The sequence below is a fragment of the Enhydra lutris genome, unplaced genomic scaffold (assembly GCF_002288905.1).
Source record: "Enhydra lutris kenyoni isolate GAN:26980312 unplaced genomic scaffold, ASM228890v2 scaffoldscaffold44, whole genome shotgun sequence".
Classification (NCBI taxonomy): domain Eukaryota; kingdom Metazoa; phylum Chordata; class Mammalia; order Carnivora; family Mustelidae; genus Enhydra; species Enhydra lutris.
In genome coordinates this window covers 8,675,904-8,738,601 of record NW_019154128.1, presented here as the reverse complement: position 1 = coordinate 8,738,601, position 62,698 = coordinate 8,675,904, and the positions used below count along the sequence as shown (strand labels likewise).

The following is a 62,698-nucleotide window of genomic DNA, read 5'->3' as shown; positions in this document are numbered from 1 at the left end:
TGCTCAGCAGGGAGCCTGCTTCCTCCTCTCTCTCTGCCTGCCTCTCTGCCTGCTTGTGATCTCTCTCTGTCAAATAAATAAATAACCTTTAAAAAAAAAAAAAAAAAAAGAGAGAACCAACAGAATGAAGGTATTAATGAAATCAAGGAACGACTACAGTTGTGTACATAAACAACTGTATTTGGAAAATAGGAGGGTGTAGCTAATGAATGGGATGTGGGCTCTCTGCTCAGCAGGGAGCCTGCTTCCTCCTCTCTCTCTGCCTGCCTCTCTGCCTACTTGGGATCTCTGTCAAATAAATAAATAAAATCCTTAAAAAAAAATGAAAGAAATCTGCCTTTGGAACCAGGACGCCTCAAACTACAGAGCTTGAAACAAGGCTATGGGAAGTAGGGATGCTCCAGGTGGCTCACTGGGAATTCTGGGAAACAGCTCTTGGTTCCCAGACATGTACATTCTTCCACTGGGAACATGCCCCACACAAAGGTCCTAGATCCCATGTGTATCCTGCCTCCCGGGGGATGGCGTCCCATTCGTGTAAAGCATTGCCTCTGAGGGGCACTCTTCCTGTAACAGGCCATAACAAGTTGCCATCAGGGGCTCAGTGGGTTAGGAATCCATGGGCACAGGCCCACCCCTGCCTCTTTGTCGTGAAGAGGTCTCTAGAGCGTTCTGTGATATGTGACAACCCCCCCCCCCATGCTGTGCATCACATACTCCTTAAGCACGTAATGGTGGTTCTGTTGTTGGGAAAGGGAAATCAATACCCAGAGTGTTTATTTCTGTCAGAGTGCATTACTGGCCCTTTCTGTCTTGAAGCCAGACAAGCCACTTGTCATTGCCCATGAGTCCATATATATTCCAATTTTGGCCTACATTTCTTTTCCACCAAAATGGACGACCAGGCATTCTGCCTCAAATTCTGCCCATCGAGAGGTTTTCCCCTCCTTACTCTTTGAAGGCCACCCTTGGTCGAGGCTGGAGACAGCTGCACCTGTTTTTGACTTACACATCCCTATGAAGCCTACCTGACCATGAACTTTTCCTTCCACCTCCCCCTGGTCATATAGAATTCCCACAACAGACCTAGGTAGGAACTGCAAAGCTGTGCTGGTGCAGGTGGGGGGTGCTGAAGAAGAGATTAAGGCCACTGGCTGTTTCCCTTGCTGTGTCCTCTGTTCTTGCTTGTGTGTGACAGTAGATGTCCACGTCCACTTCAAATGGATTCTTGCCAGTCCACCTAACCTTACAACTTGGGTCTGTCAGAACCCAGCTCACCATGGGCACATGTGGCAGCGTGGTCACTTTATGCCTCCTGGTCAAGTGTTCTGTCTCCATTCGGGCCCACTCACATGTCAGGAGGGTTTTTTTGTTTGTTTGTTTTAAGATGTATAGTTTTCTGCTAGAAAAGATACAGGTTTGCTCTCCAGGGGCCAAAAGAGCATGTGTGCTGTGATTCTCCTATTGTGGTCTGCCATAAATTCTGCCCAGCTCCTTGCCCACCAGTGACACTGCCTGGTTCTTGGCCTCAAGGTCAGGGATCCTTGCAGGGGCCTTCCCTGTCCTCTCTGGGCACCACCCAGAGCCAGCAGTTCATGTCTCCCCTTGCATGTGAGTTAGATATGTAACATGGTATCTCCAAAATCTAAGGCTTTCAAGAGGTGTGCTGTTTTCTTCACAGTGGGAGGCGCAATAATTTGTCCTGTACTTCGGACAGGATGTCCTGGATGCCTCTCATTATTAAACACCTATTGAACATCACTGCTGTACTAAGCCCTGGGTCTTTGTGGGGTTTCTCTCTCATCTTCTGGAATGCATATTTTACCTGGACCTTCCATTCTTGCTCATCCAGTTTGACTGGGATCAGATTAGTCATGCCGGGGATATTGTGATGTTCAGCAGAGCTCCTAGATGGCCCAGGGCGCTTCAGACTATCTTACGACAGAGGACGGAAGGTCAACACTAGTCCAGAGGCAAGACTGCAAATGTATGCATTACCTGTTTCATGTGAATGCAAAGGGCCTCTTTTCTGATAGGAAATGCATTGGCTAACTCAGTGTCAATATACCATGTACCTGAGCACAGTGACCATGTCCTAGCAAAGACAGAACACTGGGCATGGCAGACAGCAGTCAGGACTAATACTCGGTTGAGTTTAGCGGAATCTGCTCTCATTTGCCAGGATCCACCAGGATTTTTCCAGGGCTAGACTAGTACATTAAATAGAGAAATGATGGAACCACTGTCTCTGCACCCTTTTGATATTGAACAGTGGCATAAATTTCTGCTATCCTGCTGGGACAGGATATTGTTTTAAGTTATGATCTTGGCTGAGGGAGAGGGGGAAATGTGTCAAAGGCTTCCACTTGGCCCTCCCCAATAAGATAGTTCTGACCTTGCAGGCCAAGGACACTAAAGTAGGTCTATTCTGTTTATACACTCAGCCACCAGAGAAATGGCCACTAGGAGGGTCTGTGAAGCAAATGACCTATGGTGATCTGGATCCTGACCGGGACTGCATTTACTACTTGGTCCTCATCTGCTTCACTCCAAGGGCCACAATGGTGCTTCTTGTGCCTGGGTAACAATATGGACTGGGATCCTGTGTCCAAGAGTCCTTGAAATGTCAAGTATTCCTCTTCCCCTGGTGTCCTGTTAGCTGAGTGAATGTCTGAAAGTGTCCTTGGAGAAGGACCTGGGAAACTTACCATAGTGTTACAGTCCCCTCCCCTCGTGGAGAGCTGGTTATCTTCATCATTCAACAGGTTCTGGGCCTGAAACTAGATATGAAAGTTGGGCAAAGGAATGCGAATCTGTATTGGGGCAACTCTCCTTCACCTCTGCTTTCTTTTGGTATTATAGACGGAGTAGCTCTCTTGTTAGCTGTCCATCTATTTTGCCCTAGAAATACCTTGTTTTGATATCCATCTTCATGTCTATGGGTCAGCAGTATCCCTCCCTCCACATAGTGGGCACCGCCACCACAAATGGTAACTGTTCACCTGGCTGCTGGCTGTTCCATGCTGTCACGTGGCCGTTATTGCTGTGGAAGTCCATAATCCTAACTGCCATCAGTGGGCTGGGTTCTCTAATGCCCTTTCCTATCATTAGGTCTGGGCTGGATTTTAGGGCTGCTGGGACTCCTTTCACTGGGGCACTGTCCCATCTCCTAGGTTCCTTGTTAACGTGTTAAATAAATCCTGAATCCTAGGAGACTGCTCCCAAATTGACCAGGTTTCTTTTAAGCAGGATATATTCCAATCCCTTTGATGGAGCAGAATCCCATTCCATTAAGCCTCCTGCCTTCTGCTCGTACACATGGGCTAGGTCTTTCTATTGCTTTGGGATAGCATACACTCCTCAACCCCTTTATCAGACTCAAGAATATCCCCAGGTGAGTTTTACTGTGATTTAACCTTATTATAGGCTTAGTGACCAGGAGGGTAAGAGGGGAACAAGGGGTATCAGAAGATCCTGAGGGGTACAAAGTATTAGCCCCTATAGGAAGGAGCATTTGTATGATCTCTAATCTACCTCTGTGGATACATCACGTAAATAAAAAAATAATTTTTTTTCATTTGAAGACAATGAGATTGGGGAGCTGGTTGTCCCTGTAGCATCATGTAGTCTATCCTGACTGATGTATCTGACTTTATGCTGAAAGAAGGGAAAAGATCTTTCAAGTCTCAAGAGCATAAAAAGGAACTTTTTCCCCAGAATGGTATGCATTTTCTTTTTTAAACATGTTGATTAAATAGCCATTCTGAGCACACATCAGGTAGGTGAGGTGGACAATTATCTTCATACCTCCTTGGTTAATTTTACCAAATTCACTGGCTCAGGCCCCGGTTTGCTAACACAGTCACCAGGCATGGAGGGAGGCCCAAAAGAGGGAACTGAAAGGCCTGGGAGTAGGCAGATGTCTGGACGAAAAGCCAAGGTTAAAACTGAATTAAATAAAAAATTCCATTTCTTAGCCACGCTAACCACAGCCTATGTGCTCCACAGCCACGTAAAGCTAGTGGTGACTATACTGGACTGTACAAGTAAACATTTCCATCATTCCAAAAAATTCTGTGGGAGAGTGCTAAAGAATTTAAGATTAGGCACTTCATAAAATACCTTGGCAAATGCCTGAATCTTCTAGTTCATATATAAAAGATTATCAGTTTAGGTTTCCCCAAATTTAGCAGCAATCCTAATAATTTAAATGGCGTAACAACTTGTGGAAACTAAAAGAAACTTCTAAATCATAAAGTTCTTTCAACAACCACAAGAGAGAAAGAATTTAAATATTATTCTCTTGAGAAACTAATATAGAATTATCATAGGAAGAGGTGATCAGAGTAAATGTAGAGTAAATGTAACCAAAGAGGGAAAAAAAAGGGAAGAAAATGTATCTTAAAGGTTCCAGACCATTAATAAAAATAGTTTTCAGTATTTAGCAATGAGTGTGGTATGCCAGCTTTTAAAATTTTTAACTTACTCCTTTTAAATTTCACATTAATATATATTTTCATAGCCTACCTGTGTATTTGGACTTTTATATTCTTTTTCTTATGAAGTCCTATCCCCCCCAACTCATTCCCCAAAACACTGTATAAGCCTCAGTTCCTATAAAATCTTATATGCCTTGATAGGACCATTCTTAAAAAGTAATTTTTGTTTTTAAGGCAAAGCCACTGACAGCCTCTTCCCTGATTTTTCTAATACTGAATGAACCTGGAATAGCTCCATATCTGTACTGGGTTGAGTAGTGATCCTCCAAAATTCATATCCATCTTGAACTGTGCATGTGACCTTCTTTGGGAACAGTCTTTGCAGAGGTAATCAAGTTAAGATCCTGTTGGATTAGGGTGGGCCCTAAACCCAATAGGAAGAGGGAGACATGGTCACACACAGGGAAGAAGGCCATGTGATGACAGGGACAGAGACATGTAGTCAGGCTGCCATGAGCCAAGGACTGCTGGCAACCACCACAAGGTAGAAGAAGCAGGGAAGGATTCTAGGGCTTTCGGAGGAAATGTGGCCATGCTGACCTCTTGATTTGGGACTTCAAGTCTCCAGAACTGTGAGAGATTACATTTCTGTTGTTTTAAGCCACCAAGTTTGTGGTAATTGGTTGAAGCAGCTATAGGAAATGAATACAGTATTCTATGTATTGAATTGATCTGATTTCCAGTCACTGTACCCTATTACTTGGGTGTAATTATTTATTAAAGAGCATTTACAACACTGTAAGTTTTATTTAGTCCAAATATCACATCTTAGATCTAGAATTCCAACAAATGAAAATCAACAGTACAAGAATACATGAAGTAAATACCGTAACGTTTAAGACTGGCCTCACTTAAGCAACAGGAAATGCCAAATATTGTTACTACATCTTTAACCCTGACTTGAGTTTAAAAATTAAAGTCCAGAAGAATAATCTACATTACATGAATGTGATAACACATTATCTATCTCTAAACAGATAAAAGCATAATTTTTAAGTTTATCTACAGCGACTTATTGATTCAAACCTGCTCTTCTAATTAAGAAGAAAAAATACACATCAAATTTTTAACTGGTAAAATAATTTCACAGCTATAAAAGATGTTAGTGACACCACCTTCTATTAGCAAAGAACAATATACAAATAGAGCTTTCTGACCTATTAACAATTTTTTTTCTAGCGTTCGGTGGAAAACTGTGTGTATGGGTTGGGGGGTAGGAGATGAGTAGTATGAGAGGTAAGATGAGCCAGTCACTGATCAAACTGCTAGCATACAAAACTTGACCAAACCATTCAAATTAAAAGACTATGGTAAATGACAAAGGCCCCAGTGCAATATTTCAAATGATCCCTCAAAGTAAAAGGTTAGAGACAATCCATGTTGCAAATGCCATTTTGTCCTAAAGGGCCACATCTGCCAACTCAGCCTCGTGACTTAGACTCCCTCAGTGGATTCCATTGAGACTTAGGTTTGCACTCTACCTGGGGGCTGTCTGATGCCAAGGAGCCTCCCTGCTCTGGGGAGCTGTTCCCCTGCTGCAGGACGACAACAGCGGTTCTGCTCCTGAGCGCTGCACACACCCAGAGGCCTGTGCCCGTGGGTCTAAGGTCCAACTTCTGCAGAGAGATACTTACTCATTGGAGAGTATGACTCTATTACAGAGGCTGTAGCCAGAATGCTAGAATGAGCTTCTTTAATCATATTTTTTGAAATATTTGTGACATTTTGGCAACACTGGGGCCTCCCTGACTATGGAGAGACTGTTCCTCCTGGTCTGGCCAAGTCTTAGAAACCGTGCATATCTTCTGTATGAAAACCAACCAAACCAGAGCCCCCACTCTCAGCTGTTTCCTCTATTTGGTTCTTGCACTCCAGGAGGCAAAAGTCCTCGTGTCCTGATCACCCAGCATCAGCATCACACCACTGGAGGTCAATCAGCCCTATAGCCAAGAGCCTCTGACATTACCCAAATTAGCCAGTCCTAAGATGTTCCTTTGCCCTGCTTGGCCTTTCCTGCAAAAACACTAAAGGCTCTCCCCCATACTCCTCCTGCTGCCTCCTGAGTGGCTCTGGTGCATCTCCCTGTGGCCTTTTGTGGCATGGCATTAGCTTTTCCATGTTGTCACTCAGTCACCTCCATAAATTAAAATCCTGTAGGTAGAGTTTATCACAACTGGTATAGCAAGAAGGGTGACTTGGTTTTGACAGAGGGACCTCCTCTTTACTGCTCCTGACCTACTAAACAGACTCACTAAGTAGCCTATACTGCCAGGTGCTGGCACATGTGTCCCCTGGCAGCTACCATCTGCTGACATGGCGTTCCAGCCTAACTTGGAGGAGGACCTTGATGGCGTGCATGTCCACGGTCCTCATTCACTCTCAGGTGCTGTGGCCTAGGCTGATGGTAACCCACATTCTCTACTTGGCACCTTGTGGGATAAATAACTGGACTCATGGCTCCCACATGATTCCCTGCCCTGATATGCCTTGTTTCTGGACGGAGGACCCCTCAGGGACTAGGATAACTGGCCAACACTCAGGGCAGAGGCTTTTCCCAACCAGGAGCATTGAGCGACTTCCTCCAACAGACTGTGCTGGGATGTGAGCCGATTGTCTATGCCAGCAATGGCAAAGTCAGTTGGGGCTGCTCAACTGTTACCTCCCTTCTCAACTGATCCCATCACACTGATGCCAACTTCCTCCAGATTATCTCCCTTTTAGAAAGTGTCGCTGGCAAAAGTCCAAGTGTTAGTCCCCAGTACACTATAGGGATCTATTGGTGACATGAGGCTGAGTGCCCTCCTCATGGAAACCACAGCCCCCATAAGGCTTAACAAGTTGCTTCAAGGGGCACCTGGGTGGTTCAGTTGGTTAAGCATCGGACTCTTGGTTTCGGCTCAAGTCATGATCTTGGGGTTGTGAGATCAAGCCCCACATTGGGCCACTAGGTGTGGAGACTGCTTAAGATTCTCTCTCTCCCTCCGCCCCCACTCATGCTCTTTCTCTGTCTCTCTAAAAAAGAAAATTACTTCGAGGGTAGATCTCTTTGTTGTTGTCACTTACATTTCTGCCATTGTGATTTGCAATTTAAAGAACCCTTTCCATGGAGACTGGTAGCTCAATGTTCAAAGGAAATGCCATCTCCAAAAAAAAAAAAAAAAAAAAAAAAAAAGAAGAAGAAGAAGAAGAAGAAGAAAAAGGACAAGGGCAGAGAAGTAGTCTGTTCCTGCTTCCCCTAGGACCTGAGGAAGGTTCTCAACTCATCCAAGATGGCAAATGTCCTGGCCAGTGCATCTGGGCACTCATGAGTGCTGCTGCCTATCAACAGGATATGTGCCTCCTCCTTAAATCTACATGGTCACAAACTCAGGATACTGCCAGCACCGCTCTCTTGGATGCAACAGCAGATGATACAACAAAATTTTACGTAGCAAATTATGCAGCATAGTTATATATGGAGCAAATATAAGATTTATATACCAGAAGATTTCTATAACCAGAAAATTTAAAAAGTGCTCATTGGTTTTTGTGCCTCTACAACCTTAGATGTAGGTTCTAAATTAACTTGAACATTTTGCTAAAGTGCCTCGATGACAAAACTTCTTGGACTTAATCAATACGGCAGGGGGAATTACACCTGAGGATTCTACTAAGTTTAGACACTATAGCTCTTATAATCTGAAAAAAAGTAACTGAATAGAAAACAGAAAAAAATATAGGTCTGCCTCACCATAACTGTAGTGACAGTACCAACTCCCCTAAAATACCACCTGTATAGACACTCTAACACAATGAATAATAAATTAAAACTAATGTAAGTCTTTGTCACTTACAAATTAGATTGATAAAAATGGGACTCCATGATCTTCCCCCACACCCTTTAAATAGTTTACCTGGCCCAATGTAATAAGGCTCTTCAAGAATTAAAATTTATTCTATAAAACCTAATTCACAAAAGGGTGATTATCACAGTTGCTTCTCCACTTTTATAGCCCAAATTTGCCTGTTCTTAAACCCAGGGAACATAAAGGTCCTTCCTGGTGGATTACTGCCATCCTACTGCTGTGGTCCCATACATTAGGTCCCTGATACCCAATATTCAATATTCTTAAAATTACTAATTCTATTGAGTCAGTAACTGGTAAATATTTCGCTCTTAGAGGTTTAGCTAGTACTCTCTGCTCAGTGCCTATTGCAATGGTCTCTCAAGCACACTTCACCTTCACCTTGGAGGGACATAGCCACCTTCTCCAGGCTCCCTGTGGGGTACCACAGCAACTTTGTAGACAAGATCTTTTCTCTACCCATCCTCTCCAGGAGCACAGGCATGGCATCACAATGACCCTATCCTTGCTCCAAAGAGAGTCATCTGACATACTCACCAAGGACATACAGGCCTAACATCTTTCAGTACTTTTTGGGTTCTGATGACCACGGAGTCCTCATTTACAAATTGTACTTAATCTCATTGATGCTGCTACTTACAAATCAGCCCCCTTAAATGGGGCTCCCTCGGAAAAAACTTCTGAAATCTGACCAAATTAACATCAATAGGCACTGCCCTAAGAGACTTCCTCACTGAACAGATCTTGGCAACCTCTTCTTCGGTCACCTGGCATCTCTGGACCCTGATATGACTGTAAGTGGCCTAAAGGCTTTAGATGCAAGAAACTGACCCTCTCAGCCTCAGGCTATGTTTCATTAAAACAAAAAATGACTGGCCACATATCAGATTCTCCTGCAAACAGAGGTTCTCACAGATGCTGGGCTGTATCTCTGGATCCAGATGCCCCCAGGTCATGAAAGTAGCACCCCACAAGGCCCGCATGGGTAGTGAGGCCTCCTTGATGTAGAATAGAGCCAAACTCAGACTCTCTGATACAGGCCACCTACAGGTGGGGGCTGTCCCCCATCCTCAGTCCCTTGCCAGATGCTACTGGGCTGGAGGAGGTCACCCTCCCCAGACCCTTGACTACCTGAGGAACCCTTAGGATTAACTTAGTGAACAGCCGTGAAAGTTCATAAAAGTTCATAAACCATATGAATGGCACTGCCCACTTTTATAAAAATGATGGAGAACTCAGAGGAACCCGGCAACTTTCTATTTCCTAGCCAGGATGTCCCTCTAAGTAAAAGATGGGACCCCAAGTGTAGGCACAATTGGCTAAACTTTAGGTAGTCATCTTAGCACTAGATGCTCCACTCAGTGAACATATCACACTTGTTGCTACTGCCTAAGGGTTGTCCTCGTCAGGATAAAAATCTCTGGGAATCTTGTCTCTCACAGATATCTACAACACAAATAAAACTCACACATATACTAGGCCCACAACAGAAGTTCTTGCCAGGACACTCCTTACTCCCCTGGAGGTTACAGGCATTATGAATAGGAACCAAGACACACACGCCACTTCTCAGAATATGCAATGTTGGGCTTTTGGAAAAGGTGTTCAATAGAACTTTCGTGTCCTTGCTAGGTTCCAGGTAACCAGTTTAATTGAAAAATAATGATCTCCTCAATTCCTTTTCAAATTCGAGTCTAGCAAACAGAACCTCAAGAGGCCCAATCACGCCCCAGACCTTAATGTCTCTTAATTCAGGGCCTCGTGGCTGATTCACTCCTCATACAACCTTTAAAAAACTTCCCCAAAGTACCTGGCAAGTTGATGGGATAGGTGGTCCCAATGCTCATCTCTCCCACAAAAACAACAAAGGCAACAAAGAAATAACTACACACCAATGAAAACAGCTCTGGGAAAGCTCTGGACTATAAAAAAGCAGCAGCAAAAAACCTTGCAGAGCTCAAAACCAAAGGATGGCCACATGGAAAAGTGTGAGAAGCATTTTTACCTGCACTATCCCCACCCCCAGTCCAGAGCTGCTCAGCACCAGGAGGGATCCCCTCAGAAGTACTGTACCCCATAGGCAAAGGAGAGCAGGGGCCCCCAAGCAGTGGACATTTATAGCCTTTGCTACTGAGGACCCCAACAATCTTCACCAATGCTGAGCCTAGTGGACGGAGCTGCTCAGAGTCACACAGGGTCTCCTTCCTGGGGCTGGAGCAGCCCCAGTGGTGAGAGCTGCCCCCAGGCTCCTAAGTCATGGCTTTGACCCACCAGCACACAGTTGTGTTCTTGCAGCGTTCCAAGTCAGGGTTCCGACCCACAGTTACTGGGGCAGAGGTGCCACTGCTCTACATCTCCTCCCCACGTCACAGGTTGGCCTGCCATCACAGGCCGAGCTGCTGCTGCTGGACCCCAAGTCACAGCTTCGGCCTGCCATGACCCTGGAATGCTGTTGCACTGCCCTTTGACTCGCCTCCCATGTCCTAAGTTAGGGCGTTGGTTCTCCAATGCAGGAGCTGTGCTGTTGCTACTGCTGCTCTGTGCCCTGCCCCCAAGTCCCAAGTCCAGGTGCTAACCCAAGTCCAAGTCCCAGGCCACGCCACTACAGTTCTGTGTTCTCTCTCTGGTTCCTGAGCTGGAGATTCGATCCAGCATAACTGGGGCCAGGCTGCTGTTACTGTGCCCCCTGCCCCCTGGGGTCAGAGTTGGAACTTTCACATTCTCCCCAGGGTGTGCTGATGCTATCCCCTGCCCCTGGGCCCAGGCCACTGCTGTACTCTCTCATCCTAGGGTCTGTGCCACTACTGCATACCATGCACCTGGGGCTCAAGTCATGCACAAGCCCAGACCCAGACCCTGGATCCATGGGAGAGCTGCCAATGCCAGAACCTCAGACGTGGTAGTCCCAGCTGTAGCATGAGCTCCTTCGCCTCAGGACCTAGGCACGACGGTGGCTGTGCACACAACCCAGCCGTGGACACAGCTTCATGGACCATCATTGTGCTGACTTGGTGCCAGAAGGGATGCTCTCAGCTAGAACTTCCTTCCATGGGCAACAAAGGAGAACAGGACAACCTCAACAGCCTTTACCACCAAGGACTGCAGTAGCCCTAGCCACCACTGACACCAGCAAGCCCTCCACAGTTTGGGCCACCAAAGATCCCCACAGCTTTTACTGACACTGATCTCATCTAACAGGCCTGCATGAAGACTACGCCACAGTCCTCTTCCCAGAACAAGAAATGCACCCTACTCAGCTAGTGCCCCTCACAGCCCACATTCAGGTAAGAGTCTTTCCCCACCAAAGCTAGTCTAAAAAGGCTGGAGCAAGTAAATTCTCCCTCAAATGCTCAGGTATCAATATATCAATATAAACCCACTAGAAACACACTCAAAAAGCAAGTACACATGACATGTCAAAAAGAACACAAAAACTTTCTGGCAACTGACCCCAAAGAATTGGAATTCTGTGAGTAACTTGAAAAAGAATTCAAAATAATTATTTTAAGGAATCTCAGTGAAAATCAGGAAAACAAATCAATGAACTCAGGAAAATAATGCATGAATGAAACAAAAACTTCAACAAAAAATTAGAAATCATAAAAAAGAACCACACAAAAATTCTAGATGTGAAGGGTACAATAAATTAAATGAAAAATGCAACAGAGAGCTCCAATAGCAAGCTGAACAAGCTGAAGAAAGAATCTCTGAACTTAAAGACAGAGCATTGATATTATCCAATCAGAGGCAAAAAAAAAAAAAAAAAAAATTAGAGGAAACCTATGTGAGTTATGAGACACCAGCAAGCAAAAAATGTTCATACTGGGGAACCTAGGTGGCTCAGTCAGTTAAGCATCTGCCTTTCACTCAGGTCATGATCTCTGCGTTCTGGGGTCAAGCCCTGCATCAGGCTCTCTGCTCAGCAGAAAGTCTGCTTCTCCCTCACCCACTGCTTTTCCCCCACCCAGTTCATGCCCTCTCTCTTTCTCACTCTCTCAAATAAGTAAATTTTTAAAAAATGTTCATATTATGAATGCCACAAAAGGAGAAGAGATAAAGAGACAGAAAATCATTTAAAGAAATAATGGAAGAAAACTTCCAAAACTGGGAGAGAGGGAGCATCCAGGTATATGAAGCTCAAAGGTCCTCAAAGAGATTCAACTTAGAGAGATCTTCACTGAGACACATTATAAGGAAAGTCTCAAAACTGAAAGACAAAGGTGAAGCATCTGGGTGGTTTGGTCAGGTAAGCATCTGACTGTTGATTTTGGCTCAGGTCATGATCTCAATGTTGTGACACTGAGCCCCACATCAGGCTCCACGCTCAGCAGGGAGTCTGCTTGAGATTCTCTCTCCCAGGGTGCCTGGGTGGTTCAGCTGGTTAAGCATACGATTTGTGATTTCAGCTCAGGTCATGATCTCATGGGTGCTGAGATTAAGCCTCATGGGGGGCTCCACATTTAGTGGGGAGTCTGCTTGAGATTCTCTTCCTCTGCCCCTCTCCTGACTCATGTATGTGAGCACTCTCTTTAAGATAAATAAATCTTAAAAAAAATTTTCTCTCTTCCTCTCCCCCTCCCTCATACCTCTTGCTCTCTTTCCCTCCCTACATAAATCAATAAACAAATCAAAGACAAAGAGAATTTTGAAAACAGCCAAAGAGGAAAAAGACTCATCACATACAGGGAAACCCCAGAAGGCGATCAGCAGATTTCTCTGTAGAAACCTTGTAGACCAAGAGAAAATGAGAAGATAAATTCAGAGTGCAGTAAGAAAAAAACTGCCAGCCAAGAATGCTTTGCTGAGCCAAACTGTCCTTCAGAAAGGAAGGAGAAATAAACACTTTCCCAGATACATAACAGCTGACAGAATCCATTGTTACTAGACCTGCCTTACAAGAAATGCAAAACGAAGCTCTTCAAACTAAAACTAAAGGATGCTAATTAGTAATTGAAAACATATAAAATATAAAATTCATTGGTAAAGATAAATATATAGTCAAATTCAAAATACCCTAATACTGCAATAATAGTGTGCAAATCACTAGAAAGACAATGGAAAAGATCAATGAAGAGTTGGTTTTTTTAAAGATAAAACTGACAACCCATTAGCCAGACTAAGAAAAAAGTGAGATGATTCAAATACACAATAAACAAAAGAAAAGACATCACAAATGATACCACAGAAATACAAAGGTTCCTAAGAGACTGCTGTGAGCATTTACGACAACAAATGAGTAGACTTAGAAGAAATGGATAAATTCACAGAAATACACAACTTAACAACACTGAGTCATGAAGTAATAGAAAAGCTGAGCATGTCAATAACAAGCAAGGATACTGAATGACTAATCAAAATTTCTTAAAAGAAAAAGACTAGAACCAGATAGCTTCACTTGCAAATTCTATCAATCATTTAAATAATACCAATTCTTCTCAAACTATCTGAAAAAATGGAAGAAAAGGGAACATTTCCAAACTTACTTTACAAGGGCATTATTACTCTGACACAAAACCAGGTAAGGACACTTTAAAAGAAAATTATAGACCAATATATCTGATGAAGATAGATTCACAAAATCCTCAATACTATTAAACCAAATTCAGGAGCACATGGAAAAGATTTACCCATGATTTAAGTTATTTTCATCAGGATCAAGAGGGGTTTGTCCCTGGGATGCAGGGAAGGTTCAACATATGCAAATCAACCAATGTGATACCCACATTAACAGAATGAAGGATCAAATGTATGTGATGTTTTCAATAATGCAGGAAAAGTATTCAACATCTTTTCATAATAAAAACTCTCAACAAATTAGGTGTAGAATGAATGTTTCTCAACATCATAAAGGCTATGTATGACAAGCCCACAGCTAACAACACACTTAGAAGTGAAAAGTTAAAAGCCTTTCCTCTAAGATCATGAGCAAGATAAGGATGCCCACTTTTGCCACTTTTATTAAAGACAGTACTGGAAATCCTAGCCACATCAATTGAGCAAAAAACAGAAATAAAAGGCATTCAAACTGGACAGGAAAAAGTAAAATTATCTCTTATAAATAGAAAACCCCAAAGGTCCTACCAAAAAACTCTTAGAACTAATCAATGAATTCAGTAAAGTCCCAGGATACAAAATCAGTTGCATTTCTATACACTAAGAGCAAACTATCAGAAAGAGAAATTAAAAAACAATCCCATTTATAATTGTATCAAAAATAAAATACATAGAAATAAATTTATCCCAAGAAAGGAAAGACTTGTACATTGAAAACTATGAGACACTGAGGAAAGAAACGGAAGACACAAATAAATGGAAAGGTATCTTATGTTCTTAGATTTGAAGAATAGATATTGTAACAATGTGCATACTACCCAAAATGATCTACAGATTCAATGTGGTCCCTATCAAAATTCCAATGGTATTTCTAGAGATAGAAAAAAGAATCCCAAAATTCATATGGAAGCACGAAATACCCCAATAGCCAAAGGAATCTTGAGAAAGATGTATAAAGTTGGCAGCATTATACTTATGATTTCAAACATTATAAAGTTACAATAATTAAAATAGTGTCACACTGGCATAAACAGTCATGTAGACTAGTACAACAGAACAGACAGCACCAAAATAAATCCATGCAGAGATGGTCAAGTAACCTTGACAAGGGTGCCAAGAAAACAAACAAAATGGGAAAAAGATAGCCACTTCAATAAATGAGGTTGGGAAAACTGGATATCTACATACAAAAGAACGAAACTGGATAGCTATCTTATACCCATGAAAATTGATTTGAAATGGATTAAAGACTTAAACGCAAGATCTGGAAGCATAAATCTCCTAGAAGAAAATGAAGAGAAGGAATGATTTCTTTTTGGATAAGATGCCCAAAGCACATGCAAGGAAAGCTAAAATAAACAAGTAGGACCACATCAAACTAAAGTGCTTCCGTACAGCAAAGAAAATAATTAATAAATTGAAAAGACAACCTATAGAATGGGGAAAAATATTTGTAAACCATACAGGAAATTAAATGAACTCACATAAGGAATAAAATTCATATTTCAAAGAAATACCTATACTCCCATGTTCACTGTAGCATATTTGCAATAGCCAAAATATGGAAACGACCTAAATGGATGAATGGATAAAGAAAATCTGATACACACACACACGCACACACACACACACACACAATGGAGTATTATTCTGTCTTAAAGAAGGAAATCTTATCATTTGTGACAACAGGGATGAATTATGCTAAGTAAAATAAGTCAGACAAAGAAAGACAAATACTGTATGGTATCATTATATATGGAATCTTTAAAAAAACTGATTTGATAGATATAAGGAATGGAATGGTGTTTGCTAGGCACTGGGGAGAGAGGGAAATGGGAGGATGTAGGTCAAAGGGTACAAACTTTCAGTTATAAAAGTTCCTAGGATTTAATATATAGCACAGAGACTAGTTAATTATATAGTATTGTGTTCTTGAAAGTGACTGAAAGTAAGTAGATCTTAAGCATTCTCATCACACCCACACTATGTGAAGTGACAGATGTGTTAATTATCTCAATGTACATGTATATCAAATCATCATGTTGTACACTTTGAATGTATGTAATTATATTTATCCATTTTTAATAAAGCTGGAAAAAATGTTCTAATTGTACTTTCCTCTATTTAAAGGGGAGTATGTGCTCAGACAGCTAACAGAAACATGAAAAGATGCTCAACATCACTCATCGTCAGGGAAATACAAACCAAAACCACAAAGAGATAGCATCTCAACCTGTCAGGATGGCTAAAATTAACAACACAAGAAACAATAGGTGTTGATGAGGATGCAGAGAAAGAGAGCCCTCATGCTCTGTTGGTGGGAATGCAAACTGGTACAGCCACTCTGGAGAAGAGTATGGAGGTTTCTCAAAATGTTAAAAATAGAGTTTCCCTACAATCCAGCAATTGCACTACTGGGTATTTACCCAAAGGATACAAAAATACAGATTCAAAGGTGGGTACATGCACCCCAATGCTTATAGCAGCATTATCTATAGTAGCCAAACTATGGAGAGAGCCCAAATGTCCACTGACTGATGAATGGATAAAAAATATTTTGTGTGTGGGGCGCCTGGGTGGCTCAGTGGGTTAAAGCCTCTGCCTTCCGCTCAGGTCATGATCCCAGGGGCCTGGGATCGAGTCCCGAGTCGGGCTCTCTGCTCAGCAGGGAGCCTGCTTCCCTTTCTCTCTCTCTGCCTGCCTGTGTACTTGTGATCTGTCAAATGAATAAATAAAATCTTTAAAAAATTTTTTTGTGTGTGTATATATGTATATGTATATGTGTGTATGTATATGTATTTGTACACACACCACACACACAATGGAATATTACTCAGCCATCAGAAAGAATGAAATCTTGCCATTTGCAATGACATGGATGAAACTACGTGTATTATGCTACGTGAAATAAGTCACTCAGAGAAAGACAAATCATATGATTTCACTCATACATGGAATGTAAGAATGAAAACAGATGAATATATGGGAAGGAGTAAAAGAAAAGAGAGAGGGGAAACAAGCCATAAGAAACTCTTAATGACAGGGGCGCCTGGGTGGCTCACTGGGTGAAAGCCTCTGCCTTCGGCTCAGGTCATGATCCCAGGGTCCTGGGATCGAGCCCTGCATCGGGCTCTCTGCATCAGGAAGCCTGCTTCCCCCTCTCTCTCTGCCTGCCTCTCTGCCTCCTTGTGATCTCTGTCTGTCAAATAAATAAATAACCTTTAAAAAAAAAAAAAGAAACTCTTAATGATAAAGAACAAACTGAGGGGTGATAGAGGGAGGTGGGTGGGGGATGGGTTAAATGGGTGATGGGTATTGAGGAGGGCAATTGTGATGAACACTGGGTATTGTACGTAAGTGGTGAATCACTGGATTCTACTCCAAAAACCAATATTGTACTGTATGTTAACTACCTCAAATTTAAATTAAAAAAATTAAAGGGGGATATGTGTTGCCTTTGTGTATATTAGAAACTCCTTACATGTTAGTCTGTTTAACAAGGTTTCTCATTCTCTACAAATTTTTCTATCTTGCCCCCATCCCACAGGGGCTAAAGGCCAGATTGAGGGCACATACTTTCTTGGGACCCATTAATCACAGATATTCCCATAGGCCAGGCAGCTGCTCAACTGATAAGGGACCCAAGCGAACCTGAACCAAAAATCAAAAACAAAAACTCTGCCAGGTGTAGCTATTCACTGTTCTACCGACTGTTGGTCTTACTACTGCTGGTCTGGTTGCTTTCATTGGTTCGCAAACACCTCAAGTAAACCACTGTTTCAAGCAAACATAGCACAAACATTGAGACCCACATCAACCTGAGTGGGTACCCACTTAAAATGAATATCCCAAGTCCCACACCCCAGACAACATCACTCTGGCCCAGAAGCTCACTGTTCAGATGATATTTCCCAGATCATGAGCTTGCCAACTGGAGACAACTCTGCTTTGGACACTAGAACTTATGCCCATAGCCTGCCTTTGCTAAGCCACAAATTGGACACAGGGCATTTTTGCTTCTCTTCCTCCAATATTAGGGATTCTATTTCATTTCTGAGCTTGCTGCCTGTTTAGCACATTACCCTGGTATATTCCTTGCTCTCTGCCAAAACACATACCCCTACACTCCCATGCTTAAAGTGAAAACTGGAGATTACTATCTATACTATTCAAAAACTGAATGTTGATTATTATTTCCTCCAGGAAGCACTCTGCTTTCTCTCAGTCAACCCCTCAAGTCTCTGGGACAGGACCACTCACTCACTCTCCATTGCCTTCTCCTGCTGCCTTCTCCGGCTTTCCACCAGAACCTCCTATCCTGTGTCTCAAATCGTAACACTCCTTTCCCTTGGTTACACGCACTTACCACTTAATTGTTAATGTATTTACTAAGAGCATAAGAGCATAACTGTTGGACCTGCTGTCTTGACTTGAGAAATAGATCAAGATATTATTATCACACTCATACTTTTCATACACTTTACAACTCTGCTAAGACAGCATTGAAGACTGCCACCCCCTCCCCACCCCTGCCGCACAAGAATCCAGATCTATGATCTTGGCTAATGCATATAAATGGAAACCTTAGTTATGGACCGACCTTAAGGACTCCTTACACCCTCCCTGTGCTGCTCCTTTGAACTCTCATAATAAAACACTTTGGAGGACATTAAGGGAAGGAAGGGAAAACTGAAGTGGGGAAAATCAGAGCAGAAGACAAACTATGAAAGACTATGGACTCCAGGAAACAATCTGAGGGTTTCAGAGGGGAGAAGGGTAGGGGGGTGGGTTAGCCCAGTGATGGGTATTAAGGAGGGCACCTGTTGCAATGAGCACTGGGTGTTATAACACAAATAGTGAATCATGGAACACTACATCAGAAACAAATGAAGTACTATATGGTGACTAACGCCACATTAAAAAACAAACAAACAAACGCTTTCTGTGCTATTCAAGGTAATGTATGACTTACTCTTTAATGTCTCCATTATCATCACTCCAAAGTTTCCTTAGAGGAAAATAAAAAAAAAAAAAGACTTAAGATATTTTGACATCTTTGAAGGCCTCACCAGTTGGTAGGACTGCCCCATACAGGCTGACCAGTCAGAGGCAGCAAAAGGTCCAGAAGGAAGCATACCTTTCATATGAGAACCAATCAATCCAGAGCCCCTCCTTTGTTTGGCTCTTACAGTCCAGGAGAAAAGAGTCGTTGGCCTTAATCACCCAGAGCTCAATACCAAAGGAACAGATCCTGCCCTTCTAGCTCAGAACCTACCACCACCATCCAAACTAGACAATCCCAAGCTGTTTGCCTTGCCCTGCCTGGTATTTCCCACTGAAACACAATAAAGGCTCTCACCCTCACTCCTGCTTCTGCTTTCTGGCTCTGGTGCTTCCCCATGTGGCCCTGAGTGCATGCCTCTCATTTCTAGTAGAAATACGAGTAACAATAAATTTTTCTTCCAACGGCATGGACTTCTCCGCATTGTCACCCAGCCAACTTTAGAAATTAAGTCTTGGGCACAAATCAGAGCTATGTCCTCAACTGGTCTATCTACAGTGGTGGCTCATGAATTTCTTCAATAGCTTATGCTACGGCAATATTCTAATACTCAATATGCTAATATTCACCTAAAAGCAGATCCACTACTAAAAGCTACTTGATGGGATTCAGCAGACTTGGTAATTTTTTTTTAGCAGTTGAGCGGCCAAAGTTAAGGTGAAGTTAAGGTGAGGAGTTGCAAAGGTGGAAACACCTCCTATGAGTCAGAAGACAATGGCTCAGAACAAAGCATTAGCCCCAGTAGGGACGAGGTGATACTGGGCAACAGTCAGGATTCAATTTTTCCCATATGGCTGGCACAGCTGTCTACTCATTCAGATTTAGCTTCCTTGGTTTTTTAGTTTTGATGAACCACAGAATCAGTACAGGGTCTTCTCATTGGGGCAGAGCTACAGAAAAAGAGCTTTCTGCAAGCTGTGCCTGCTATTCATGCTGAGAACTGGAGATGGGGACCTCCCTACCCTATTCTGTGGGGGGTATTTAGGAAAAATAAAACCTCATGCCTTAAGCAAACAAAACTCACCCACATTTATTTTCCCTCCTAATGCTCTTTCTTCTTCATATCTATCACATTATCTTATAGATAACATCTAAATTTTAGAGTGGTATCTATCAAAGTAATTTAACATTAAAGGAGAAAGGAAGAAGAAACAGATGAGTACTTGCTAAAAGCAACTTAAAAATCATAATGACTTCTATGTAATACAGTTAGTCCAGGCAACAGACTATTTTGATTATAACAACTACTAATTTTCAAATAATTTTAGGACAAAGTGATACTCATAGTTCATGGTAATGCTACCATCTATAATTTTGTTCCCTTGATGATTCAAAAGTCCTATAGTAAGACTTGATATATGTTAATAATTGAGATACAACTTATGAAACAGTTTTGGTGCTTTTTGGTTCAGGAGGTAAGAGGGGTGATGTTTAAGAGAAGAAAGGACACCTTTGTGGTTATAAAAAGAGGACAGCACTCCAGAAGTTGGCACATGAATTGGTTATGAACCACTTACATGGTTGCATGGATAAATCTTAAAAATTTTTTAAAAAAGTTTTCTAACTTTCAATTTTGAAGATGAAGACACATAGGGAATGTGATACCCTAAAAATCTCATGAGCTTTCAAAATACTGCCGGTCAGGATATCAGTTGTATTCCAGAGACACAGGCAGGGATGGAATTATGAGTCAAGCCACTGAGGAGAGTGAAATGGAAAAACACCTAACAGAGTGTACAGAATGTACTTCAAGTAATATACTTAAAGACGAAAAATTACTCCCCCACACTGTTATTATCACTCTCTAAGTAGATTTTGTTTTTATTCTGATGTAACTAGACCATTAGGGTTGGAACATTTTCAGTAAAATTAAACTTGAATGTTCTGACACTGAATGAGACCTTATTTTCTGAGAAATGTTGGAAATGACATCTTCACGATAGAAAAGAGCTGTGGGGGCGGTAGGGGGATCTGTTCTACTGCTTTAGCTAAATTTGTAGCAAATCTGTAGCAAACTGGAGTTTAGGTTTCCTTAAGTTTGTAAAAGGAAGCTTCCCTCATAATATAACTTGAGATATTATTTCCCTGGTCCACCTTCCTGATAAAGAATGTCATCTAAGGGGCACCCGGGTGCCTCAGTCGTTAAGTGTCTGCCTTCGGTTCAGGTGACGATCTGGGGTCCTGGATTGAGTCCCATGTCAAGCTCCCTGCTCAGCGGGGAGTCTGCTTCTCCCTCTCCCTCCCTGAACCTTCCCCGTCCCCCGACTAGGGCCCTTTTGAGCGTGTGCTCTCTAATAAATAAATAAAATCTTCAAAAAAAAAAAGATGGGGCGCCTGGGTGGCTCAGTGGGTTAAAGCCTCTGCCTTCGGCTCAGGTCATGATCCCAGGGTCCTGGGATCGAGCCCCGCATCAGGCTCTCTGTTCAGCAGGGAGCCTGCTTCCTCCTCTCTGCCTGCCTCTCTGCCTGCTTGTGATCTCTGTCAAATAAAAAAAAAAAAAAATTTAAAAAAAAAAAAAGAAAAAGAAAACCATTTAAGTGCTCAGGAAGTGCCCATCAGCTGCTCTGTTCTAAGCAGAGGTGAGATGCTGGACAGAGCATGAAGCAGTCACAGTCCATTCCCTTGGGTGTCAAAAGACAAAGACAACAGAAACTTTTGTTCTATCTACATCATTACTGCCAAACAGGCTTTTACACAGGAACACTCAGAACAAGCTGACAACTCAGAAAGAGGCAGAGAGAATCAGGAAGATATAAGTTAGTGGTTCTGGTCAGAGACCTGGGCCAGTGATGACATCTCCAGAGTAAGGTTGAGAAAGCAACAGCATCTGATGCATACAGGACAAGCACTGGTACTCCGAGCGCAGAGACTTAAATTCAGGAAGGCTCCTGGGGAAACTGATCACACGGTGGTTATTTTACACACTCTCAGTTGGAAACAGCAATGATACGTTTTAAGGTAGGAAAGATTCTTCAGAAGAAAAAGAAAGAGAATGATCATGAACCATTTATTTCATGAACCATTCCCAAGAAAGGTCCTCTGGAATACTAGACACAGTTTTGCTTTCTTTTAGATGATCAGGCTAAGATACAATGCCTAAGAAGGTTGGATACTATCATGAACACATAAATCAATAAAATATTTTAGAAATCACTTGACCAAATTGCCTTTAAAACATATTCAAGATGAGATTTGAGATTCACAGCAAGTGAGGCACTAGAAACATCTGATTGGAAGTATTTTCACATTTTCTCTTTATGATTAAGTTACATAAGAGTAATATTTTCTCACTCCCATAATGAAACTGACCTTTAGCTACTGAAAACTCCTACAATTACAGTGAAACACGATCATAAGGTCTTTCTAATAAAATGCTTGATGGACTGATAAACAACCAACTTTTCACACTGTGAAATATATTTGTTAAAACTCAAATATCATACACCTTGAATGAATAAAGCAAAACTTACAGCTGTGATTTATTCCCTGGTCTGGTTCTCATCATCTTTCCGTTAAGAATATCCATATCATACACCAAGAAGCCAACTCAATGCACAAGCTGGTTAGGCCAGTGAGAACTATTCAGTATTTCAGGTTCAAATGTTTATCCCAATTAATACTACCAACTTGCATCAGAGGTTAAAGTTGTCATATATTGTTCTTTAATAGATAACACCAGGTCTGATCACTTCTAAAACTTCTTTTTAAAAGACACAAAGACAAGTTTTAGGTTGAGGATGGAGGAAAAATTTGCTGAATCTTTACATCCTATTCCTACCTCCCACTTGTTGCATATTGTCCTGGTGTTTTCCTGGAATAGATGCCCATTCCATAGCAGGTTTTCACATCTTCATATATGAGTGGATGGATGGTGAACTCAAATGACTGATGGGCCTAATTTCCAATGCAAATCCTAGTAGCAAGAGGACAATTTCCTAAATGCTTAGCACCCACCAAATTAATGAGACAGGGTTATGCTTTCAAGGAAATTTTTGCGCTAGTTTGGTTGTATGTTTGACACCCCAATGCACGTACAGTTTTAGCTAATTTTTGCTCACTCTTTCTTGAGTGTGTAGGGATATATATCTTCAGGTCAACTACACTGGTTCTCAGATTTTTCTCTATCCAAGGTATACCTTTGTGTATTCTGACGTTCATTTGATTACAACATGCAACGCACAGCATCTGAACTACCGCAGGACACAAAACGCAGTTCTATCTGGCAGCCACTACTTCTTGGGTGACGACTAATCTGGGCTCCTGCACAGGACCACAGTTTGATTCCTCAACTTCACAGACAACTTCACAACGACACACAAAGCCTAAGCGGATTTTCAGTTAGCCTGTGCTCTGAGAAATATGCTTCCAGATAAAAATGTGGTTTCCCCCTTCCTGTCTAGCCACCAAAGCATGCTGTTTCCATTTGGTGCAGCAAGACACCGTACCAGGGAGGGGGTCCTTTTTTCTTGCAAAACCTAAACCACTCGCCAACCACCTGTGGTGTTCCCTGCTGTTGGCGAACTATACCCTGAGCGAATGCTTCAGAGAGATTCTCTTAGGTTCTTTTCCAACCATGGGCTCCATTCAAACTTCAGGCTAACCTTGCACAGAGTCAGGTTCCACGAGGCACAGACTTTTAAGATTTGAGAAGGAGTCAATGTTTGTTAAGTGTTCCATTTTGTAACCCTATCAAAAAGCATTTTACAGAGCATGATGAATGCGACGCTACTCTCCATGCCTAGCGGCTCCTCACAAAAGTACAAGTGCTTCCAGAAACCTTGACAGAGAGAGATAATCAATTATTTCTCTCCCTGCTATTAACCAGCTCCTGCCGACTGTTCATCTTACGCGTGATGATGACTAATATGCGCCGAATGGCAAGCAGACGCTCTTTCAGGGAGATCATGCCAAGAATAGCCAGCTGAGCCTTGCGTTCCAGTGGTAACACTGCCAGGATCCACCAGGACCACGCAGGACCGCTAGGGTTACTCTGCAGAAGAAACGAAAGCAAAACGAAATTATCACCTAAAATACAAGTCTCCTCCCTCCCCAATACTGTCCTTTTGTTCCACCAACAAGGCAGGAGCCGGAATTAAATGCCACCTTACTTTAGGTCAATTTCCCATCCATTGAGCCCTTGACATAGAAAGTACTTTCCTGTTACACATTTTTAATGTGGAAGAACTCTCAAAATAAAGCACTTGCAAAGAGAAGCAACTTCCATGGGGAAATTCCACGAATTAATTGCTTCTGTTCTCTCAAAGCTCTAGTTGGGAGTATACACCACTCAGACAAGGGGACCATAATTTTTACTCTATTTCCAGTATTCTGTGTTATTGTTTCTTAATTTTTAAATACATCAGAGAAAATTCTATATTAGGAAGGCTAAAAATATGTGTACAAGTTTGATTATTATAATAAAATTTATAATAAAGCTTTTAGTAGCTATGTGATGAATGTGCAGACATAGATGAAAATCTACATATGAGTTATTGTTAATTATATATAGGGGAATCACCATGAATTAACTGTATAAGAATTATTATGCTAACTGATAGCATTTACTTCACATACCCAAGCACACATTTCTCGATCGAGCTCTAAGTAAAGCTGGTCAAACAGTTTTTCTCAGTAATTCTAGCATTAAGAGCCAAGATGTCCAGGCCTCCCCACTTCCTGTCCTGGCTTCTCCCCCAATCCTACCCCAAATGTATACAGACATATACAGAATCCCTACTGGGAACTGAGAGGGTGGATGCCAGTGTCAATTTATCTTAGGGGGAGGAAGATTCTACTGAAAGATCAGGATTATTACATTTGAGACAATTTTTGGCTTACAGGAGGATGCTCCTGAGTTTTGGAAAAGACATAGGTTGGGCCGGGGGAGAGAAATCCTCAAGAGATAGAAAAAGAACATAAAAATGGATGGGAGGGGCGCCTGGGTGGCTCAGTGGGTTAAAGCCTCTGGGACCAGGTCGTGGTCCCAGGGTCCTGGACCCACATCGGGCTCTCTGCTCAGCAGGGAGCCTGCTTCCTCCCCTCTCTCTCTCTGCCTGCCTCTCTGCCTACTTATGATCTCTATCCGTCAGGTAAATAAATAAAATCTTTAAAAAAAAAAATGGATGGGAAAGATACAAAGGACAGATACAAAGAACAGTTCGTCTTCCCCCAAACCTGCTGAGAGCTGGTCCTCCAGCCCTGTTCTCTCTGCAAGATAGGTGAGCACATACAGTGGAAGGAACTCCATACTCTCAGCCACAAGCCCAAGCCATCCCTGCCTGGCTCTGTCACTCAGAGGAGGGGGAGAGGATTCGTTTGCACTTAGAACTGCTTCACAGCCTGAAGCCAGGCATTGCTTGAAGAGCCAGGTTCCCAGAAAGCTCCACGCTTGTGGAGCACCAGAGAAAGAAGGCAGGAACACTTCTAATTTAACAAGAGTTAGATTTTCTCTTCATTTATTCAACACCTGTTTACCAGACACAAGGCAATCTTATGGGCAAAACACAGAGGGTTCAGCCAGGATACAAGGCTTACTACTCTCTAAATCGTAATGATCTAAACAGCTGACTTAAATGATTTAGCAGCTGATTTAAATGGGGGAGAAGAAATAAAACAGCTGGATTAAATAGTTGGAGAGAAAGAGAAGTACTAAAGCTGACAGCCAATCAGAATAAATTCTTTTTTGATAGAAAACAAATTACCTTTATGCAGTATTACTCAGAAAGCATTGACTGTTTTGCTTCAAAGGCACATGCTACTATACTAGGTGCTTCTTCATTCTATTGATAAATGAATTGGTTCGTAAGTGATCATGATGGAGTATATTGCATAGTACTGCCTAACTTTCCTTCAGAATAATATGTCTTAGCACATTACAGCAGCAAATAATAGCATTATAAAAGAAATAAGGAGACCATACCTGAGGCTCAGCTTCCCTGTCTGGCATTAACCCAAAATGGCTTAAAATTTGTTCTTTCATGTGATCCTGAAGTGAAGTAAACCAGGAAACCGACTGTTGATAAACTGAATCATGAAGGCTGGTAAGTTCTTCGTAGGCTGGACCTTCCACCTGATCAAGGGAAAAGGGCCACAAAATTTCAACAGTTCATTATTACACAGTGACATCTGCAGCAATTTGCTAAGTGGATTTGTGGTATTTATTTCTTAGATAACTGATTAGTGTTTATAAACCTATTATAGGCTCAACATACAAATCTGTACTTTTCTTATACAATGAAGATCTATCTGCCTTGTCTATCTATAACATCCTGATTTTTCCCTTAACAATATAAACATATCCCATGTTATGATGAGCAATTTTCAATGGCTACATGCAATCCTACATTGGAAAATTTACTCCACCATCCAGATAAGATATATTTAAAAATAACACAGCAATATAAATATTTAAGCAAAGGTGGGAAGGGGGGTTGTTTTATTTTTGTTGGTGGTGGTGAGAAAAGGGGCCACCATTCCCTCAGGACAGTCTCCTAGAAATAGAATTGCTAAGTCAAAGAATGAGACATTTAAAATATTGTATTCCATATCACCAAACTACATTCCAAAAGACATGTTACAGCAATCACACATTCCCTTCATATTAGCCTTACGCAGCAGTAGGCCCTGATGCTCTAGATTTACCATGCTTTGCTTCTGGGTGCCTACCTCACTGCCAAGTCATTCATTTTAAGTATGCCCCAGTCCTACTCAGAAACACCTAAGTGGGAAAAGCACTGGGCTGGGGACCAGGGAACCCAGGTGTGTTCTGGCTTCATTGCTCATTCTCTTAAGCCAGTCACACAGCCTCCTGAGGGTAGGGTTTTTTTTCATCTACAAAATGGGAATTCACCATTCAGGTCCTCTCTGGTTATAAAATACCACTATCTCTGAAAACTAGGATAAACTGAGGAATTAGATTATAATGCATACAACCATTCTCATTCTGATTTACACAAATAAAATATTCATATGTAGAAGGGGATTTTTTTTTTTTAAACCACAAAAATTATTTCATGTTGTCGCTATGTAAGTAACCATTTTTTTTTAAAGATTTTATTTATTTATTTGACAGAGAGAGATCACAAGCAGGCAGAGAGGCAGGCAGAGAGAGAGGAGGAAGCAGGCTCCCTGCTGAGCAGAGAGCCCGATGCGGGGCTCGATCCCAGGACCCTGAGATCATGACCTGAGCCGAAGGCAGCGGCTTAACCCACTGCACCACCCAGGCGCCCCGTAAGTAACCATTTTAAAAACATATACCACCAAAAATTGCCATTCACAACAACAATCAGCAAACCCTCTCAGATTTTATTACTGGGGCAGCAGAGGGACCCCGAGAACAATCACACTCAGTCACATCCTTTAAACCCCACTCCCCGGTCCTGTAATGTTAGGGTTGACTCATTGTGCTTGGCCCCTGCACTGAGAGGTCCTGTCCTCAGGATGACCAGAACCAGCACCAGGAAAAAGGACGGTGCTGGTGCTGAGGGTGTGGCTCTCCTCATGGGCCTTATGAATGTACATCACTGTCCCCAAAGTGACAGACTCTCACCTTCCATGTTTCTAAATGTGAACCAAAGAATTCAAAATAGGCATAGAATAATTCCAAGGATTTCCTCTTTCTAGATGGTTGTAATGCTTTTTCTTGCAGGATAATTTACATACAGAAAAATGCGTTGTTCTTAATGGTTGGCTCAGAGTACTGTCAGCTGTACGCACCAGTGGGATCACAATCCTCAAAGGACAGGGGACATTTCCATCACCCTCAATGGTCCTCCACCCCCAGCCAGTCTCTGCCCTCTAACACCAGAGACAAGTGATGCCTCATCTTGGAAGTATATAAATGACCCACACAGCATGTGTGGTTGTGTGTCTGGCTTCCCTGGCTTAGCGTCACACTGAGAGTCGTGTTCGTTGAGAGACCTAGGAGATTCTTTCACATTGTTCTGTGTGTGGTCAGTTCCTTGGTTTTTATCGCCAAGTAGTTTTCCATTATAGAAATGGACTACAGTTTGTTTATCCATTCTTCTCCTGATGAGTCTCTGCACTATTTCTTAGTTTTGGCCATAAATGATAAGATGGCTAGGGACATCTTTTTACCCATCTTTCTGAGAATCCCTTCAAAACATTTTGTTAATCTGTCAAAATTTGGGTTCTGATATTTCTATTAGACATACTAATATTTCTCAAGGGGTAAGAGATCTAAACCTTTTACACTGAACTTTAGAAGGCATTTTTAAGCATTGTTTTTTATATCATATCTCATTCTGAACTAACACCAGGATCCAGAACAAGGATGGACTACTACTCACAAGTCAAATCCCGTTCACTGCGTATGTCTATGTAAACAGCGTTGTCTTGGAAACCAGTGACACCAACTCATTTCCAGACTGTCTACAGCTGCTTCTGTGCTGCAACGGCAGAGCTGAGTCGTTGCCACAGAGACTGCTTGACCTGGAAGGTCTCTGGTATTGACTGTATGGGCCTCTGTGGGAAAGGTCTGCCAACTCCTGAGCCAGAACACCGAGACAACAAACCACAAAGGCATTTCACAATGTGCAGCAGTAAGGTAATTTTTCTGAGGAGGACACGTGTCCACCAGCTCCAAATCAGGTGAAAAATCCACTGAGGTAATAAATAACTGAAGTGCTGCTGAATTAGGGAAGGTATAAGTAATATTATCTGTAAAAATCTGACCAAGTTTTTCCACATGCACAGGAAAACAAGGTGACTGACATCTGAACACACAGCTGTTAAAGCAACCTCACCTTTTCATCTTCAAGATACTCGATGTCGGCTGTGTTATAGCCATCTCTGTGACGGTGGCTTAGAACTCTGAACCGACTAATCCCAATGGCATCCACAACCGAACTCCCATCAGGAAATGTTCTGACATCCTTAATCTCTAGCATGCAGCCGTACTCCGAAATTCTGACAGGACAGTTGAGAGAAATAACCATGATTTTATAAACGCAGAAGATCCAAACAAAACAAATGGTGTCTCCACATGGGACCAGCAAGCTTATTTTCTCTAAGAGACACCTGCAGACGATTCCTTCTGTTAAATGCAAAACATACGGGTGTACAAGGGCTGCATGGGGATGGCTGGAGGGAAAAGGGCCCTTGTGCCACCGTCTTTCAAACAGGCTAGTGCTTTGGAAGGACCCGAGAGGTAGAGAGAGAATCCTCATGCCCTTGGTCAGGGCACTGTCAAGGGGTACAGAGAGCACAAGTTATGTCTGGGGGCCCCCATGTCCCTCACAGATTCTGCTCCCTCTCCCCCCCCCCTTTTCCAATGATGCTGGCCAGCCCTGTCCTCCCCAACAAACCACTATGCAAAGTCATCTTCAGTCACTGCCTTCATCTCCTGCTCCCTCCATACCCCTCCATTCCACTGAAATGACCCCACTGGAAGTCACACATGACTCTGGCATGAGCCTGCTGATCTGTCACTGACCCAACACCCTCTGCTGCTCTCTGGTGCCCTCCCTGACCAGTGCAGCCCTTCACAGCTTTCCTCCGTCCTCCACATGTCTCTCACTCACAGGGCCCGCTCAGGGTGGCATCCTCACTCCAAAGCTGTCCCGTGTAATCTTAACCACTCTCACTCTTTTAACTCTCACTCTAACTTCCTGAGGACACTAATTGAACCCGCTTCCTGTCAAGCACTATATGGAGCAGTTTATAATATGTTCTCATTTGAGCCTCACAAAAGCAGGAAGGTTAAAACCAAACAACGTACATAAGGCCACAGTAAGATTTAGACCTGAGATCTGAACCCAACGCTATGTGATTCGAAATTACATGAACAACTTCATCACATACCTTCAAGCTAACGATGAGTGATGAGTCCAGCTATACGGCTGGACACCTCTTCTTGGATCTCTCCTAAAACTATCTCCTCCTGCTTATCTAACGGGCTGTGGCATGGATGGAGGTGCCCTGAAGATCCCCTTCAAGGGAGTACTTCCCAGCCATCAGCAGACAAATGCCTTCAAATGTCAGCTCCTTCAAAGCCTAGCTCAGCTGCAGAACCTGTCTTTCTTTCTTTTTTTTTTTTTTTTTTAAGATTTTATTTATTTATTTGACAGAGAGAGATCACAAGTAGACAGAGAGACAAGCAGAGAGAGGGAGGGAAGCAGGTTCCCCGCCAAGCAGAGAGCCCGATGCGGAACTCGATCCCAGGACCCTGAGATCATGACCTGAGCCGAAGGCAGCGGCTTAACCCACTGAGCCACCCAGGTGCCCCAGCACCTGTCTTTCTAATGAGCATCCTGTCCTGTCTGTAGATAAGAACTTGTGAATGAATGCAAATTCCCCTTGCATCTGTACTCTAAAGCTTGTCCACATGAGGTCATTAGAACATGGCCCCCCCAAAACTAGCTGAATTCTTCCCACACACTTACAGGTTTCCTTCTCCTGGGCTCTGCAACAGGTAAGCCACACTTTTGTCTGCTGCTTTCCCTGGAGGGACTTGGCTTTTCGCACTTGTGGTGAGCAACATCTGCTCACTGACGAGTTCAGGAAACTTACGTCCTGTAGTTTATCTGGGGTAATGCTCTTCTTAGTGTGCTGTATCGTTCATAGAAGCACAACTGCTGGAACTTGTTTTTTCACTCTGCTTTTGCTGATTTTGATGAATCAAATTTTAATATATTCAAATTTATTAATCTCCTCTTCCATGGTTTGTGCTTTCAGCATTTTGTATTAAAAAATTCTTTCCCTTTTCCTAATTATAGTCTCCAATGTTTTCTCTTAACATTTTTATATGTTGTTTTTCATACTGAAAATGTAAATAACATGTAATTTGTGTATATGGTGCAAGGCAGAGAAAAGATTATTTTTTCCCATTTGGATTGCCCACTAATTTTCTAAGCACCTTCTAAGTGAGCAGCTTGCCTTTTCTCACAAAATTATATGTAAATATAGGGTCCATTTATGAGTGGATCCATTTCTTATCTTCATATTCTATATTAGTAGTCTACTTACTAGGACTTCTAAATTTATTATGGGAGTGTTCTCCCATCTTACTCAACTGATGTCTTCAAAACTGTCATGGTCTTAGTCTTTTGCTTTTCCATAATAATTCTAAACAATTATTTTGAACAATTCCATGAAAAAACCCTCTTGGAATGCTGACTGAAACTACCTCCAATTTATAGACTAATTTGGGTAAACCTAATATTTCCATGATATTCAAGTCTATGCATCCATTCATGGAAATGTTACTTCTCTCCATTTATTTAGATCTTCCCAAATATTTTTCAATAAAGCTGTAGATTTTTTTTCTATAAAGGTCCTACACCAATCTTTCAAAAGATCTGTTCCTAGGTACATATAGTAGAAACTAGTGGGTGGTTCTACATATCCATTCTCCCTTTCTTCCTGGGCACATGGCTGGGCTACATTTCCCAGCCTCCATTCCAATAGGCATGAGCAACAGGGATGAGTACTCCTTTTCTCCAGAATCCTGGAGCATATGTGCCTCTTCTACTAGCTAGAACTTGCATGTAGTGACCTCATGATAACCATGCAGTAACAACAAAGCCCTAGGGGTAAAGGAATCTAACAGTTTGGGAAAAATGCAGAGACCCCAGAGCAGCCATGGAGGGAGCTGCCTGCCAATTTGATGTAAAACAAGGAGAGGTAAAAACTTAAGAGCTGCGGTTATTGTAGGACTGAAATTTGCCTGGCTGTGTAGATGAAGGTTTCAATTTTTTTCCATTTTATTTTGTTTTATTTCTTTTCAGTGTTCCAGCATTCATTGTTTATGCACCACACCCTGTGCTCCATGTAATACATGCCCTCCTTAATTCCCAGCCCCAGGCTCACCCAACCTCCCCAACCCCCTCCCCTCCAAAACCGTCAGTTTGTTTCTCAGAGTCCACAGTCTCTCATGGTGTGTCTCCCCCTCCAATTTCCCCCAACTAATTTTTTAGCAAGTTTTTTAGACCTTAAAAGTTAGATTAGATTTGTTTGCATGATGATGAACTAGAACAGAATTATAGCCAGAGAGAAGCATGGAGGAATGGATATGAACTGTATTTAGAGGAAGGCAAATAATATGATAGTGGACTAGCAAGTATGATGTCTGAGAGAAAGGAGTAGGAGATGAGGCTAGAAAGAAGGCTGGGCTCACATCATAATGCGACCTCGGACTTACACATTTTTACGTAATGGGAGCCGCTGGAAGTTTTCAACATCATCTTAAATTGTTCTTCGAGAAAAAATAACAAATTACATATTTATTTAGGACCCTCTGGATGCTGAAAAGTCTTACCCTGCGTGCTCAGCAGACAGACACATGCCAAACCGTTTGGTGCCAGTTTCCATGCATCTTCTTATCATAAGCCGATAGCGGGGCTCAAAGACATGAAGTGGACACGGGACTGTGGGGAAGGCCATGGCACACACAAAGATGGGGACATCTCTCGTCAGACTGTTGGGTAAGGGAAAACGTAAACTTAGAAATAGAAGCCATTAGAAATGAAAGGGAATATTAGTCACTGTAACATAGCAAAAGCTAGCCAACCTCAATTTCCTCATATACAACAGAAAACCCTCAGGCCTGTCTTGGTCTTTAGTGGGGAAAGGAAGCCAAGGACCACCTCATGAGAAAGTTCTCAGCTTACGAGATTTTCCTGACAAGCCTGTCGTATTTAATTTGATGAGACAGAACATGCTGAATTGTATTAATTTACTTAGAAAAAGTTACAACTTACAACTATGATAACAAAAAAATTTTAATGACCTTGAGGACATTAAGCTGACTGAAATAAGTCAGAAAAATGAATATTGAATGACCTCAATTACATGTAGAATCTTTAAAAAGAACAAAAGCAAGCTCATAGATAAAGACAAAAGATTGGTGGTTGCCAGAGGCTGAGGTGGGGTGGGGAGGTGGGTGAAACAGATGAAGAGGGTCGAAGGTGCAAGCTTCCAGCTGTAAGTAAATAATGCACAGCATGTTGACTACGGTTAATAATACCGCGCTGCATATTTGAAAGTTGATAAGAGAAGAGATCTTACAAGCTCTCACCACAAGAAAAAAAATTTGCTAACTATGTTTAGTGATGGATGTTAAGACTTAATGTGATGGTCATTTTGCAATATATATAAATATCAAAGCATTATGTTACATACCTGAAATTCATATAATGCTATGCATCAATTTTACCTTAATAAAAATAAATAATAAGAGAAAAAAGTTCTGACGAAAGCAAAAACTACACAGTAGTCAAAGGTAGTGAGTTCTAAATAAAAAGGAGTGGAAGAATTGTAAGACCTCAATAGTTAAAGTTTGCTACAACACACAACTCTGATCACTTTAAAAGACAAAAACAACCCTCAAGCCTATTTCAAGGGATAATCCTATTTTCCCTCCTGTTTCTATATACTGTGCCTTTTCAATTCTGAAAAATTCAGTACCACTTACTTAGATTCAAAAAGCAACTACATAATTTTGGGAAGACACACTTTTTTTTAAGTGGGATCCATACCCAGCATGGGATCCAACATGGGGTTTGAACTCATGACCCCAAGATCAAGACCTGAGCTGAGATCAAAAGTCAGACACTTAACCAATTGAGCCACCCAGGGGTCCCATGAAGACATACTTTTGAAATATTTTTTATGACCCTTTTCAATTAAATTTCCATAATTTTTTTGCAATTGATATTTTTTCTATTTCTAGGTCTAATTTCTCTGCTGAGGGTGGGTACCTGAAATAAAGTTAAGAACGCAAGGATTTCCTTCTTTAATCTGAACTCGAGACCAAGTAACATACAACTTGAGAACTTACTTTGATAGTTCTGTCATTTCTTCATCATAAATTCTCTTCCTATCAGAGAGTTCATCAGATAAGTACTGAAATATTAATTCTTCAGCCAGAATAGTTATATTAAAGTTTCTGCTTGCCAACAACTGTAACAAAAGGAAACGTTAAATAATACCACATGGTAATTAATTCTAGAGGACAAAGCACTCTCTCCCCAGTAGAAACGGTTAAAAAAGAGGGAGAGGGGTAGAGTCTCTCAGAAGACAAAGGGATGGGGGATGGAGAGCCTGGAGGTCAGCCAGCCTGGGGTAGGGACAGGGGCAAGGCAGTTCCTCCCCTCTGAGAAAAGGGCAGGAGAAGGTGTTCATCACCTAGAGGAAGGATGAGTGAATCCCAGCCTGAGCAGCTTCTGCATTCTCAATCAAGTATCACAATGTCAGAGAAGGGAGAGGAAGCATGTAGGATATGTTGCAAAAGAAGAGAAATGGGAAATAATCATCTAAGAAAGTGGAAAATTGAAGCTACTAGAGACACATAGTAAGAATGACTACTAATGTTTTGAGTCTAAGATTTAAGACTGTGAATTTAAACTGAAACCAATCTTCCCAGTTTTGTGGCTTTTGCTCTAGCTTTGCTTTGTTACTTAATCTGGACATGTGCAAGAGGCAGAGTTGACTCTATTTGGATTGGGAAAGGGACAGAGGGACCAAGGAATTCAAGCTGGATGTGAAGGGAAATAGGTGGAACCTGAATTAAAATGTGCCAGGATCAGTGGCTGGAGGGGTCCTATGTAGCTGAGGATCTATTATTATTCTGTGTGTGCATGTGTGTGCACTACTTTTATCTTAGGCCTACAAATTTGCAAATAAGAGCTTTTTTCACTAACATCCTAATATATATCAGGTACCAAATGCAGATGCTTCATATAAATTAAGTTAGGCCTTAAAAGAGCCCTATCTCAGAAGTAATGTTTACAGTGCACCAGTAGAGAAGGGGGTCTCAGAAAGGTTAGGGACTAGCTTCAAGCCACAGTGGCACCAGGACCTCAAGGCTGGTAGTTTTCAATGTGCTGCTATTGCTTTGTTAACTTGCTGCATTCCTCTGCTTGGGCTGCTCTACATACTTCTATCAGTTACATCTGGGCAAGTCCTAGACATCCTGCCTGGTCTCCCTTAAGCTTGTGTGAAACAAGCTATGGGTATTGCTGTCACTAAGAACTAGGAGTTCAACCTCGGGGACACAACTGTGTTTGAGACACTCAGTAACAGAATAACCAGCAGAAACAAGTTTAACTTAATTCGCAGTAAATATTATTAATGACATCTGTATTTTATATGGTTAGTTTATGGCACCATTTTCTTGAAGAGTAATACAATTTGCTTTACTTGGCATTATGTTACCCAAGGCTTCTATGCATACCTAGATAGCTGATGGTTCATGTTTATGATAATATATGTAAGAAAGTCTAAGCTCATGAAGCAGTTTCTGCATCGAAGAAAGAGTGAGTTGTGATTTTTCATTTTACTTAGTTTTGTTATATTCTAATTTCTACACAATGGCAATCTATGCAGAGCTTGCCCTCAATCATTCACTCATTCATTCGTTCATTTAATCTTTCATTCAGCACGGATTTCCTGAACTGCTATGTGTTCTGGTCCCTGGAATTAGAGTGAAAACAAGACAGGAGGTTGTCTTTGTCCCTAAGGAATTTACATGACAGTGTCAACCTCAACACACTGCTTCATCACATAGTCCTATATCAGAAAGTACTGAACACGGAAGTGAACCAAAGGTCTGTGTTACAGTGGTCATAAAGACATGCATTTTACTGTCTGAGAATAAACCACCTCCAGGCCCACTGGCCCAGACAAGCATGGGTGCAACAAGGCAAGAGGCCGAATGCTATTCTACTGTTAACAAGAAGAGAGAGCAAACACAGTGCAGCGGATCTGCAGAGGAACCACCAAAGGAAACTGTCACACAGACTCAAAATCACCCACCATCCTGACATATGGTGCATAGTACAATGATTCATTCCCATGATGAGAGCTGTGAATAACCTAGAGTTTCAGGAGGTATGCAATTTAAAAAAGCAAGTATGTACATAGAATGATTTACAAAGATCTCAATTATAAAAACTTATTTTAACAAATTTTGGCAGTAAACTAAGTTATAATTATTTAAAAATTCACATACGTATAACATCTCCTTTACCATATCAGATTTTTTAATTTAAAGATTTTATTTATTTATTTGACAGACAGAGATTACAAGTAGGCAGAGAAGCAGGCAGAGAGAGAGGAGGAAACAGGCTCCCTGCTGAGCAGAGAGCCCGATGGGGGCTCAATCCCAGGACCCTGGAATCACGACCTGAGCCGAAGGCAGAGGCTTTAACCCACTGAACCACCCAGACGCCCTACCATATCAAATTTAAAATTAATTTTACTGGACATTTGTTTTAAAAAAACACTTAATCCCTGGGCGCCTGGGTGGCTCAGTTGGTGAGGCATCTGACTCTGATTTCAGCTCAGGTCATGATCTTAGGGTCTTGAGATTAAGCCCCACATCAGATTCCATGCTCAGCGGGGAGTCTGCTTGAGACTCTCTCTCCCTCCACTCTCCTCCCCCAGCTTACACCCGCACAAGCACACACACTCTTTTTCCGTCTCTAAAAATAGACAAATAAATCTTTAAAACACCACTTTGTCCTACTTAAAATATATTGAGTATAATCTCTAGAAGTAATTAAGGAAAATATTATTAGTATTATTTTATAGATTAAACTGCCCCCCCAAGAAGTTAAATAACTTGCTTCATGGAAGGTTAGTGGCACCAGAGCCCAAGAGAGTTGATACATATCACAATTTGAAAAGTTGATCAGAAAGCCTTTAAAAGCTTTTAAGTGTTATTTTTTTCTATTTACCATACCTAAGGAATGGATTTGGCAGTTTATTTTTGAGTTAGACATAACTAAATAGCTTCCCTCCATGGAATCTCGAGTGTTACTGGCTTTGATTACAGACAAAAGACACAACTGATAACACACCAAAACAATCTCCTAGTAGTCAAAACTGATCAAGTCTTTGATCCTATGCAAAACTGAGTACTACAATATGACTTCCCCTTGAGATGAGATAAAGGACAGAATCCTTAGCACATATTAAGTGTGCCATAATGTTATCTCATCCCTTTATGATTAACACCTGGTGAGAACTCAATAATGTTATCTCAACTATTTATAACATTGTAGGAGCTCCAATTACATTACCCGTTTTCAATGTATCTCAACTATAATTCATGCCTAAAAATTTCCCTCAAGTTTAACTGCTTCTTTGTCTAAACTTCCTTTTTCTACTTTTTGAAAAATCAGAGAGGAAAAGACCTCTCTTTGGAGAAATCCAACTTTCTTTAGTAAATGGGTCGTATAAGCAAAGCCAACCCCAGAAATGAGCATCTACTAGGGATGAGAAGAGGGGCCAAATGGTCCTGTTGTTTCAGAAGAAATACTTACTTCTGAGAGTTTTTCTTTACACAGCGGACAGTGTGGGGCGTGGTCAAGGCAGCGCTCAAGGCATTTCAGGCAAAACATATGTCCACATGGTGTAGTAACAGGCTCAAAGAGCAACCTGGAAAATATATCTGAGTTTTTAGCTGAAAATGTCCAAAAGAGATCTACAAATAATCTATTTATTTTCAAAGAATTCCTTAAGACAATTCCCTCATGACTACAGAAATTACTGATATCCATTTTCCATTGAGATTTTCCTTATCAAATTTTTAGAAAATAAATCACTCATTACTAAGATATACATAATTTCTCTGATAATAAAAAGCCCATTATGGTTAGGATATCCAATTCAGAAAGGATGAGTTTTCAAAGAGTTGCACAGGTTCTCTGTCATCCTACCTCATGCAAAGGGCACACTCAAAGTCAGTTACATCTATGGAGAGCTCTGGACTTTCTCCTACGTTAGAGGTCATGTTCATTTGAGGTGAGGAATCTGCCTCTGAAAAAGTTTAAAATGCTATTATTAACATTGCTCACCTGGACAAGAACATGCAGCAACTGTATTTCCTCTGGCTAAAATGTGTCACACCAATATAATAAATTATGCTGGGTAGGATATTTCCTATCAGATTAACCATACACAACAATAATTTATCTGGACCGTAAGCATGAATAAAAGTTAAAGTTATAACTAAATTTTCCCTATTTCTGACTATGAAGTCTGTGTAGGCTTCGTCATCTTAAACTGTTCTATCATCATAAAGCTGATCTATTCTTTTCATTATTCATTTTAAACTATCTGTATAATTTTTTTTAATATACTGAATATTAACTAACAGTCTATCACTCTGGAGTCATACAACTCCATGACAAAATCACTTGCTGACCTTTCTTGGGTACTTTCCCAGGGCCATTCAGCTCATGCATGTCCTCCAAATCATCTGGAAATTGTCTCTTTAAACCGGTGCTGGGTGCTACTGGAAGGATGCTCTCTAATACTTTTTTATCCTCTTCAAAGTGCAGACCCAGTATAAAATACAAAACTGAAGAATAGGTATTTCTAAACACATCAGATTTCTCAGATGCATTCTGTTTAAATAGGAAAAAAGAATCCTGAGTATTAAGAAATCATAGCATAACAGAAAACAATAATCCCGTAGTGGCCTTTCTTAGAAATCTCTGGAAAAAAGAGGGCTTATGCTCTTCCTTCATGATAGGTTTCATCTGTTAACTTTGAAGATGAGCTTTACACTTCCCACGGTAAAAAAAAAAAAATTCTTTTTGAGACAGATCAACTGAAATCAATCTTTGTATATTCAAATCACCCTTTTGCTTTCTTTTCTCCAAACCAAAATAAACGAGAGTCTCCTGATGCCTGGGGTTCTCAACGTGTGATGTCCTGAATGCTTCTACATGTTTCTTTCAATCGTTTTCATGACTTCCACCAACTTCCTTCAAAAGGTTCAACTTTCAGGCTGAGGAGCTAGAAACTGGTCTTGAGAAGTACTTCCAACTAACATAATGCCACAATCTGAATAACTTATAAGTGTTCAAAATTACGAATTACGTAAAGGTTAATCAAGATAATACTGACAAACACACGTGCTTCCTTACCTTAGAACCCCCAGCACTGCTGCCTTCTTCCAGAGGCTGGGCGTTTACGTGGCTGGCACACTGAGCCTTTTGCCTGCTGTTCAATATTCTGCTTTGGATGGAAGATGTCAAATTCTGATGTGCGTTTTCTGAAGCTGGAAAAAATACCTCACACATTACCTATAAAATTTCCAAGAAGAAAAAAAGTATTTTAAAACTCTTGAAAAATACATAATATGCCTTAGAGATCCAAAGGAAACTATAAGGCCAAGGAGACCTAACACACTGAAAAGAATAAACTACCATATTCCAACTGCCACTATGTCAAAACTCAAGTTTCTGAAACCATAAAGCATTGATTAGGCATGTTATCTACCAGTGCCTTCCCAGCTTAGCCTTACCGATTATAAAATATGAACATTATCATTTCTTTCTTCTGGGTCCTTACACACCTGCTACAGAAAATCACCCCTAAAAGTCTCATGATTAAGAGAGAAAATTAGAGGTGCAAAGGTTGCAAGGATCCTAAATTAAATTCGAGTTGTGATCACACACAGGACTGAGATATTTCTAGAACACCGCTCAACGTACAAGAGAACCACAAGAGCCACCCAGTAAAGAACTTTAAAGGGAGACCAAGTGAAGAGCCATAATTCTAGTTCAAGAGCCATGAACTAGCCTTTGGTGGTGGTGGGAAGTAACTGCCAGTCACTTGATGGTCCTGCCAAACCTCATGGACTCAGCTGAATCCAAAGACTAAGAGAGGTACAAAGGAGAAACAGAAACGTAATAAAGAACCTGCCACTGTTCTTCATGTGACAGGTCCGTGCATCCGCACCCATGACCCCTGTATAAAGAAGGAACAGCACTCAGCAGGGACATCAGTGTCCCCAGCAATGGCTCTGAGGGGCTCCAGTAAAGCAGCAGAAGTCTGTCCAGGAGATGACCGCATTTCATGGGCATCAACAGGCTGGCAGTGTTTGGGCACTGAGATAGAAGAAACCTACCACTCACAGAATGCTACAGGGAGAAAATATCACCCACAAAGACAAGAAGCACCAGACCTGGACTGTGGCACTGAGACCTTTGTAAATCTGCTTAATTTTGAGCTCAGGCTGAATTTCTTAAGCTGTTATGAGGAGCAGTTGAGATATGTTTTAAGGTTCCTGTGAAATTTGCAGGTGGGACAAAGCAGTCAGGGATGGAAGAGCCGATGTTAAGATTTAGTATTATTTTGACAAGTTGAAACAATGGCCAAAACCCATAAGTGATCATTTGACAGCATTAAGAAAGACCAATGCACTGCACAATACAAGGATAAAAAGTATTGCTAGAAGGTTCTCACAGAAAACAAAAAAAGATCTAGGTGTTTGGGCTAACTACAGTTCTTACAGGAGCCAACAGTGTGATGGTATTAGCCTAAAAAAAACCAAACACAAACAAAAAAACATACCTCATGGTATGAACACAAGGGAAGGTAAAATTTCCCCCATCTGTTGCTGTCAGATGTGGATGCTGGGGGACACGAGAATGCATCCAGAGGAGGAAACCTTATAACCTTGTAACTATTATAAGGGCTCTTAAACATAGGGTGGATTCCCACAGTAAATGTGACTCAGTGACCTATAATACGACTGGGTTAAAGACCTGAATACGAGAAAAGATATTTCTGCATCATGCTGGTGAATCTTGGCTGAGAATTTCAAGTCAAGCTTTCCAGCTGAACTGGTATATTTTGTATATTATCACAATGTCTTTTATAGGGCTCCTATACAAACGGTAACGCTTGAAATTACAGCTCTAAGAAAACTCACTCTGCTTCCCCTAGCCTCACACATCAACCCTGCCTCCTTAGCTCATGTCATTACTTCAGTAGAACGGGGAGCTGTACGAGTGCTATCTCATGATACGTAGTGCTTTATCCCTGGATGAACATTATCAAACGTGTGAAACTCATCATTAATCCCGTGTGTTTTTAAATCACATTGTCATGAATATTCAGAACTATATTTTTTGTTTATCTGACATGCAGGAGTTACTCAGCATGGACATCAAGGCTATAAATGAGACTTAAGAAAGAAATTTGTTTAAAGAAAAATCACACCTTCTGTGCTTCTTTCTTCACTGAGTTACATTCAGGATTTAAAGCAAGGCAGTAGAGAAACTCCTTTAATGCTTCCTTACTTCTTCCCAATCCAGAAAGAGCCTGAGCCTTCATATGATGTCCCTGGATTCATCAAAAGACAAGATATACACTTTTTAAAACTGTGATAATATACTTGCATACAAAGGGCCCCAGAAAAAAATCATTAGAACTACTGAATTTTCATATCAGCTAGAAAAAACAAAAACCCACCAGGAATGGCTCCAGGTCTACTACCCTGGAATGGAGCAAATCCAAGTATTTCATAAACACAATCTATAAACGGAACACAGAAGTCACCAGACCAGGAATTTGAGCCCAAGGCAGTTTCAAGGGCCATGTTAAGTAAGAGAGAAGTGGCTGTCTACCAATTTTAAAGATACTCAGTCATCACAGATCACAACCATGTTCCTGTGTTTCAGGAGGATAGTCTTGTGAGAGAAGACCAATATGACCAGAAATAGCTATAACACAAAGCATAATATACAAAATACTACAACAGAAATAAACAAAATACAATACGGATCAGTATTTTCCACCAGCAGGTTTGTTTGTTTTTTTGGTGAATGCAGTGTTTTCTTAAATCATTGTAAATACTGTAATTTGTTTTGTCAGTTCATATATTTCCATTTGGGTCAGTCCTGATCATGCATTTTAGTCTTTTTCTTCTTTATCTTATTGAATTTTTTTCTTGTTAGTCCCTGTTTCTTCATTCTTATTTTTAAAAAGATGTGCTGTTTCCAACTGGTTTTGTCTCACGTTGAGTCAGACCCTTGACTTCATAGAGACTTCATTGCCGAATGGAAGACTTTTTGGGTCCTTCATCTACGTGAGGGGGATCTATTTGAGAGTTTTGATTTTCAGGTATATGGTAGGGAAACCAAGCCTTAGGCTGGAAGCCCCATGTATCAGGATTTAGAGGGGCTTACTCGGGGGGCCGGGGGACCTCCTGCATGCATTGGCAGCCACACTTTTCTCAAGCAGTCTGTCCAAATTCTTTGCAGGAGGGGGGGGTGGGGCAATATGATTTTTTTTTTTTTTTTGGCCCTACTACTGCTCTGCATGGCGGGTGAACTGGTATGTCAAGCAAACCACCTTTCTCATTCCTTTCCCAAGAGCTTAAACTGAATCTTCTCTGGAGTTTGTATTAGGACATGGGCTCAGCTCCCATTTGAACTATAATGTTCTCTGCTTTTTCGTCCACTTACCTGCATCCCAAAAATCTGCTGAGCTTTCTCATCCCATAAATATTCCCTATTCTCTTCCGTGGTAGACTTATACTTGCTTATACCTTCTTGCTGCCACAGTTTTATGGAGGTGTAATTTATATATAATAAAATTCACCAATTTTAAATGTACAATATAGGATTTTTGACAAACGTACACAGTGTGTAAGTACAACCACAATCATGATGTAGCACATTTCCATCACCCCAGAATGTTCTCATATGCTCTTCAAAGTCAATCCTCACTTCTCTCCAAGTCTAAGAACCACTGATCAGTCACTACAGTTTTGCTTTTTTGAGAATTTCATTTAATGAAATCACACATGTATTTGTGTGCCTTCCTTCACTTTTAACGCCATGCTTCTGAGATTCATCCACATTGCTGAACGGATCGACACTTCATTATTCCCTGTTACCAAGTAGGTGCCAGTGAATGATTATACTAAAATCTGTTTATTTTATATTTTTTAATTTTTAAAAAGAAATATTACTAGTTTCATAGTACTTCATTCAGGCAAGTGAATCATATGGTGAACCAGAAATTTTTAAGCTACCTGACATTTGCTGACCATTAACCTTACTCAGATGGCAGTTATGATAGGTAATGTACATAGTACAGCTCACCTTGTTCATCCCCTCAAAATGTCTCAGGAATGAGACATTTTGAGTTAAAGCAAACAGGAAAAAAAAATACTGTCATGAAGCCCAAAACTAAGAATTTAACCTCCTCCAAATGATAGCTGAATTCGTTTTTTAATCCAGATTTATTGAGGAACAACTGACAAATATAAATGTATATAAAATGTAGCATCCATCATGATGATTTGATATACACATACATACTGAAATGATTCCCACAATCAAGGTAATTACACACCCACCACCTCACATACTTAACTTCTTTCCTTTCTTCCTTCCTTCCCTCCTTCTTTTGCAGTGAGGATCTACTCTTGAAAAATTTCAAGTATGTAATCCTGCATTATTAGTTATAGTCACCATGCTGTATATTGGATCCTCAAAATCTTCGTACCCTTTGACTTACATCTCCCCATATTCCCCTCCCTCCAGGCCCTGGCAATCACTGTTCTGTTCTGTTTCTATGAAATCACTTTTTGTTTGACAAATACTATACAGTATTTATCTCCTGTCTGGCTTCTTTCACTTAGCACAGTACCTGCCAGATTCATCCACATTGTTGGAAATAACAGAATTTCCTTCTTTTTAAAGGCTGAATAATATTCCTCTCTCTCTCTCTCTCTCTCTCTCTGTGTGTGTGTGTGTGTGTGTGTGTGTGTGTGTGTATCACACCTTCTTAAACTGCCCACACTTAGGTTGTTTCCATATCTTGGGTACCGGGAATAATGCCATAATGAACATGGGAGTGTAGCTATCTGTTAACTGAGTGTAGCTATACTGACTTCATTCCTCTATATACCTAGAAGTGGGACTACCGGATCATATGGTAGTTCCATTTTTTACCTGAGGAGGGGCTGCATACAGTTTTCCATAATGGCTGTACCGATTTACATTCTCACTAACAGAAGACAAGGGTATCCTTTCCCCCACATCACTGCCCACATTTGTTATCCCTTGTCTTTTTGATACTAGCCATCCTAACAAGTTGTGAGGTGCTAGCTCATTGCGGTATTGATTTGCATCTTTGATTAGTGATGTTGAGCACCTTTTCATGGACCTATTTGTTATTTGTAGATCTTCTTTGGAAAAAATGTCTAGTCAGGACCTTTGTCTATCTCACTATTCAATTTTTGCTATGGAGTTGGAGGAGTTCTTCATATATTCTGGATATTAGTCCATTCTCAGACATATGGTTTGCAAATATTGTCTCCCATTCCATTGCTTACCTTTTTAGTTTATTAATTGTTTGCTGTGCAGAAACTTTTAGTTTGATACACTCCTACTTGTTTATTTTAGCTTTTGGTACCTGTGCTTTTGGGATCACATCCAAAAACATTGCCAAGGCCAATCTCAAGGAGATTTTTCCCTGTTTTCTTCTAGGAGTTTCACAGTTTCAGGTTTTACATTTAAGTCTTTAAACCAAGCACATTTTTGTGGTATAAGGTAGGAGCCCAGTTTCATTCTTTTGCATATGGATAGCCGGTTTTCCTAACACCATTTATTGAAGAAATCCTTTTCTCACTTTATGTTCTTGGCACCTTGGTATAAGATTAGTTGATTACATACGCATAGGTGTATTTATAGCTTTAAATTTTGTTTTCTTGGTCTGTGTGGCTATTTTTATGCCAGTACCATACTGTTTTGCTTGCTGTAACTTTCAACATAATTTGAAATCAGGAAGCGTGATGCTTCCAGCTCTGTTCTTCTTTCTCAAGATTGCTCTGGCTATTAAGGATCTTTTGTGCTTCCCTATGAATTTTAGAATAGTTTTTTCTACTTCCTTGAAAAATCCCATTGGAATTTTTAAAGGAATTACATTGACTCTGTAGATTGCTTTGAGCAGTATGGACAATTTAACATCAACTCTCCCAATCTAAGAACACAGGATACTTTTCCATTTATTTGCTTCTTCAACTTCTTTCAATGTCTTATGGTTTTCAGTATACAGGTCTTTCAACTCTTTGGCTAAATTTTTTGCTATTTTTTTTTTATTCTTGATGTTATTGTAAATGGGACTACTTTCTAAATTTCTCTTCAGATAGTCTGTTGTTAGTGTATTGGAATGCTGATTTTGTGTCCTGCAACTTTAGAGAATACATTGATTAGTTCCAACAGTTTTTTGGTTGAGTATTCAGGGTTTTCTATATATAAACCATATCATTTGCAAGCAGATAATTTTACTTCTTCCTTTCTGATTGGATACTTTTTATTTTTTCCCTTTTCTTGCCAAATTGCTGTGGTGAGGACTTCTCCAGTATTATGTTGAACAGAAGTGGTAAGAGAGGGCATTCTTATCTTATCCCTGATCTTAGAGGAAAGGCTTTTAATTTTTTACTGTTGAGTATGATGTTAGCTGTGGGATTGCACATATAACTTTAATTATGTTGAAGAATATTCCTTCTACACCTAATTCATTGACAGTTTTTATCTGATAGGATGTTGAATTATGTCAAATATTTTTTCTGCATCTATTGAGATGACCATAAGATTTTTATTCTTCATTATGTTAATGTGGTGTATCACATTGATTACTTTGCAACAGTGGAATCATCCTTGCATCCCAGCAATAATCCACTTGATCATGGTATACAATTCTTTTAAGATGTTCCTGAATTCTGTTTGCTAGTATTTTGTTGAGGGTTTTGCATCTATGTTCATCAGAGATACTGGCCTACAATTTCCTTTCTTGGAGTGTCCTTATGTGGATTCAGGATAAAGGTAATGTTGGCCTCATAAAATGAGTCTGGAAGTGTTCCTTCCTCTTGAGTTCTTTGAAGAGTTCGAGACAGACTGGTATTAGTTCTTCTTTAAATGTTTGGTAGAATTTACCTGTGAAACCATTTGTCCTGGGCTTTTATTTTTTGGGAGATTTTGATTACTGATTCAATCTCCTTGCTCATTACTGGTCTGTTCAGATTTTTTATATTTTCATAAGTCTTAGTAAGTTGTACGTTTCCAGGAATTTACGCCCATTCTTTGAAGTTATGTCAATTGCTGGCATATAATTATTCAAAGTCCTTTACAATCCTTTGTATTTCTGTGGCATCAGATGTAATGCTTCCTCCATTTATAATTTCATTCTTTTGAGTCATCTTTTTTTCTTAGTCTAGCAGAAGGTGTGTCAGTTTTGTTTATCTTTTCAAGAAACCAATTCGTAGTTTCATGGATCATTTCTGTTGTCTTTCTAGTCTCTATTTTGTTTCTGCTCTAATTTTTATTCCTTCTGCTAAATTTGGGCTTAGTTTTTTTTTTTTTCTAGTTACTTGAGGAATAAGATTAAGTTGTTTAAAGTGTTTTTTATTAATGTAGTTGTAAACTTCCCTATTAGAACTGCTTCTGCTACACCCCATAAGTTTTGGTATGTGTGTTTCCATTTCCATTTGTCTCAAGTTTTATTTCTCCTTTGATTTCTTCTTTGACTCACTGGTTGTTTAGAAGTCTGTTGTTTCATTTCCACATATTTGTGAATTTTCCAGCTTTCTTCCTGTTACTATTTCTAGTTTCATGACATTTTGTCTGGAAAGAATACTTGATTTAATTAATAAGAAGATTTCAATCTTTTTAAATTTGTTAAGACTTGTTTGGTGACCTAACATATCAACCATCCTGGAGAATGTTCTGTTTGCTCTTGAAAACAATATATATTTTACTGCTCTTGGATGTAATATCCTATATGTATTTATCAGAGCTATTTGGCCTAAAATGTAGTCCAAGCCCATTATTTCCTTACTGGTTTTCTGTCTGGACAAGGTAGATTCGAGGGGGAAAGACTTTCCTCTAAAGTTGGCTGCAAGGGCACAGGCTAGCTAGGGTGCCGTGGCATAGTCTCCATGCAGATCTGGCAATGGAGTCCAACACTGGTGAAGGCTGTGGGAACACTCAGCACCCAAGACTGTGGGCATCCTATGGGTGTCTGTGATAGCAGTGGTGGCTAGGGCTGTTGGAGTCCTCGGTGGTAAAGCCTGCAGGGAAAGCCTGCAGGTAAAGCCCGTTCTATGTTGTCCATGGGTGTTAAGTTCTAGCCAAGAGGATCCCCTTTGGTGATGGTGTGCTGGCATTCACAGCAGCAGAGAAGCTGGGGTCACAGGCTCAGTGATATGAAGAACTACCTCAGCCCATGGTCTGGGTCACAGACTCCCTTAGCTCTGATGATATTATCTGAGGTGTAAGAGTGTGTGCAGATCACCTGTGGAACTGGCATCTGGGTCTCTGGACCTTCTTGCAGTGACTTGAGTTTAGGGGGATGAGATGCCTCAGCAGATAGCCTAGTGATAACAGGGCAAAGAAGTATCCAATTCAGGACCCAGGGGGTGGGGTACAAAGCAGCAGCTGTATGGCCCCCAGTGATGGCACAACAGCAGCTACATAGCCCCAACTCAGGACCAAGGGAGTGGGATACACAGCAATGGCAGCCTGACCCAGTGGTAGCAGGCCAAAGTCAAAGGACCCAGAATGCAGGGTGCAGAGAAGCAGAAGCTCAGATTTGAAATGGTGGGTCAGTGACAAGGCTTAGGACTGAGGGGGTTGGCCACAACACAGAGGCAGCTCTGCTTCCTGTAGATGGTGAGGCCCTGTAGCATTCTAGTCCTGGAGAGCAGGGCAGTAACTTGGACTCCAGGGGGCAGGTGTCACCACAGCAACAACACTAGCCCTGGGAAGGAGACCCTGAGGCAGAATTCTGGGCAGTTCCATCAGCGGGGTTCAGCATTGGTTAAGAGTATTGGGGTCCTCAGTAGCAAAGCCTGCAGAAGCTCATGGTGATGATAAGGATTAAAAGAGTCCTCTGGTTCTCTTTACCCCATGAGGTGAAATTCCTCTGAGGGGATCCTTCTTGCTGTTGAGCTGCTCTGGACTGGGAGATGGAGTGACAGAGGTAAAATACTTCCTACACTTTTCTTTGCGGCCATCCTTAGTTCTGGGGCTCTACAGAGTTTCTGCTGCTGCTGCTTTACTGTAGTCCAGAGCTGTTTTCATTGCTTTATAGTTGTTTATTTATTGTTTTTGTTGATTTTGTGGGGGAAATGGGTGTTGGGACCCCCCCTAGTCTGCAATCTTGCTGACACCTTCTGTTAAATGTTGATGGGCCTATGGATTATTTTCAGTCTTTGACTATTACGAATTAAGCTGTTATAAATATCACATTAACATCTTTTTACTTCTCTTGGGACAATATCTAAAAGCATGATTGTTAGGTCACATAAGAACTGTATGCTTAACTTTATTTTTTCTTAAGAAGTCTTTTTTTTAAAAAAAGATTTATTTATTTGACAGAGATCACAAGTAGGCAGAGAGGCAGGCAGAGAGAGGAAGAGAAGCAGACTACCTGCTGAGTAGCGAGCCTGATGCAGGGCTTGATCCCAAGACCCTGGGATCATGACCTGAGCCAAAGGCAGAGGCTTTAACCCTCGGAGCCACCCAGGCACCCCTGTATGCTTAACTTTAAAGAAACTTCCGAAACTGTCTTCCATTGTGGCTGTCCCATTCCCACCACATTGTATATCCTCATTCACACTTAGTATGGTCCGTCTTTTAAGTTTAAGCCATTTTGGTGGGTATTTAGTGGTATCTCCTTGAGGTTTTAATTTGCAATTTTCCTAGTGACTAATCATGTGGAGCCTCTTTTCATGTGTTCAGTTGATATTCCTATGTCTTCTTTAGTGAAGTATCTGTCCCTGCGCATTACTTAACTGGGTTACTTACATTATGATTGAGTTGGTAAGTATTCTTTATATGTGCTATATATGATATATGATTTACCAGATATATGTCTTGCAAACATTTTCTCCCATTCTGTTTGCCATTTTGTTTTTGTAGTAGCATCTTTTGAAGAAAGGAGTTTTCAGTTTTGATGAAGATCAATTTACCTTTTTTTCCCACAATTTGTCCTGTATCCTGGTTAAGAAATCTTTGCTTTACAGAAACTGTCAGAGATTTTTATGTTTTGATTCAGATATGCTATGGTTATAGACTATATGCTTAAGTCTATGCTTCATTTAGTGTTAATTTTAATATACAATATAAAGAGAGGGTTGAGGTTCATTTTTTTTTTTTTGGCAAATAGATATTCAGTTGTCTCCTACTAAAATCTTGAAAAATTATCCTTTCCCTGTAGAGTTATTTTTGCACTATTGTAAAAAACTAATTCACCACTTATGTGTAGGTGTATTTCTGTACCGTCTTCTGTTTTACACAGGTCTCATTACTGTAGCTTTATAGTAAGTCTTGGTATCAGGTAGTGTATTTCATGCAACTCCATTCTTATTTGTTTAAATAGTTTTGGCTCTTCTGTCCCTTGTATTTCCATAAATGTGTGGAAATATATACATACATAAATATATGTATGTTTTAAAGCCAATTTGTCAAAATCTGCAAAGAAAAATACCAGAATTTTAATTGGGCTGTGTTGTTTTTATTTGGGGAATCTGTAATCTTATTAACATTGAGTCTTCCGATCCATGAACATGGTCCATATTTATACTTATTTACTGATATTTAATTTCTCTCAGCAATGTTTTGTAGTTTTCAGTATACAGATCTTGTAGGTACTTCGTTAACTTTATCCCTAAATATGTCATTTTTAAAAAACTATTGTAACAGTATTATTTTTCAAATACCATTTTTATAATTGTTTCTTGTTGGTGAGTAGAATATGATTAGTTTCATTTATGCATACCACCTCATATCCTGCAAGCTTTTTGTAAATTTCTTGAGATTTCCCAGCAATTATATCAACTGTGAATAGACAGTATTGCACTTTCCTCTTTATTATTTATGCCTTTTATTTCTTTTCTTTTCTCTTTTATTAATCTTTGTTTTTTGTTTTTGTTTTTGTTTTACCATTCTGTCTAGGACCTCCAGTACCTTATTGGTAAGTGGTAAAAGCAAACACCTTTTATTTTTCTTGGTCTTAGCAGAAAGGTATTCCATTCTCTACCATCAAGTATGATGTTTTCTGTAAGGGTTTTCATAGATAATGGTTATCAGACTGAGGAAATCCCTCATTTCTAGTTCATACAAAGTTTTTAACATGAAGGGCATTCAGTTTTATCAAGTGCTTTATCTTCTTCATTTATTGCATTTTTTTTCATTCTGTCAATACATACAAATTTATTTTCAAATGAGATAATGAGAGATATCAGTTTAAATTTGTTTTTTTAATATTTTTGCCTGTTATTTTTTAATCATAATAATGCTATTCTCATAAAATAAGTGTTACTTCTTCTTCTGTTTTCCAGAAGAGTCTTGGAAGGACTGACATTGTTTCTTCCTTAAATGTGTGATAGAATTCACCAGTAATTCCATCTGGTCGTGATATCTTGGGAGGGGGGGTTAACTACAACTTCAGTTTCTTTAAAGAGTGATAAGTTTATTGAGGTTCTCTATTTTTTCTTGAATGAACACTGGTAGTTTGTATCTTTCAAGGATTTTGTTAATTCTAGGTTGTTGAATGTATTGGTATAAAGTTGTTCATAAAATTTTTCCTTTTTTTTACCCTTTTAAGGTCTGTGGGATCTTTAGTGATAGCTCCTCTTATTCCTGATATTAGTAATCTGTATCTTTTCTCTTTTTTCTTGATTAATCTGAAGTATATCAATTTCACTGATCATTTCAAAACAATAGGTTTTGTTTCATTGACTTTTCTTTATTGTTTTTCTGTTTTCTATTTATTGACTTTTAGCTCTTCTATTTTTTTCTTTCTACTTTTAATTTGCTCTTCTTTTCTTAGTTTTTTAAGGAGGAAACAGATCACTCTTTTGAGACCTTACATATTTAATCATTTACAATTGTTATAAATTTCCCTCAAAGAATTGCTTAGCTGCATATGACTAATTAGATGTAACGTGCCTTTATTACTAATGATTTCAAATACTCCCTAGTTTCCTTTGTGATTTCTTCTTTATTCCATGGATTGTTTAGAGGTAATCTGATTAAAACAGGTATCTAAGGATTTCCTAAATGTTTTATTGTCAGCAATTACTCTTTTCATTCTATTATCAGAAAGCATACTCTTCAAAATTTCAATAATTTGAAATCTGTTGAGACTTATTACCAGCATAGGACTCCATGAGTGTTAAAAAGCATAGGTATGGGCGCCTGGGTGGCTCAGTTGGTTAAGCAACTGCCTCCGGCTCAGGTCATGATCCCAGAATCCTGGGATCGAGTCGCACATGTGGCTCCCAGCTCCACGGGGAGTCTGCTTCTCCCTCTGACCTTCTCCCTCTCATGCTCTCTCTCACTGTCTCTCTCTCAAATAAATAAATAAAATCTTAAAATAAAATAAAATAAAAAGCACAGGTATGCTTACCCATTTGGATAAAATCAAACTTACATGCCTGCTTGTATTTCTCATATGGGCAAATATTTTGTTAGTACTGGTTTATCTCCATTTGCACCAAAAGCTTTGAATCAGTATCAGCCATGATGGATGGCTTGAAAGGACAGTTTTTGCCTAGATAAAACACACTGGTATAGGAGTCCCCAACTGAAAACTCAAAGTTGGTTCTACAAGTGCTTCCGTCATCTCAACCACAGTTAAACACTTCATCCTTCCCTCAGTCCTTTCAACTTACTTTCCAAAGTCACTTCTGCCCTAATCCTTTAGTTATAGTATTAACCTAGAAACAAATTTCTATCCTTCATTATCTTAAATTGATTTATTAGGGTATACTTCTATTAACGTTGTTTTTCACTAGGCACTTATCAAGAATTGAGGTAAACAGATTTGCAATAAACCCTAAAGACATAATCCAAATCCCCAAAACTAGTAACTCATTTTCTGGCTCTCTTACAGTTAAAATTATCTATGTAACTTTGTAATATCTAAGTCTACCTTTCGTCACAGACACACTGCCAAGATTTTAGCTCAAAGAATCAATATTGTGGAGAAAAAACAAGCCTCACAGGACAATACGGGTCTACTGTCAGTCAGAAATACTAAACTTATAATTCATAACAATTAAGGCTCAACCATTACTGACAGAAATCAACTCAGAAGATTGAGTAATAGATCAAGGAACAGGAAAAAGTTATCAGAAAAAGGAGGAGAAAGTGTTTTTAGTGAAGCAAGCAAGCAAAAAAACAGATTTCTGGGCTTGGTCCAACAAACATTTGTTTCCCATTTTTGGGCTAATCCCCAATTCCAATTTAACACTCAATCTAAGCTGAAAACATTTTGTTTTAAAGAGGGGAAGGTTGGATAGAAGGAAGAAAAGAAGGTCATCTTTTCTATTAACATGAGTTAATGCCTCTTCAATGTTTCTAAAACAAAAAAAAAGTAATACAGAGGAACAAAATATTTTTACGTACTAGCTAATACAGCATGTGATCCACGTTAATTTCATTACGAGCTCCTTAAAACTTTAAAATCTCTTTTGGGTTTTATAAATCCAGAGATTCATGAAAAAGCTACAACTATCATTGTTTGTCTTTTTAATCCTCAGCGACAACTTAAACTATCTTTTTATTTTTTTTAAGATTTTATCTATTTATTTGACACAGAGAGAGATCACAAGTAGGCAGAGAGGCAGATGGAGAGAGAGAGGGAAGCAGGCTCCCTGCTGAACAGAGAGCCCGATGCGAGGCTCGATCCCAGGACCTGAGCTGAAGGCAGAGGCTTAACCCATTGAGCCACCCAGGCACTCCTCAGCTATCATTTTTATATTAACAAACTTTATTTTGTGTCATCACAGAAAGCAATATTAGACCTTTCCAACATAGGCTAAAATTATCCCAAAATACATACAAAACACTTACCTTTCACTAACAACATATATATGTTCCATGCATATTAGGGCCCAACTGTTAATCATGATTATTATAGGAACTTACTAAAGTGTAATTTTAAACATTTCCCCTTTGTTCACAAATTTATACAATTTTATCATTGTGTTTATATATTCACTTATTAAAAAGTCATATTATTCAGCTAAATATCTCCTAAAAGTAATCTAAACTATTTTTTTTTTAATTATTGTGTTATGTTAGTCACCATACAGTACGTCATTAGTTTTTGATGTCGTGTTCCAAGATTCATTGTTTACATATGATACCCAGTGCTGCATACAATATGTGCCTTCCTTAATACCCACCATACGCTCACTCATCCCCCATCCCCCTCCCCTCTAAAACCCTCGGTTTATTTCTCAGAGTCCAGTCTCTCATGGTTCATCTCTCCTCTGATGCTCCCTCCTTCACTTTTCTTGTCCTTCTCCTAATGACCTCCATGTTATTCCTTATGTTCCACAAATAAGTGAAACCATATGATTATTGGCTTTCTCTGCTTGACTTATTTCACTCAGCATAATTTCCTCCAGTCCCATCCATGTTGATACAAAAGTTGGGCATTCATCCTTTCTAATGGCTGAGTAACAGTCCATTGAGTATACAGACCACATCTTCTTTAACCATTCGTCTGTTGAAGGGCATCTTGGCTCTCTCCACAGTTTGGCTATTGTGGCCATTGCTGCTATGAACACTGGGGTGCATATGGCCCTTCTTTTCACTACCTCTGTATCTTTGGGGTAAATACCCAGTAGTGTTTCTTAACTAAATCCATTTGGGAGACTTTTTGGTCTTTTAAACTGAGTTGGCTTATTACGAAGTGGATTGCTACATTTAGACTACTATCATGAAGGAAATGAATACTGTGTGTAGGTACCTAATCACAATCACTAGTTTATTCTTAAGAAAATCCCATAAACTTACATTTATTATCTCCAAAGCCAACAAACACTTTAGTCAAATACCTTAGTTAAGAGAGGTTCATTCTGACAAACTGCATTGGCATCCTGGAGAGCCTGCTCGTAGTTCTTCATGGTTAAATATAACTCTGCTCGCAGCAGCAATAACGAATTATCTCTAGGAGCTGAAAGACATGGGCAATAGAAAAAAATTAAAATGACTACATTTAAAAATAAATCTTTAGGTCACTAAAAATATTAAATTGGAAAATAAACATAAAGGCAAAAGAAATATTTCCTCCCTCAAATCATATGTGGTTTAATAGCTTGGTAAGTATACTTTACATAGCTTCTCTCAGGAAAACAGAAAGAGTATCAACAAGACTTCAAAATGCACCAAGAACAGACTGCCGAAAACACACTAGGCATAGCATAATCTACAATAATTAGTAAATGCTGAATCATCTTAATGCTATAACTAGGCCTTAAAAATGAAGAGTTAAAATAACTTTCTTGAGGGGTGCCTAGGTGGCTCAAAGAGTTACACATCTGCCTTCAGCTCAGGTCATGACCCCAGGGTCCTGGGGTTAAGCTCTGCATCAGGCTCTTTGCTAAGTGAGGAGCCTGCTTCTCCCTCTCCCTTTGTCTGCTTGTGCTCTCTCTGTTAAATAAATAAATAAAATCTTTAATAAATAACTCTCTTGAAAGTACACAAGGAAATTCATACTCAAGAAACAAAAACGCATAATTCGTTTTCTTATACAACTGCATGGATGTCGACTTACCATCATAACTGTATCTACAGTATGTCCTCTTAAGTGAGAAAAGAAGGGGAAAAAAAACTTCCTCAAATAGAAGAGAGCTTGAAAACTGCTCGTATGAGACTATGGAGAAACACCTACCTACATAGAAGTCAAGAGTGACTCTGTGAGCTGATGTATGGTATGTGAAGTCCCTGACTTGGCAAGGTACAATGGGAAAGTGACAAAGCCAGAGCTCATGAAAGGAGAACCATCACAGCCATTTTCATACTGATGGACCTGGTTCAGTCTACCTATACTCATCACAGCATCTTTGTCATAGAGCAACAGCATGCATTTTAATTGACAATAAATATTCTAAGTACCTAATGTGTTCTCATTTCTCTACCTAATACCTGTTTCAGTCTGCTCCAAATCCTAGACCCTGACTCTCTCTCTCAAACTAGGCACTTGGTGCTTTCCAAATGCCACCATGTCTCCTCTTAGTTTATACAGGTAAGTGAGCAAGTGTGCATAACAAACTCATGCAAAAGGATATTATATCAAGACATGGTGGGGCTACTTATGACTGTGTTATTGCTACATATGTGTGATATATGGAAGATCTGACAAGGAAAAAAGGTGGAAAAAGAGGAAAGAAATGGCAGAAATGGAGAATCTAGCAATAAAAGTTGAATCTTTTAAAATAACATTGACTGGTTAGAGTAAAGATCAACAACTTTTTTTCTGCAAAAAGCCAAACAGTAAGTATTTTAGGTTTTGTAGGCCAGGAAGAAACTTAAGGCTATTGTACAGGTACCTATATAACAAGAGAGAAAACAAATTTTCACACAAAAATTTTTATTGACAAAATTTAAAAATAACAGTAATAATTTAGTACTTTTTTGTTAACACAGGTCTACTAATTAGAAGAATGGAATTCTTTAGGAGAAGGGACATTTCCTTAAAGTTCAAAGTTGGTGTTCCCTATAATCAAAATAAATTGAAAATGTTCATGAGTTGGTTATGATCTATAATGAGATTTTATGTTTTTCATCTTGGAATATGAAATATGGATATCAATCTACAAGCATATGGTTTTAAAATGAGCATTTTGTTGTTTAGAAGTTCTTTGTAGAATTCTATTAGATTCTTCTCACATTTGTCTCTGGAGTATGTCATTGTACAGTAAATATAATTACAGATTAATCATTTCCAATTGAAGACTAAGTGAAAGTTCCTCAAATGCACAATTAAATGCACTTTCAAATACAGAAATAACCTGTAGAGATTTTGGAAATCTCAAAAAAAAAAAAAAAGCCTGCTAGAACTATAGTTCGAACTTAAATACTCGTGCTGCAAATGTGGATGAGACTGAAGATCTCTCACTTTGTTCCCACTTTGCCAGAGTTGATTCTCTTGACTCTTCTAAACAACCATATCGTGCGCAAGGTGGCATGCTCTGGCATGTTAGGTTTTATTTCTTGCGTTTCTTACTTCCACATTGCTGTAACAGTGGTGATAGCAGACATTTTTCTCTTATTCTTGAATTTAAAAAAGGACACGTGGAATGTTTTAACATAAATTATGTTTACTGTAAGCTCCTGACAGAGAATCATCATCAAATTAGTTACATTTCTTTTTATTCCTAATTTTCTACGAAAGCATTATAACAGTATGTGAGAGGTTCCTTGGGAGTGTATCTCCTTAAATCTGTCTTTATAGTGAATTATATTGAACAATTTGTCTAATACTGAAATACCCTTAAATTCTTGGGATGAGCTCATCTTGACCTTCAGTCTTACTGTATGGCTGGATTTAAATACTATGAAATTTAATTAAGATTTTGGCAACTAATGTATATATGTAAGACTAGCCTCCATATTGCTGTATATCTGTTTCTTAAAAAAAAAAAACCTGCTGCATAATGCACTGTATGACTTAATACTCATTCTACTGGTGGGTTGTTATCCAAATATTTTTGGCATATATTTATGTGTATATATATGTGTGTGTGTGCATGTGTACATATATCTGCCATGAAGATTCTTACAGATGTCTTTTGTTGGCATAAGCATTAATTTCTATTTGGCATATGCTAAAAAGAGGAAATACTGTGCCAGAAGTTATGTTTATGTTTATCTTTTGTAGGCACTCCCAAACATATTTAACTTGCACCAGTTTTCACTTCCACCAGCAATATAAGAGTTTCGATTACTTCCAATACTTGCCAAAACTAGATACAGTTACTCTTTTTCATTTTCAGGTATGCTTTAATATCTTAAATTTGCATTTGGTAAGTAATTACATTGGGCACCCTTCCATATATTTATTGCCCATTTTAATATCTAGTTTTACAAAGCATCTGTTCAACTCTGCCTATTAGACAGACTTCCTTTTTTGCTCTTGAACTACACACATTCTTTACAGTATTCTGAATCAACATTCTCATTTAGATACATATTACAAATACCCATCACCTTTTTACTCTTTTGGGAGGTCTCTGAGAAAACAGAAATTATTCATTTTAATTAAATCAAATTTATCTATCTTTTCCTATATGGTTATGCTTTTTGTGTCTTAAAAAGTATCACCTACCCTAAGTTTATGAAAATATTCTATGATTTCTTTTAGATATCTGATTATAATTTCCATGTGTGATGTGCAATGGGCATCTAGGTTCATTTTTTCCCAAATGGATAAGCAACAGAGTAAGACTATTTTTTTTTTAATTTTTAAAAGATTTTATTTATTCATTTGACAGACAGAGATCACAAGTAGGCAGAGAGGCAGGCAGAGAGAAAGGAGGAAGCAGGTTCTCCGCAGACCCAAGAGCCTGACGCAGGGCTCGATCCCAGGACCCCGGGACCATGACCCAAGCCAAAGGCAGAGGCTCCAACCCACTGAGCCACCCAGGCACCCCTCTTTTCTATGTGTCTATACTTGGGCCAATACAACTCTGTGCTAATTTCTGTAGCTGTATTATACTAAGCCTCTGTATCTTGCAGTATCAGTTCTCCAGCTTTCTTATTTTTTCCTCATTATTGCCTTGGCCATTCATCAATTTCCACCCAAACTGTGAGCTGAGATTTTGACTGAGAATGCACTGAGTCTGTGGTTCAATATGCACAAAACTGACGTCTCCCACTTATTTAATTTCTCGCAGAAATGCGTTTTATTTTCAGTATAGAGGTCTTGAACAACTTTCAGGTATTTCAAGATCTACTCTGACGATTTTTTTGATTACATAAGCGGATTTTCTATTCTATTTTTTAACTAAGCATATATAATTATCACTGATCTTTCTGTATTAACCTTATAGTCAACAATCTTGATAATCCACTTATAATTTCTAATAGTTCAAATGTTCCTCTGAAGTTCCTAGGTACTCCAACATGTCATCTACAAATGTTTTATTTTTCCAACCTCAATACCTTTTTTCTCCTCGTTGCACCAGCTAGAATCTTAACACAATGCAAAATGGCCTCAATGTCAGCGAACACCATTGTCACCTTTTCCTTCAGTGGGAAAACATTCAGTATTTCATCATTATGATGGTTGCTTAAGACTTTTTTAAATGTAAATTCAATTTAGTTAACATATAGTGTATTATTAGCTTTAGGGGTAGAATTTAGTTATTCATCAGCTGCATATAACACCCAGTGTTATTACATATATCAAGTGCTCTCCTTAATGCCTATCACCCAACTATCCCTTTCCCCCACCCGCCTCCCCTCCAACAACCCTGTTTGTTTCCTAGAGTTAAGAGTCTCTGATTGTTTGCCTCTCTCTCCATTTTTATCTTATTTTACTTTTCCTTCCTTTCCCCTATATTCATCTGTTTGGCTTCTTATATTCCACATATGAGTGAAATCATATGGTATTTGACTTTCTCTGACTTATTTCACTTAGCATAATACCATTTCCATCCATGTCATTAGAGATGGCAAGATTTCATTCTTTCTGATGGCTGAGGAATATTCCATTGCATATATATACATCTTTACCCATTCACCCATCAGTGGACATCTGGACTCTTTCCATAGTTTGGCTATTGTGGACATTGCTGCTATGAACAGTGGGGTGCATGTGCTCCTTCAAATTACTATTTTTGTATCCTCTGGCTAAATACCCAGTAGTGTAATTGCTGGGTCATAGGGTAACTCTATTTTCAACTTTTTGAGGGATCTCCTACTGTTTTCCAGAGTGGCTGCACCAGCTTGCATTCCAACCAACAATGTAAGAGGGTCCCCCTTTCTCCACATCCTCGCCAACATTGGTTGTTTCCTTAGTTGTTAATTTTAGCCATTCTCACAAGTGTGTGGTATATCTCATTGTGGTTTTGATTTGTATTTCCCTGCTACAGATTCTTGTAGATATTCCTTAATATATTAAGACAGTCCCCCTGTATTCCTACTTTCCTAAAAGATGTTAACACAGGTCATATGATTTTTCTCTATAGATGTAGTGAACTACATTGGCTGATATACAAGGATTAAATGAACACTTGATCGTGATGTGTTTTAAGTGTACCACTGGATTCAATCTGTTAATATTTTGCTTCCCAAAGGTAACCATTGCCCTTACTTATAATATGCTATAGGAATTTTGCCTGTTTGGATTTTCAAATAGAATCACACAGTAGAAATGCTTTTGAGTCTGGCTTCTTTCACCCAACATTGTGATTTCTTCACACTGTAGTGTGCAACTGTAGCTGGTTTACTTTCTCTCTGTATAGTATTTCAAAAGGCATCATAATGGGGCGCCTGGGTGGCTCAGTGGGTTAAGCCGCTGCCTTTGGCTCAGGTCATGATCTCAGGGTCCTGGGATCGAGTCCCGTGTCGGGCTCCCTGCTCAGCAGGGAGCCTGCTTCCCTCTCTCTCTCTCTCTCTCTCTCTACCTGCCTCTCCATCTACTTGTGATCTCTCTCTGTCAAAAAAAAAAAAAAAAAAAGAAGGCATCATAATATAGTCCCTTACTGCATTCTTTTTTTTTTTTAAAGATTTTTATTTTATTTATTTATTTGACAGAGATCACAAGTAAGGCAGAGAGGCAGGCAGAGGGAGACCAGGAAGCAGACTCCCTGCCGAGCAGAGAGCCCGATATGGGGCTCGATCCCAGGACCCTGAGATCATGATGCGAGCTGAAGGCAGAGGCTTAACCCACTGAGCCACCCAGGCGCCCCCCTTACTGAATTCTTATTGCACATTTGGGTTGCTTCCCCTTCAGGGCTATCTCTACATAAGGATATACACTCTTGCACATTCTTGTACATTCTTTGAGTGCACATACATGCAAACCTTACTGAAACTGCTCAGCCAAAGGGCCTATCTAACATTTCAAATACTACCAAACAATTTTCCAGGTGTATAATTTGCAGACCCATCTGTAGCATATGATAGTTCTCGTTTTCTCCATCTTCTCCAACAGTTGATATTGTGATCTACATTTCCAGCAGCTGTTTTCTTTTTAATCTTTAAGATTTATTTATTTTAGAGAGAGCATGAGCAGGGGGAGGGGCAGATGGAGGAAGGGGAGAGAGAGACAGAGAAAAGCAGACTCCCCACTGAGCAGGGAGCCTGCCACTGGGTTTGATCTCAGGACCCTGAGATCCTGAGCTGAGCCAAAATCAAGAGTCTGCCATTTAACTGACTTGGTCACCCAGGAACCCCAACAACTGATTTTAAAAATTCTATACTTCTATTGTCTAAGACAGTAGCCACTAGCTACTAGTGTGGCTAGAAGGCAACAGAAATGGGGCTGGAGCAACAGGGGAATGGAGATATTTACTTTTTAATTTTAACTAATTTAAATTTAAATTTAAAAGCTGAAACTTTGAATTTGGAACAATTTCAATAGGACAATCTACTTTTTCAACTCTAAATTCTATGAAACTGAAGTATAAAGGAAGTATTTCTGATGAAAATTTTGTATCCAAATTCGGGTAGGCAGCACATGTAAAATACACAATGCATTTGAAAGTTTTTTTAAGTAAAATCTCCATTTTTTTACATTGAAGGTATGTTGAAATAATATTCTGGATGTATAGGTTTAAAAAATATTAAGATAAATCTCATCTGCTTCTATTCACTTTTTACATGTGGCAAAAAGGAAATTTAAAACTACATTATGTGGCTTACACAGTATTTCCACTGGATAGTGCTGCTCCATGCTACATGTACATAAACAAGACAGATGAAAATTCAAGAATATACAGCCTGCTAAAGTGTGGATATATTGGCTGCAAAAACGGTACATAATACTTGTTATATAACGCAATTTCACTGCTCTACTTCAACAAAGAATCCCCCAGTTTAAACACAGGTGCACCCTCTAAAAGGGAAAACCTTAACTCTAAATTTAAAATAAAATGCATAATGACTACAGCACACAAGATTCTTTTAGTAACAAAAAATTAAACCAAGTCTTCTTGGCTAGTGGTTTAAATCACATACAACCTGTAGCAAAAGGAAGTCTGGTCTCTTAAACTACACATTCTTAACAGGTGGGGGGAAGGGTCAAAGAGCCTGGTGCTGGTCGCAGATTTTAGTTATTTTTTAAAAATTAAACACAGACACCAGTTAATACAACTATCTAATAAGCTAATCACATCATAACATCTAATGCCCTTTGAGAGAGAATGTGCAAGTAATAAAAGCAGAATGCAAAGGGATCCTTCCTGAATTCTTTAGCTGAAACCCCCAGAGCAAATCCTCCACATCACCAAGGCCCTCCGTTTGTGCGCCTTGAGGGTGTTAGTTATTTGCATTTTCCTGCAGGACAAATAAAAACACTTGGTCATCCTCTCACTTCTAGACAGCTCAGATAGGAGTGAAAGCCAGGCTTGGCCTCGCAGGTTCTGCAAAAGACAGGACTAAGGAGGCGCAGCTGGCCTTTGACACCAGCCACCCCGCTTGCTGGCTGACCTTACCACCTTCGGAAGAAAACAGCCCCTAAGCCTGAACAAAGCTCTCCATGTCCACCTCTGCTACTCGACAGGTGGGCAAGGCTGGCGGGCCAGCTCCCAAGGCCGACTTACCCAGATCCAGAGCCTGGTCGCTCCTGAGCAGCGCGGCCTCGGGCTGCTGCTGTCGCTGCAGAGTCCGCGCCTGGCCCGCCAGCTTGCGCACGCGACACTCGGCCGGGAAGCACTTCTCCAGTAGGCCGTTCAGCACCACGTTGACTCGCCGGGCCTGCGGCCGGGCCGTCCCCGACTCCACGCAGCGCTTGCACACCGTAAGCCCGCACGGTAGGGTCACCGGCTTGTAGAGCAGCCGCTGGCAGCGCGGACAGCCCAGCAGGTCACGGGGCGCGACGGGCGCCGAGGCCGGCTGCTCCCCACGCGGCTCCTCGGGGGCGCGGCCCGGCCTCCCATCCTGTAGCCGCCAATCGCGCCGGCCCAGGGCGCACGCGAGGCTGCCCACCAGCTCCCCTAGCTCCTCGGGCCGCAGCGCCCCGAGCCGCGCGGCGCCTCGGAACGCGCCCAGGGCCTCGGGTAAACGGCGGGCGCGAGCCAGCGCGTCCCCCAGCCGCAGGCACAGGCCGCGGTCGGGCTGCGCCAGCCCGGCCAGCATCGAGCGAAAGAGCTCCGCTGCTATTTCATACTCGCCGGCGCGGAAGGCCTCGTCGCCCTTCTCCAAGCGCTTGGCGAACGGCTCCCCGCAGTCGCAGCCGGGGCACTGGGGCGGGGGCGGCGGCGGCACCGGTTCGGGACTCATAGCTGCGAGGCTGCGGAGCTGTAGGCCGGGACGGAAGAAGCCTAGGCGAGAGGATGCTCCGCTGCCTGGGGCCGGGCGGCGGGAGCGTGGCCGCCGCCTTCGCCGAAAGCCACGCGCGCCTGGGGGCGGCCGCTGGCGGCCGCGGCTACCACTGGCGGAGGCGGGCGCAAGGCTGGGGCGGTGTCCCCCGCGCGGCGTGGGAGGCCGGTCCCGCAGGGCCACAACCCCACCCGGGCGGGGGCGGGGCAGACACAGCCCGAGTCCCCGCGCAAACCGAGCGCCCTCCTCGCCCGGCTCGCTTATGTAACCGAGGCCGCCTGTGAGAACGTGGCGACCCCCTCCCCACGTCCGCGTCGCCTGGAAACGCTCTCCCTCCTGGTCCCGGGGCGGCCGGGCGCGCGTGTGCGTGCGCGTTCGCCTACACGCTCCCTTCGCCGCGCGCTCTCTTCCCGCAGCTGCGGCCGCGGCCGCGCCCGGAACAGGTGTCCAGTGCCGGCCCCGCGCCCAGCTCTCCTCCAGCCGAGGCAGTTACAAAGCACGTCACGAATTTGATTCAGGAAACTCTCTTAGGTGACAGGAGAGCCTAAAGTGGGCACTGAACAGATCTCCAGCAAGCTTCCTAATGGAACTCTAAATTTTGCACCGGACATTTTAGAATTGGAATTTAGAACAGTAGTTTTAATAGAGAGCCTAAAGAAATCCCGTGCTAGGTGCTGGGAGGAG

General features: G+C 40.7%; 1 protein-coding gene across 1 annotated transcript; it reads right to left on the bottom strand.

Annotated features, from left to right (window-relative positions):
- Positions 1-23,754: 23,754 nt before the first annotated feature.
- On the bottom strand, positions 23,755-61,975 carry LOC111155935 (LON peptidase N-terminal domain and ring finger 2). Its single transcript, XM_022516418.1, has 12 exons — positions 61,297-61,975; positions 53,584-53,702; positions 40,938-41,060; positions 38,855-39,013; positions 38,128-38,329; positions 37,640-37,733; positions 37,244-37,358; positions 33,757-33,878; positions 32,236-32,394; positions 28,724-28,886; positions 25,879-26,028; positions 23,755-23,949 (listed from the first exon to the last, which is right to left on the bottom strand). Exons 1-12 carry the CDS (start codon positions 61,973-61,975, stop codon positions 23,755-23,757), a joined length of 2,280 nt encoding a protein of 759 aa, XP_022372126.1.
- Between the last annotated feature and the right edge of the window lie 723 nt (positions 61,976-62,698).

Excerpts from the sequence above, each read along its gene's own strand:
- LOC111155935 (XM_022516418.1), bottom strand. The coding sequence starts at position 61,975 with ATGAGTCCCGAACCGGTGCCGCCGCCGCCCCCGCCCCAGTGCCCCGGC. Across the intron at positions 39,014-40,937 it reads TGAAGAAAGAAGCACAGAAG|GTAATGTGTGAGGTATTTTT; the intron begins GTGTGATTTTTC and ends GAAATTTTATAG. Across the intron at positions 37,734-38,127 it reads TGGGAAAGTACCCAAGAAAG|ATTCCTCACCTCAAATGAAC; the intron begins GTCAGCAAGTGA and ends TTTCAGAGGCAG.